The sequence below is a fragment of the Fulmarus glacialis genome, unplaced genomic scaffold (assembly GCF_000690835.1).
Source record: "Fulmarus glacialis isolate BGI_N327 unplaced genomic scaffold, ASM69083v1 scaffold4508, whole genome shotgun sequence".
Classification (NCBI taxonomy): Eukaryota; Metazoa; Chordata; class Aves; order Procellariiformes; family Procellariidae; genus Fulmarus; species Fulmarus glacialis.
The window spans coordinates 1-65,867 of NW_009229979.1; the positions used below are offsets into that span (position 1 = coordinate 1).

Genomic DNA, 65,867 nt, shown 5'->3' on the forward strand with positions numbered 1-65,867 from the left:
CCCAGCCGAAACCAGGACAACTTCTAATTTGAGAACCTAAATATGAATAAAAAGGGAAGCTGACCTATTTATACTGCATTAAAATATATTTGGAAAATAACATTTTTATTCATGTCTGTAAGCAGTTTCATATTTTGGGTGGTTGTATGGACGGAAGGCACATGAAAATAGAAGAGTGAAGAGGTCTTGGAGAAGGAGATTGGATAAAGAAACTTGTGTGTCAAATGAGATATAAAAAAAGAGTACCTTCATTTGCTATAGGTACCTGAAGTTTATTAATTGTACAGAGATAAATATTTCTTCTTTTTTTTTCCTAGATCAGTGAAAGGCTTTTCAGACGTAGTCACAGGGTATGCAGAAATAATTCCATGCTTCTGCATAATGCCTAAGTTTAATTTGTAAAATGCTAAAGGAAATGCTTGCAACCTTTGACTTGAAGCAAGAAGAAATAACTTTATTTTTATTTTGCAACTGTGTGATCATAATGGATTGCTAAATCAATTGGCAGAAAGTGCAAGCTATCAGTTTTTATGCAGATCGCCAACAAAGACTTCCTTTCCTTTGGTTTTTGGAACAAAGACTTTCTCGCAAAATTGCTGTTTTGACGGCTTTACAGGAGTTTTAAGTTGATAATATGAAAAAAATTGTTTACTCTGCCAATGTACACATACCTTTCTGAAGATTATTTAGCAAGAGTAAATCCTTTTCTTTGTGTTACTAGAGAGAAGGATTCTTCTCCTTGAGTGTCTGAAACCTGTATCTTATTTTGGATTTTTAAGAAGGCTTAGTAATAAAAAAAATAAATTTTCTCTCCTTTCTACTTTTTTTTGCCCCCATGTTGCCTTTCCTTGCGACAATCTCATTAACTCATTGTTCATTGCATAATGTAGGGGCCAAGGAGGGGGTAAGACTAATTTGAATCTGATCACCTTTTGTTAAAAGCTAGCTGGCATTTGTATTGTGCTCTCTGTAAACGTAGTCATGACTTGAAAATTTCTTCTGGGTTTTGGATTTTGCCATAACTTGGAGATTTTTTTTTTTTTTTTTTTTAATTGCAGCAATTTTGCTGGTGGCATCATTAAAAGCAGGTGTTGCTTTTAAACCTGAAGATTTCTAGAAGTAGTGCATAGATTTGCTGTATGAGATGGTATAACAAGTATGTGGTTGATCATGCATACTGAAAATCTTACATTAATTGGGGTGATGCATACATGCTAAAGTCTCTATGCTCTACCAAATTTGTTTTTTCTTTATAAGCCAAGAAAAAAAGAACTATTGCTATGAAAGGATGATAATTCTTCGTAAATAAAAATCCAGATCTGTAAAATACATTTTCATATGTTAAAACAGTGGCCATGTCTTCTCTTTAGGAAGATACCACCGCCTGTTTATTATTAAACAAGAAAAAAACATGCTGGTGGTGAGGATACTGGCAAGTGGACTTCCCTAGGACAATTTCATTTGATCCTTAAGCAAAGTTTATTAAGATTCCAGATCACATTAAGAATATGAACATTTTTAGATCATTTCAGGGGTGACATCCTGGGGTTTTTTTGTAGTGTATGTATAGGCACACACATGTATGCTGTTTAGGTTTTTATCTACTTAATGAACTCTGTAAGGAATTGAAATGAGCTGCTTTCTCCAGCACTGTATAGCTTATGTTTAAAGTGGTTGGCGAGGTACAAGAAATACTTTGTTCTTTGTTTTCACTATTTTAGAACATTCCACACTTCCTTTGGGACAGTTTGTTTGTTTGGCACATCACTGGTGACTCTTAAGTAGAGGAAAATTGATTTTTATGCTTGGAGTGATATGGGAGTTATAACTTATTTTCTAAGTGTTTAGGACACATGCTTTTCATTGGGGACATAAAGTCTAATAAAGCTAAATGACAGCTACTGGAGCATGCTTTTCACTGTATGTCAGATTTTTTTTGGTGAGTATGAAATGGTAATGATGCGGTAACAAGAACATTATTTAAAAACAGGAAGAAAAAGCTGATTACAAACTATAAAGTTTAGCCTAATAACCATCGTGCTTTTTTAAAATTAAAACTTAGTATGCAGTGCATTCCACAAATCTAGTACTCAGTTTCTAGTATATGATGCTTTCAGAATGAAGACTTGGGGCACCTGAGAGCATTTTAGCAACTTTGCCACCTAACCCCTCCAGGATAAGTAGGAAAAAGTTGGAGGAGTTTAGTGCCTCTTTGGTTACACCATGCTGTTCTCAGAGGGTGTTTCTCTTTCTTCTGTGAACTCGTCGTAATTTATATGCAAAATTTTTCTGAATTTTATTTTGGAGATACCTATCTCTATTTTTACACTAATGCAAAGGTGCATTATCCCTTTATCATAACAAAACAGGAAGAAATTTCCTGTAGAAATAAAATAACTAGAGGAAAGAAAGGAAATGCAATCAGAAATGTGTTAAGATCTAATTTATACTGTATAGATTATGAAAAATTGTGCAATTTATTCATCTCAGGACAAGGAAAGAAATTTGCCCAAATAAAATTAAGAAACATTAGTATCATTCAGTGTATTAGATTAGATGGTGTTTCCCAGACAAAATAATGTTGAATATTGTATACATTACTAGAAGAACACTAGGCTATGATGTGAAACAGCAGAACTGTTTCAAGAAAATTACATTTTAAGTAAGAGTTTGCATATTATGTGGGTAGTACATATGTTTACTTATCTCTATATATGATACATTTATTTGCCTATAAAATAAGACACAAGAAGTTTACTGCTTAGGCTTCTTTTGTCTGCTTTATAGTTGTGACTATCTCCAGTTCTCTGCATTAAAAGGGAATATATACCTGTACTTGAACGATAGCATCCAGGACTTCCATCAGTTAAATCTGGCAATCTGTCATAGTGGGAAACAAACATTTCCTTTTTTATTTCATTTCTAAGAATAATCCATTATTCATCATTCTTACTATAAAAGTGCAATATGGCTTCTTCCTTGTTGTCGTAAACAAGTGAGAACATTCAGGTAATGAAAACTGCAGTAAGAGACTAACGGGTAGTAATGTGGAGTTTGAAGGTGCTGAACCCTTCCTTCAAGGGTCAGATACATTCCTTTCAAATTAAAGTAGACCTGAAATCAGAAAAGTACAAGTTGTGGAATATAGGTTTTATATGATGGAAAAAAAAGAGGTCAAGAGTTGGGCAGCACCTCTTCCTGTATGTATTCCTTAATAGATCCATCCAGTAATATACTCATCATCAGAGCCAGAAGGTTACAGCTTATTTCAGAATGGAAGTTAACAGATTATTTTGTTGTTTCATTAATTAGGATTTTTTTTTTTCAGTGTGGTGTTTGTGTGTCGCTAAATGCTTGATGTAGCAGCAGGCTTTTAGACAGTTTTCCCCAGGCTCTGCTGTGTGGAGCTCTGTTGTCTCTCAGGCTTCTGCCTGTAACTTTTCTTCAGCTGCCTTTGTCACTGGTGGCAATATGATGATTTTTTTTTTTTTTTTTTTTTTTCCTGCTTGAGTTCATCTACATTGTTTCTGTTGCCCTATCCTAATCCCACCACAAATGTCTGCAAGTATGCTTTGTTGGTCAAACCTGTAAATGCTCTTGGGATCAAGAACAAGGGGAACTTAACTAATTTGTCAATTCAACTAACTGGCAGAAAGCTCCTCTGTCTGCCACCAGCCTTTCTGCAAAAGAAGTACGGAAGAGTAAAGGAAAGCAAAGGCCATTTAAACTTTCACAGGATCTGGAAGGGACCTTTTCTGTCAGTGATACAATATCTTAAACTAAGGAATACTCATCAATAAAAGAATGTGGGAAAGTTTGTCCCAACTTCTCCCCTCAAGACTGCTCCAGAGTCTTGTTGCCTGGATGGTTAAAATGAACCCTTGTTATCTGCTTTCTAGCTTTATTCAGGGCTGGTTTTATGATAACTTTTTCTGTGCTACAGTTGTCCTCTTTTTTTTTTTTTTAAACCAATTTAAAAAATGAGCATCAAAGAACCGTGCTTAACTTCCCTCCATCCCCCCTCCCCCCCCGACAATGCTATGCCTTTTCAACACAGCCTTTCCTTTCATTTACCCTTCAGGCAGTTCCTTGCCAATTTTTAATTCTTCTCTTAACGCTCATCTTCACAAATTTAACCAAGTCCTCATGTGGAAAATTGCAATGTTTTAAATGAAGTCCAGATGTGAGACAACTGCTATCTATTCATTTTCTAGATTAATGAAGTGTTAGACCAAGTGATGTATCATTAGTAGGCCCATGCTATGGTTATGCCATTTTCCAGTTACCTGCTTTTTTTTTTTTTTTTTTTCAAAATACATCCTGTTAACTCTTCTCCAATTATATTTTTATTTTTCTTATTCACAGTGTTACTGTACTTGTAGATGTGTGCACCCTGACTTACAATTTCCTGTGTCAGTTTTTGAAGATTTATGAGAGATTATCTTGCACTCAAGCTTCGAGAACAGTGAGCTCTCTGAATTTTGTTCCCAGCTTTGATGCAATCATTTTCATATCCATACTCTTTTCTCTTTAACCACCTTATCTTTATATCCAAAATCAAATATTTTTCTTTAACCAGAGACAAATTTGAATTTTAATTTAAAAATTTAAATGAATTAAAGTAACAGGTCAATAATTAATTCCCTTTCAAAAGGGAAATTTGTGCTACAGTAAGGGACCTAGATAGTGAAGTCAGCTGGTCCGTGGAACTGAGAATGCAAAACAGACCTGGATACTTTCAAAGCAAAAGACACTAAAATTATTCCCTGATGTAGGGTTATGAGCCAATAAATAAAAGAAACATATAGCAGGAGATGAGGTTTTTTGGTTTGTTTTTTTTCCTCTGTAGTCATCTTTTAAGAAGGCTTTCCAATCTACCCAGTCAAATCTAGTATAGCATCTCCACCTTCTGGGAACATACACTGTTCCTTATAAGTAGGAAATTTGCCTATAAAACTTACTAAATTATGGTTGCAGTTAAGTAAGCAAAACAAAAAGTAGTCACAGATTATAAAGTCTTTTCCTGAGTTAGACAAACTTGGATTTCAGTGTGTTTTCTTGATATTTGAAAACTACGTTGTATTTCTAAAACTGTGTCCTTCAGCCTGCAGCGATAACTTTTTTCTTTTTTCTTTTTTCTTTTTTTTTTTTTTAAGAATTTCTTCATGTCTAAACCGAGACATAATAGGCAGATTTGGCAATAGAAGTAGCAGCCTCACACTGCTGCTTACAAGTCACAGGGCACATCATGCACAGTAAACCAGGACTGGTCAGTGTTGCTAATTCTGATCAAAATGGAAACTATACAGCTCAGCAGTCAACAGATAATACGTTTTTCCCTAGCCCTTTAGTTACAGTTGATTCCCCCCCTCCCCCCCGCAAAAGCCTTTTATCATGTATCTCATGGATACTATAGAAAGATGCATAATTTTTTTAGAACATAGGATATGCATATTAATATTGGATAGTATGTTACTCTGGAAACTGATGGGTTGATAAAGGAGATAAGACCCCTGAAACTTTCCTGGACAATGTTCATTGCTGTGTTTGCTGGGCATTTTGAGGCGAAAACTCCACTTAGTGTTTCACAGTGGTGCAAGGGAAGAATATTTTGTGAGGCTGGGTAAATATCACCTTCATCTATCATGTTTATCTTTCAAAAAGCTCCACAGTTCTTGGATTACCATCACTTAACTTTATCTGATGCTGTCCCCTCTTATTTGAACAAAGCTTCCTTCCCCTATACATGCACCTCTGAAGTTGAAAAAGTTATAATTAAAAAATGGTGATACTGCATTTCACATGATAGTCTGATCATGACAAAAGGTGTGTCTAGACTGACTTAGTAGTACTTGCCTCTTATTCTGGAGAATACATCTCATCAACTAAATTTCTTTTACCTCTACTGTTAATACTATTTTATTGCTAGGTATGCTTGTTTCATTTTGCTTATAAAATGGGGAGGAAGGCAAGCAGCACAGAGCAAAAGCTATGGAAACTATCTGTAGTCATTATTCACACGTTAGGCTTTCTTACTTAACGTTACACTCACGCATTTTAATACCCTGCTTTGAGCAGTAGAATGAACAAATAAAATCTGAAAGTTGTAGGGTGGTGTCCGGTATGGGCATAGTCAGTCAGCAAGGAGCCACAGGGATGATGAAGGGACTGGAGCGTCTAACATACAAGAAGAGACTGAGAGCTGGGTTTGTTCAGCCTGAGAAAGGAAGGCTCAGGGGGATGTGATCTGATCAGATCTGATGGTGAGGGAGTGACGAAGATGGAGCCAGACTCCTCTCGATGATATCCAATGGCAGGACTAGAGGCAATGGCCATAAACTGAAATATAGCATGTTCCATGTAAACATAAAAAATTTTTGTCACTGTGAGGGTGGTCAGATAGGAGCAGTTTGCTCAAGAGGTTGTGGAGTCTCCAACCCTGGAGACTAGATCATCTCCAGAGGTTCCTTCCAACCTCAACTGTTCTGTGATTCTGTCATTTCAATTGAATAAATAGAAGTAATTGGGGAAAATTCTGTTATATTTACTCCTAATTCTGTATTAACTTAAGTCTTCAATTTTCCTGATGGATTTCTTGCATTAAAATAAAGTGTAAACTATCCCTTACCCTAATACGTTCTTTTTTTAAGTTAAGAAACTTTGTGGTTTGTAACAACTTCCTTGTTAGTAGAATCTCATAATAAATAAGTGGAGTGGGCCTTTTAAATACTTATATTTTAACCTTATGTGTAACTTAATTAATGAATTATGGTATACAGGAAATATATAGTCCTTGTGTTGCAAGTAATCTCAATTAGGTTTTAAAGTGACCTTGATTTCAGATATGTTAAATTGGTCTCCTAAATTAAGTATCTATAAATAATGGACATTTGTTGTTCAGAGAAATCTTTCATTTAGTTTCCTGCATTAAACGGGAATCTGTAATGGTCATTATTCTCTTAAGAAAAAATACATACAGTCTTAATTTACATGCCCAAATTTCTAATAACCCTTTAAAAGCCACATTATTTATGTGAACATTTAAATTTTTTTCAAGTGTAAGCTAAGACATATAACATTGTGAAATGAATTTGAAATACAGTTCAACAGGGAAAAGCACGTTTTAGAGCTTATAATGCAAACCAGCTACAAAAGGGGTTTTTTTTCCTACAGGTTGCACACACTTGCTCACTACTTTAGGTAAGCAAATGGAAGAGAAAAATCACATTACTTCAGAATGAGACTGAGCAAGTGTGTGTAGATTTTGTTTCCAACTAGTGACTTAGTGTGCTGTTTGTCAGCAGCACACACTGCAGACACTGTTCTCTGTATTTGCTTACTTCTTGCTTATTGCTTTCAAGAGTAGTCAGAACTTTAGTGTTACATTTTACAAATAAAAACTATATGTTCTAGCTATTAGTATCCAAAAATTTGATGACCTGAGAAACGCTTAACTCTCATTGCTAAACCTGAATTCAGTTTAATAATTCTCGGGTCTGTATTGAGAGTGATTCTCTGAGCGGACTGAATATGTAATTTATATTAAGAGCTCTGAACTCCTCACAGTTCACATTACAATACTGACTGTGAAAAGTGCTTTGACATTTCATTTTTCGCAGACTAGTGTGGTGCTCAGGTGCTAGTTTTGAGATCATTCTTCTGACATACTGTGCAGGCTCCAAGAGGGATGCTTTAGAGAAACAGGCTGCATTATCTGTGCATGGTACAATCGGCTCTGGCTCAATATTTGACTAATACTTTTGCTTGGCTCAGAGGGCAAGTGGAGCTTATTTGCATATGCTGTGCAGCCGTTCCCCGTGTTACAGGCTGACCTTCTCCATCAGAAAAGCGCAGTGTGCAGTGTGAAAGTAGATGTGTACTTTTCTTTCCTTAAGCAAAATATGACGTGTAGCGTCAGCTTTTTGCTGCTTTGTAGAATACTGGATATTGGACTTTGCAAATGCTTAGTTAGCTCCTCCAAATATTAAACATGAATGTTCTGCTATTGGAAACTCAGTTTTACTTGTCACTAGCTCGGCACATCAGTCTAATTGCGTGTGCTTCAGTGCTTCCAGAAGGTTCTCTGTCAAAGCCAAAACTTGGCTTTTCTATATAAGCTGCTGCTCTGCTCTTCAGGCTTAGGACTCCCAGCTGCAGCTTTTCTAACTCGTCTGAAGCAGAACCAAAGGTGCTCTGAGAGCCCCAGCACAAAGCTGCTGTTTTCCCTGCACGGTTTTCATCAAGCCATTATTAGGAGGAAAAAGACAACTTTGGTGTCAAAATGCAATTTGGCAGAACTTGAGGCCAATAGAAGTAGTTTTAATATATAGTCTTTTAAAAATGTAGTGGGAAACACTGTTTGAAATATAATAAATAGCATAATGTACTGAGGCATAAGTAAACAGTACAGCTTGCTAGTAAATGAGAAAATTAAATTGGCCAGAAACTGAAGTCAGTGGTAAAATGGCTGATGTGATTGTCCAGACTGAAAGAAGTAAGAAAATTGGATATATTTTGAAATAATAATTAAACATGTAAGTGCAAAGACAAAACCTCTAGGATAAAATACTAGCATCATTAAAATCAGTTGGAGATTTGTCCTTGATTTCCAAAGGGTTTTATTTTTACTAATTGTCTTAGTCTGTGCTCATGTTTTTAACTTGCTTTAGAGGGGTGATTTCTGAACTGTGTATATGTATAGCTGATATTTTACAGCCAGCAAAATAACACCATTATAAAATAGGATGGCACTAACATGTATTTCTATGTGTCTTAGGAAATTTTTGCCACTTAGAAGAGCTTCAATGTTATGTTGCCGTTGCATTTTTATGAGACTTTCCCACAGAGGAACTGGATATCTGGTTACACACTCACTGGTTAATTACTCTTTACTGATTTGAACTAGTTTAATCCAATGAGTTTTACACTGTTAAAAAAATAGTCTTGAAGAACTGATAAAAGCAGATGTAGTAATAACTACGTAAAACGTTTAGCAAAAACTGAATGCTTGTGTGAGCAGAGGGTAGCCATACTGCAAATTCAAAATGGAAAATAGAGTTAAATTACATTATGGGGTTTTTGTCATAAAAACTTTACTGAACAGCTTGTTTTAGAGCATGAACTATTTTTTTTGTGAGCTATCGTATTTATTACTTAATTATTTATCATAAGAGACAAAAGATATTGTGAAACAGCTTTCAAAAATGCATTAATACAGGGAAAGTCTTGGATATTTGATACCAAAACTGAGTGTCTCAGGAGTATATTTCTGTCATGCTGTGGAAGTTTTTCAGGCCTCTAAACTTACTATGTTAATGCCGTGCTGAGCTAGGCATGGGCTCTGCAGAAAAGCAACAAAAGCATTCTGTGCTTCAGCATCTTGTATTACTATTTTTATATATAGAGTATAAATATAGTTTATTATGTAGATAGTTATATATTACTATCTTGTTTTACTTGGCAATGTTTATTGAAGCCCTAAGTTTGAGGAGATTAGGTTTGTGGAGGCTACGTGTAAGAATAGCAAAAAATCGTGGTATTGTCTTTTGTTATGTAGAAGTCATTATTAAACCTTTCCTTATTAATGTTAAGTTCATCAAAGAACAAAACAAAACTGTGGAAGTTAGTTGAGTGAAGGGATTTGCAAGTGGAATTTTGGAATAAGGAGTTTACTGATTCTCCTTACTCAAAGTAATCAAATTAGACGTTAAATATTCTGACATGCTAGATAAATTGGAATTCTTTAAAAAAATGCAGATGCTGAAAACAAAAATATGCATCCAGGTATGTAGATATTTAAATAAAAAACAAAAAAGCCACAACCAGAAAATGTTGTTTTGACTGAACATATTTCAAAAACATCAACGTCTGTATGTTTATATCCCATTGTAAAGGCATTAAAGACCTTCATTGTAAGCACTGCCAGATACTTTCAGTGTTACAACTATGTTTCATAGTTGATCTTAAGTGGAGAATGTGTTGATATAGACTGCCTATTGATAGGGAAAGTAGTTTCAGAAGATTACTTCATCATTACTATATGTAGGAGGTGCTAAAAATAATTGGAAAAGGGTTCACAGGAGATCCATCGTATAGAAGGTAGCATGTGAAATAAAGCATGGAAAACTGAGGAAATGAAATATGAAGAAATAATTGCCAGTCTGGCTTGATGAGAAGGAGTAGCAGTAGTACAAACATATTTAGTGTGGGAGTAGTGCCTCAATGGACTGTGGCTTGCAGGAAAAGGCACTCAGAGAGAGGGAGGGGATAGCAATAGACTGGCAGCATAAAACAAACATTTTGTAAATATTGGCTGTTCTTCTTAGTGAGTAAAAATCTCACCAAGAGTTTCGGTTAACTTTCAGATTCTAGGCAAGTTTGTTTCCAGTGCTAGCATAGCTTTTGCAGTAACCAGGCAATTTTCACTGTTAAAAGAAATGTGCATGAGCATCAACTCTCGGATCTGTTACATACAGAACAGTTGTCTACTCCTTGTGAGACATTCTTCAGGATGCTGTAAGTTACATAATTGCTCCATTTGGACATGGAAATTCAGTTGCCTGTAAGGGCTTTAAGCAGACACTGAGAATCAGGAGTAGTTTATTATTATTATTTCAATAAATATTCAATATCCATTTTTATATAGGGCATAGCTAGACCACCAGTGCTCTTTAGTAGTGGGAATTGTCACAGGTTGTATCGATATGTCCCTGTTACATACTTTCTACTGTTGGTACTGGTTTTTCATTATTACTGAACCACCATTCATTTGGTATCTTTTTTTGCAATATTAAACAAAGTCTGCAGTGATAGTTAAAATGTTATCTAAAAACTGTGTAAGGCACTTCAAAAGTTATAAATGGCTTTTTTTTGGTGACAGAAGGCAATGGAAGTACTTATCTGACTTCCAGAAATGTTCATCTTTTGCTCCTGGAGAACTCTTCAACCAGCCCTACTAGTGATTGTTATTAATCTAGTAGTGATCATAAAGTTAGCTATAAGTTTAGGAAACCTAGCTAGGATCCTTGTCTGAATGTTTACAAATGGTTATGAATCCCAATCTTCGGTATCATAGTTTAGAGATTTGTTAGAAAACATGGAAGAGCAATATCTGGTAGTTTTTCCAAGTATCTGGGATATAATAAAGAACAGGAAGTGCTCATAGCCAAAGTAATTTTTTAATAGTTCACATTCCTGCTACTTTCTATTCTGTCATTATTTGCTTATGTTCCCCCTGAAGTCACTCCAAAATTTCATCTCCAAACCTCTCTGGATTCATGTATGGCTCCTCTTATGTCTTTGGACAATTTAGAAGACTTCTGCCAGGGAACTTTCCTGAGGACAAAATGAATTTCTCTTGCCATTGTATTACTTTCATGTAACTGTTTACTAAAAGTTAATTTGTTAGGTTTGTCTCTTAATAACCATCACATGTAAGTTTACTATAGGAAGTTGTTTGCATAGTAGAAAAAAAACAAAGTTCAAGCTGTCCTGAGAAATTATTTCGTGGTTAAAATCAATAAAGAAGTGGGGTAGCTCTTGTTGTGAGGCTCCTTTGAGAGAGTTCCTTAGTTCAAAAAGCTAGTGTTTAACATCCATTTTGACTTAAAACCAACTAATTTAAATATTCATTGCTATGTATATGCAACACCACATGAAAGCTTTGGATATGATACTATGTTGATGTAACTTAATCTTCATTTTCTTAATGTATCGTGAAATTATAACATTAGCTTTTACTTTTGTGTGTGTGTGTACACTTGCATCACAGATATGTTCATGTCAAAGCAACTTGTCTCATAAAACATGTTTGGTTTTAAGCGTCAAAGTGGCTCTTCCTTTTGTTCAGAAAAAAGGACTTTCTAGCCCTAACAAATTAACATATCACAAAGCTTATTCCCCATTACCTTGTTCATAAAAGCAGTACCCATTATAGGAAAGTACAGGCATATGTGGATCACCCCTGTGGTGTTTTATCTTTATCTTATCATCAAAGCTTCTAACTTGGCATGAGACTGGCTTTTCAAGCTCATATTCTTCTCTTTGTAATTTTATTAAAATTACTAAGAATTTTATATTCAGACATACAAAGCTTGGGTCTCATTATTCTTGACCATGGAGCTTATCTACTCCCCTTTCATAAAGAGAAAATAATCCAGTTATTTTTGATACAGTTTTCTCCTTTTTTAGTTGTGGCCTTCTTTTTTTTAAATCAGAAGTATACAGCTCTGTTGATGTCCAAGGACTGCTGAAACCCCAAGGATGATAGGAAACTTTGTCTTTTTGTGAAAACAGAGCCATGCTGTCTCTCTTCGTAAGAAACCAGATTGAATGGCGTTTGAGTGCTGGTTTTTGAGGACAGAACTTAAGAAATTATGAAAGAGCCACGGTGAGAGCCAAGAGATGCTAGGCTTCATCCTGGTGCTAAGAGCTGGTTGCTCTCCTTCCCATCAGTAACTTTTCCTCTTTCCTATCAACTCCTTTACTTCAGTTTTGTACTGAGAGAAAGCTTGTTGTATCTTTGAGGTGGTATGAGGCTTTATCTATTCATGATAACTTTTGAATCAGCTTCGATGTATCATTAAACTTAATGAGATCTTTTTCTAGAGTGAGCCACTCTGTAGCTGATAGAACTTTTCCCTTTTTATTTTCTTTGATGCTGAGAAGTTTTTTTCCCATCCACATGGAGACATAAGGATCTACAAGTTCTGCAAGAAATGCAGATTAAGGCTCACTGATTAACTAGACATAAAATCACATACCTCAAAATCATTTTATGGAAGGCAGGAAGGGAGGAAACCCCACAGAAAAAACCCAAACCCACAGCTGCTTGAGCCACAGAAGTCACAGGGCCGGGGTTTCCTGCGGCTCTCGGTGTTGCGTGGTTTCCAATACCCCATGTCTGCTGCTGCGTGAGTGCTGCAGCTTTGCTGGCCAGAGAAGAGTGTGTGCTGGTGCTTTACTGCTGGGCTCGCTGGCGCGTGCTCATGCCGCTGTGCTCACGCTGCAGCCACGCAGAGGATAAAAGCAGGAGGCACAAAGAGCAGTCGTTCAGATCGGTCTCCTCTACTGGCCCCTTCAGATCTCTGAAAATTTCTGTCTCTCTGTCAAGAGGCTTAAAACTTGCTTGTTAGTTCATGCACCGGTAAATGCACAGAGTGATTTGGTAGGCCTTGTTTCCTTGGAAAGCTAGGCTAAAAATTCATCTTTCCTTAGCTGAAACCCTTTTTCTTCTTTTCTGCACACGCCTAAAATAATACAAAAGGCTATGTTTCAGGGAAAAACTTGTCTTGTTTCCTTCTCACCCACGTGAGCGTATGGCAACCCGGGGTGCTGGAGAGCACAGCCTGGGGCTGGTTGACATGAGCAAAGGCGTGAGGCCTTGCGGGCCCTTTCCCTGGGGCAGCCTGCTGGGCCTGACAGCCTTCCACAGAGGGTCTTAAAGTTCTCACTTCACTATCCTAATTGGGATAAAACTAGCTTTCAGTATTGAAGTCCCTTGCTTGGCTTTCTGGCATTTTCTTGTATGTTGTGACTACGCTTTAGGATAGCAGAAGTGGGACTCCTATTCAAGTTATGCTGTCTTAGATTTTTTTAATTAATTTTTTTTTTCCTCGGGAGAATTTGGATTTGTATTACTGCAATGGTGATGCAGGCATCTATTACCTTTACAAATTCAGTAATTCCAAATTTGCCTCTTCCTATGCTTAGAAAAGTGGCAAGTGCAGCAATTAGCTAATCTTAGGATTTTTTTTTTTTCTTCAAAATTCATAAATGGTTGATCCCAGAATACTTCTGAAGATGAATACTAGTTTAAGAAATCATGTAACAGCAAGTTTTTCCACACTTAAATTGGTCTTCAAGGCTTCGTTTTCAAAAGGCACGTGAGTAGTCTGCTGTTTGTAGCAGGGTTTGACATTATTTCTAATTACCGAAGTCTTTAGGCTAAATAAGCTGGTGGAAGTCGCCTTGTAGCTGTATGTTTGAAATTTTCAAAATTAGTGCATCCGTGTAAGTTTTTAATTAGTCAGTGTTAAAATGTTGATGATAGTGGTGATCTCTCCAGTCTACTTATTTTCCCTTAAAAATATTAAGAAAATTACTAAGGTGCTTTGTGGTTTTGTGCTTGTCTTTTTGTCAAGTATGGTAAGCAGTTTTAGTACAGATTTGCACAAGGAGCTGGAGACAGCTTTCCAGCAAATATTTTAGAATTATGCTGTGACAGCTTATGCAATTTTTTTTATATAAGAAGAATACTGAAGAGATACCTGTAATCAAAACTGATAGGAAGTAGGTAAGATGACTATTTTAGGCCTATTAAGCAATACTTGCATATGCTTTCAATCTGATAGTCTGGTTTTTGAGTCTTGTCATAAGAAAAATAATTATCTTAATTTTTTTTTCCTGTAACTGATCAATTTCTGTGTTTTAACTTTAGATTTCAGTTAGATTTAAAAGAAGTCTTGACTGGTACCTGTAGGCTGAGTCTTCTAAGAAATTAGTTTTCATGTTTTAATACTCATTTTGGCATTTTTCTTGCTGTGATTCATTTATTTCTACTAGTGTGTAGTTGAAGTAGAATTGCACAGTGATCTGTGGATACAGAAATACAGTAGTAGAGGATATGCTGATGTGCTGAGGAGAAATGGTATTAAAAAGAATAATTGGCTGTGTCTTTATTTGTGCGTTGAACTTTTACACCTGGACTAAAAATGTGTCCCGGGCTGAACACTGGATTTCCAGCATTTCTTGTTGCACTGCAAATGTAGTAATGAGGAAAGCAACCAAAAGTTGAATGTTGAGTAAGAATTTGTCACGAATGCGTTATCTTTATGAAAATATCTTTCCCAAAGACAATGTTATATGAAAACTTTTCCATCAGCTTCCTTACTCAGCCTTCTTTTATCTTATAAGTAAAACTGAAAGTTTTTGTTGGAGGAATTCCTAGAATTTTGCTGCTTTTCTTTAATCTGCCTGTTTCTAACTTTGTATTTAGTTCATTATTTTCTTCCAATTGCTGACTGAAAGTAAAATAAAAAAATTCAAAGCTAACTGATTTCATGGACAGACCCTTAAGATCTCTCTGATGACAAGTAGTAACTTCTCATTCATTTTCATGAAGCTGGCACTTGATTCTGCTGGAGGCTGCCTGACAGCCAGGTGCTCCTTGTCCCGTTAGAATGCCTGCCCATGGGCATGTTGTTCTGTTGTATCTGATACCAGTGATCAATGAGATTGCAATATGAGAGTCCTTCATCCCCTGTACCACAGAATAGCCTCAGAAATGCATTCTGCATACACAGAGTTTATCAGCAGCTCGCCTTCAAAGTGCTTGAAGTGCCTGGCCACTGTTCCGTTGTGAGGCAGGTGCAGTTAGGCTGAGCTTGCTAAGACTCTGTGCAAGTCCCCTAGGTGGAAATGGTTCCTACGATTGGAAGATCATTTCTTTATAGGTGGACTTAATGTGATAGGCTGTGTATTCAAAAATGCCAGGCTTGAAAAAAGAAAAGCAGATCTGAGAGCTGAATGACTTTCTTACACACCTAATATCTGTTTTTAATAATGATGGTAAGAAATTATGCTTTGTCTGGCTTGTCATATTTTAATCAACCTGGAAGAAACATGAAAATACAGAACATCTGAGACTTGTTTTTAAACCAAATGTTCTTCTATAATCTGTGGATGTTAGAGATGGTGATAGTCCATTACTTTTCAGCACAGTAGTAACTAGCAATCAGTGTATATATAATATCCATGAAATTTGTGTTGAATTTTCTCATGCAAAAAAACCCTCTATCTTCAATGTCTTTGTTTTTGTTAGTGAATCTTTTAAGCAATAGCTAATATGAATTTTTCTGTCTGATGCTCTTTGGGTACTATATCCAGACAGCTTTTGCAGTAAGCTTGTGGCCCAAGAAAAATGTCATATTTTCCCTATAATTTTTGAAATTAAGCAATCATTTCAGTTACTTAAGAGCTACTAGAAGAGAATAAACTTGAGATCGTGCTATGGAGATGATTCTTCCACTGCTGTTTGAAAACTGTGCCTTGTAAAGCAATATCATCTGCAAACAAGCCACTAAGTGCAGGCATGGCAATTGTATAGGTGGTACTCTGTAACCTAGACCAGCTGTTAGGCTATAAAGGTACAGAGATACAGAGGACAACCACTTGTTGGCTGAATTTGGTTTTCTGTTTCATTTGTTGCTGCAGAGCAGTACTTAGTACTAAGACTCAAGCAAGGTACAAGGACCGTTCCTAGTCTATTTTTGTTCACATTTGAAAAACAAAGTATTTTCTGAGATTTATAGGATCCCTTCCCATTTCATAGAAGATGCAGAAGTCAAGAAAATGCCCTTCAGATGGCAGATAGTTTATGATGTCAAAGTAATGTTCACAGTTCTGTACCTCATATTTGACATCACGCTAAGGACCTCCAGGGCTCCTTGTAAATTGTGCCTTATAGAATTGAAAAGTGATTATTAGCTATTTAACATTCAGACTAAAATCTTGTTTCAATCTTGAACTGTGAGTTCAATAATAAAGAGGTACTTTTAATGGCTGAGCCTTACTTGAAAAAATTTACTATGTCATGCATTTCACTGAGGTTCAGCTTCTTGCTTGTTACCTGCTCTGGCAGATAGACTGCTGTCTGCAAGACTGCTGTCTATGTCTCCTTGCTTTTTCTGTATAATGAGCATATATTCAGTAGAAATCATTAGGATGGGGACCTTGCCTCACCTTTCTAATGCAGTGTGACACATCTTGTCCTTTGGTTCCTAGATTGATTACTCATTTCGGTTTCTTCCAGATATTAAGGTTATGCACATAAAATGAAACGTAAAAATCATTCAAACAAATATGAGTGATCATATATCACACTCATCTATGTCTTTATGGTAACTGGGTAGTAGCTGAAGTCATCTGGGACCTTTGTTACTGAAGGCAATCAGGGTTGCCTTTTGGGCACAATCTGTTACTGACTTCAAGGAACGTAATAGTTTGGCTGGTATTCAAGAAACCACTGATTGACACACAGCCTCTCCAACTGTTGCCTGATGTCTAGTTTATCTCATTATAACTTAATAAAAAGGCAACTATGAATATTCACCAGATTCCTTTGCCTGCTCTCAGGGTCTTGGACGTTGACTTTTCAGGCCAGAATATGTAATAATGTATCAAATCAGAAATGCTAGCACCTACACTGAGTACAGAATTATGCCTGTGCCACTTCCTGTGTCAGAACCTTCACAGATTTTTGCAAACAAGATTACACAGAAGTTTTTTCCTACCAGGCTGTCCTGAAAGGGTCATGATCTGGGTAACTATTGGTCTGAGAACCTATTTATTTAATCTTTTTTTTTTTACATGCAGCGTTACACATTGTTTAATGTTTTTCCATCAGCCATGTGAAGTCATTAACAGCATTCAAGTTACAGGCTCAAGTGCCAGGAACACGTGTCTGCCATTCAAACCTGCACCACCTTTATTTCAAGCATAAATGACCCTATTGTCCCCTTTTTGGAATGAGCACTTGAGATGAGGGGCGGAAGCTCAGTGTGTTAGAACTAAGTATGATGCTAAGAAAGTGTTGAAGAAATTACCAGAGTAGCAGCAAGTTCTTTGAAATATTTTCATTAAAAGCTACCGTTGGGCTGTCATCAACATGGTCCCCAGCCTTACTGTCCTTCTAAGATTCATTGCTTCTAGTTGGCATTTGAATGCTAAAAATTTCATCGTACGGACTGTTGGATTGCATATGACCCTGCTAACTCCTGGATTTGATTAATGGAAAGCTTTTCATTTGGAATGAAACATAGTAATTAGCCTCTTAAGCTACGTAAATTGCTAGCAGTGCATTACAGTTTTTCAATTTGCCTTTTCTTCTCTAGAAGAGAAAGCAAAATGTTTAGAAGCAAAATGTTGTATCTGAAATTCTTTTCTCAACAGTGTAAAACTTCTGAAGTTCTCCTTTTCTGTAGTGAATATTCGGAATTTCTGTGCAGCTTACACTAGATACTTATCCAAAGGAGCAATAGAGCTCATTGGGGGTTAGTGCTTGATCACTTGGAGAGGGTTAAGAGTAGGTAGGATTGACAACTTGCCTCATAACTTTCTTAAGCTTTCCATTTTACATAAATTGTTATTTTCCTCTTTCTTTCACTACTGTTTGTGGAGTTTGATTCTTTATGGACATATTCTGCAGAGTAGTAGGACAATCACCTTAAACACAGTCGTGAGGAAGCCTGTTCTGTGCGTTAGAAAATGACACAGCCTCCTGTGACAAGTAATACGTTTATTTTTTGTAAATCAGCATGCAAAGCAACTTTAGTAAGCAGTCACTTTAGCATTCTGCTTCCAGGTGAACATCCAGGCATGAGACTGACCTGTGGCAGTCAGGACTGCATCAGCATTTAGTAGGTACTGGAGGGTGTTGAGGATTTTGCTCTTTCACTGTAGGTTCAGCCACTCCAGCCTATGTTGATAACTTCAATTTATACCATCAAAAATAAAACTACTATAGGAAAGATATGTCCTGGCAAAAGAAGGCCACTTTATTTCTTGGTCAGATGTTTTCTGTGCCTTGGGGCTTCATATCTCCTGGTAGGCATAAGGCAATTCAATACAGCTCCTAATTTTCTCTTTCCTGCTCTTTGATTTATACAGTCAACCTGTGACTATAAAGTGTAAGTGCTTTCCAGTGTAAGACTGATTGCAGTAGTGAGGTGGTTACTTTTTACAAACTTTGGCCCAGGGTTATTGGGTAGTGTGACAATTAATATTAAAAATGTAATTCTTACAGTGGAAAGGTTTTTTTAAGATAGCAAATTTTGTGCTATTTCTGAAGATGTCAGACTCAGCATTCACTTTATTGAAGTTCGATCCCAACAAGTGGTGTTTTCTCTCCAAGTCATACTGGTTTTCATGAGTTACCCTAGGGTTCAGTTGCTGCTTAGATCTTTAACGATGTCTATCATTATAGAATTTCAGGTTGTTTAATTTGTTGATTACTTTGAAAATTAGGCATAAAAATGCCAACGAATGTTAAAGTTTTTCTGAAATGGTAGAAAGCCTTGTGAATGGACCCTGACATGTTTTTGGAAGTCTAAACAAATGAGAAGATAAAGAATTGCACTTTGACACAGGAGCATTCTGTGGTAGTTCTTAATACTTTAATTAGGAAGCAGTGGATTACTCCTATAGTATTGAACAAATCTGATGATTAATAACGTACTGGTCTTACAAGTCCTCAAGTTTAGTTATTTCTGCTCTTTGCAAACTTTTTCTACCATTGTCACCATTTCTACCATCAGTGGTAGGTGGTGACAGATCTTGCTCTTTAACTTGTTCTCCATCTCTCAGCACTTCTGTCTTGGTTTAGCTCTCAATGGTTGTTTTCCACCCATGATCTCTGGCAAGCTTCTAGTACGCATGGGGTACATCTTGTCAATAAGAACAAGGTCATTGCTTCTGGTCTTCTGTATTCTTTAGCTTTTTCCGCTCAGTCTTGAACAATCAGCTTAGTCTGTCTTAGCTGTTTAAAATGTTCTGAAAGCCTCCTTCCTTTTCAGACAGCAGCAAGATTATTTAGGTGATATAGACAGTTCTCAGACTGCTGGTAGCAAATGAATACCACACTCCATCCACTGATCAAGAAGGCAAAATGGAGTGACTTTTAGCACATGAGCGTTGCAGAGTCTGTCATGTGTAATAATCTGTGGGTTCGGTTCTCTTTGACTAGTAGGCTGTCTGGAGAGTAGGATATTCAGTTTCACCTTGGTACTCTTTTTTTGAGCCCCTAGCTCACTGGGGACAGAGTAAGTGATACTGTTTTTACTTCATGACTTCTGGCCATGAAGTAGAATGCGTTGTGTAACATTACTGCTTCTTTGTACGGCTCTGCTGTTCTAATTGGTTGAAATAGTTTTGGTATGGATGGTTTTTGTTTCAGAATATATTGGGAAAACAGGAGTGGAAAAATACCTTCCTGTTCCAAAAAACAGTGTCATCTATTTCCCCATCAAAACTCATCTTTTCTGATTGATGCTTTTCTAGCTTGTTCTTAATAGCTTCTAGTGATAGAGATGCTTTGGAGTCCTGTGCAGACCTGAAGGTCTACACTGAATGTTTTAGGGCTAATGTGTTGTTTGCCTTCTGGGGGTGATGGGGTGGTGGTGTGTGTTTGTTTGTTTGGTTTTGGGGGCTTTTGGGGGGCAACATGGTAAGTCTGAATATACTTACATTGTGTGTGCTGCGTGGATGAGAAGCTAGTGTTTAAGCCCAGATCTCGCTGAACTGAAAGCATTTCATTTCCCTGTCTTGCTGGTCACAGGGATCACAGTCAACAGGACGTTAGCAAAGTTGAGGCAAGCTTGTAGTCAGTTCTTTATACAATTAAGCTATTTCAAATACACTTCTTTTCTTTTTTTTTTTGTAATTGCTTTCTCTCCCTGCCTTAAGCATTCACCCTTGGAAAATACCCACTCCTCAAATTTACCAGTACTACTTTGCCAGTTTCTTTTGAAATATGAAAACAAGGTCGTCTTATATCTTTAGATAGTATTAGCGGTAAAGTGACAGTGAACAGCTATGCAAAAGACAAGAACTAATAATCATTGGTAGTGAAGGCTGGATAAAAGAAATTCATCATAGCTTGAGATTCTTGACAGCAGAATTGACATCAAGCTAGCAGTTCCCTGTCCTGTATTTTTGTAGTTCATTTCTTCTATCCAAGTATAGAATTTTCTATTTGTCCACATTTATTGCATTCTTTTTTTTCTTTTTTTTTTTTTTTTTTTTTGGCAGACTGCTTCTTCAATTTGCCATCTTTGGTTACTCTAATGAAAGAAATACAAGACTTTATACATTTCAGAGCTGTTATTTCACGGTCTCTGCAAACTCTGCAATGACTGTACTAATTTGCACAAACCTTATGTTTTTCATAGAAACCCAGAGGGCCAGGAGTAACACTTTTTTCTTCTTTTTTTATTTTTAAGTGACAGCTTGACAGCTTACATTATGAAGTACAGGTTGGCCTGAAAAAAGGGGTCATTGATCTGATGCCCTTGGTACTGTTCAAAATTTTGCAAATATATGAAAAGACAGCAAAAAGTTATTTCGAGGTGTTCCTAGAGGGCAGTAGTCAGAGACAGCCACAGAAAAACTCTCTGTTAAGGAGTTGGCAAATTAAATACAGGACAGTAAGAGACCTCTCTCTCCTTTTTATAGTTAGAACAGACATACTTGAATCCTACAGTGCCGAAGTCTTACTCTTTCATAGAATATCAGATCAAAGTACATCATAACTTTTATTCTTATCTGATACCTGAAGTTGTATGAATAATAGCAGCAGCAAACTTAAAGAGCACCAAGGAGAAACTGCCCTGTTTTCCTTTTCAGAAATTGAAAAAAATGGAGAAAAATTGTTTTAAGTAGTATTAAAAATCAAGAATGGGTTCCGAATAACTTACTGCTCTATTGTAATGCTTTGATTTTTGACAAAATAATTATGGATACAATGGACAGGGAAGTTCTTTTAATGTTTTGGGTGGGGTTTTTTTCCATTAAAAACAGTATTATGTGGAAGAGGGAGCTTTAAATAGGGAACTGTGTTTATCTAACCTGCTACAAGAGAATCATTTGAGTAAGAGAATCATTGGGCCAAAATAGTGCTTACTGATATGGAATCCTGTTCTGGTGCACATCACCTACATCATGTGTTTGAATTGCACACGCTTACACACACAGCATTATATGTGCAAGGAATACAGACTGAAGTCGATACTAGTGTTGTCTTAATTGTTTCTTCAGATTCCTGTCTTCCCCCCCATCTGTTATTTTTTTTTTTTTTTTCTGGAATGGGAATAACTTCCTATTATCTGACTTTTATGAGAAAGCATTGGTTCCCTTGATTTATCAGCTTAGATTGTGGAGGAATAAATTTGCAGCATAGTTTATGTTAATAACCATAAAGGAAAACACATGAAGTTTAGTCTTGATAAATTTTTCATACAAGAATCTCTAAGAGAAATTGAGTTTTACTTAATAGACAGAATTCACAGATTTTAAATATTTCCAGCTGAAAACTTTCTGTAATTTTCCCTTTTTGTAATCGACAATCTGCCTGTATACTAGCAAAGATATATTTTGGGTTGAGTTACTTGGAGCCGAAGTTCATTAATCTGTTTAAATATTGTAGTCCTATTTATAAAATTACATGAATTTGGACAATGACTTATGACTTTGTTTTCTTTGTAGTTATTTGAACTGCTAGGCCCTGAAGGTTTTGAACTCATAGAGAAACTCCTACAGAACAGATCTTTGATTCTGGAAAGATCTTTGACTTGTCCAAATGATAACAGGTTCCAGACTCTGCAAGGTAAACGACTACAGAATTTTTATTCCAAACCAGATAAAAAGTAATTTTCTAACTGTTCAGTTATATTTCAAACAACAGTGCTGTCTGTGTGTATTTAAAAAGCAAGCAAAAAAAAAAAGGGGGGGGGGATATTTATATGGGCTTAAACAAAGAAATCATGGTCTGGTTATACAGAAGAAACAAGTAAGTATTGCGTATATTTATTTACTTTTCAACTGCCTATGGGCATGTGTATTTTTTAAATGTATTAACTGTTGCACTGTATCTATTTTAATTGATTACTCTGGAAATAAGTTGATCTTTGGTTATTCCTCATCTGCTTTCCTGCTTACTCTCTACTTCTGTACTATCACCAAATGTAGGTCTTGGGGAGAAAAAGCACTGTAACAACCACTTCTGAAAAAAAAAAAAAATCGAAGCTTAAGGATAGACAAGTGAGAGGAAAAAAGGGGTTCGGGTTTTATACTATGATTTTTGTTTTTATAAGATAAATTGCCTGCACAGAGTGATTCTTTTAAAATCTGTTTTACAAATTGCTGTTTGAAAACAAGTCTTCTCACTTTCTCCTCTGACAAAAATAAATAGGTTGTGACTTGGGATAAATCTTACATGGACACAGCACCATGCAGCCCATTGCATGTTCACAGCATATGAAGTTAGAAAAATGTGAATAAAACTAGTAATAGTGGACTTATGTATCCTCACAATAATTTTAAAATGCAAACAAATGTTTTTTAATATGTTTATCTTAAATGAAATGTTATATACGCAAGTGTTTAGAAGTTCACCTCTTATTGTGCTGATGGTTAGTCTAAACTCATCGGAACAACCGTTAGTTTTATTCTGCTTTGAAATCACAAATAGATGTCTTGCTATCAGTATAACAAGGTTTTGTGTCTTGGTGTTTCTTCCCTTCTGAAATAATCAAATAATAAAAAATTTAAAATACATGCAGTAGAAACTGAACTATTACAGTTTTTCTCCTATGTGCAGATTTTAGTTACATAAATATTTTCTTCTCACTTAGCAGAAGTAGTATTTTGGAAGCTTTTGTGAATTTATTCTTCATTATGCCATCAGTAAAGTCTATCACAGTAATTTCTGCTAGAATGTGGAGGAAGAATATTTTCAATGTTGTGCTTTTGAGACAATAGGAAAGCATAACTGATCGTATGCTCTTTTCACTGATGAGAGGACCCTTCTTTCGCTGTTGTAAAGAAGTCAATGATATTTGAGTATCTTTTCTGAGATTGAAGATGCTCTGCCCCAAGTTCCATTTATTAATTTTAATAAGGCTTTTTTCTTTTAAGTTGATCAAAATGGTATTTCTAATGGGGATTGAAGTTTTATCTTTCCAGAATTGCATTTGGGGAAGGGAATAATTTGTGTCTGCAGAAATTTAGTCAACTTTGAGTAATTTGTGTCTTGAGAAAATAAGCACAAGTCAAGGAACTTGTACGTGTACTGCATTTTTGTAGCATGCTGTGTTATTTGACTATTTCTTATGTAATTTACTTCCATGGCAGTAAAGGTGGTTGTTGTGCTTATCAGACAAATCAAGTAACAGTTCTTTGCCCTGGTGTGTTCAGTCTGAATTAAATTTAGTTAGGAAATTGCATCCATTGTTGTCCCTTTTTAATACAAGAGAGAGAGCACTAAAGCTACAGACATGATGGTATTAATGTGGACATTTTGACAGTTTATTAGAATTTTTTCAATGCTATTTAACAAGTTACAGTCACCTTATCTCGTATGCATGCTGTGAGAGGTAGGAGTTTCACGGTTACTGTAGGTGAAACCTAAGCAGCAGAAATTGTTCAAAACATCAGTCAAGTGGGTGGGTTTGATGAAAAAAAGTTTTCAAGTTTTCGGCTTCAGAGTTTGACTGCAAAAGTACATATGAAACATAATGAATTAAGTATATAATATTCAGTGAAATCTACATAAACTAATAATCTGTTTGCAGAATTTTGAAAGCAGAAGTTTAAAAACACTGATATAGTTAAAAACAAAACAAATCTCTCCATCCCACTGCATATAAAAGACTTGGTTGTGTCTTTGGTTTTGGCCAGTAATGGCCTCGGAAGGCTGAATGTGACTGGGCTTTTTCGGATTCCCTGCTCCCCTAGATTAGTTGTTTACTGTAATTGTTCTGTGGTTCTGATTCTTCTTCTGCTTTCTACATAAAGGGAAGGAGTCCTTGTAGCTGTGTAGAATAGGATTTCTCTTCTTGCTTGTTTAGGGCAATTACATTGTGAGTATGCTTTCAATACAATCATGTTATCTAGTAAATATACACTAATTGTTTTGTGAAGAGACTGTTTAAAAAAATCAGCCTGTTTAATCTGTTTTCACACCATTCTACTCATCAGTGTATACATATAAGAGGAAAGATAAGTGGCATTTCCACTGTTGATGAAGTTATAAATACAGAAAAGAAAAAAAGCCCTTCCTTTTGCTGCTAGCCCATCCTCTTGCTTTGGGATGAAGAATTTATGTTTTTAACAATGGTAACTTTAAACATCCTACCTTGGTACTTCTACTACTTCAACTGGTACTTCTTTTGGATTTCTTGAGACCAACTGCTGCACAGTTATCTAAATAAAGGTAAACTATCTTTAAACACACACACACACCACTACACCACCACCCCCAAAAAAGAAAACAAACCTCAGAAAACAAACCTTTAGAAGAAAACTGGGGAAAACAAAGATGGAATCCAGTACTTATGGAGATGCATACCTGTTATCATATTGCAGAACAGTGCAAGAAGTTTATAGGAGAAAATGCTAAGCCCAATTATGGTTGTCAAGTTACAATTCAGTCTGAACAAGAAAAACTGTTAATGAAGCAATATCGTCGGGAAGAAAAGCGAAATGCCAGAAAAGAAAAACAAGCTGGGGAAGATGGAGAAATTTCTGGAGAAGGACTAATGTGCTTTGATCCCAAAGAGCTGCGGATGCAAAGGTAATAAATGCCGAAAGTTGAGAAATGCTTCTGTTGTAATTGCTATTTCAACATATCATAATAGTTTATTTTCTTTTAGTTCGCTTTGGTGATTAGGTGATTCTGACTTCAAGTCACGTTTTATCACAAGTGTAGAATTTTTTTTAATATGAAAACCTAATTTTCAGGGAAAGAAAGCAGTGATCTGCTTAATGAGAATCTTCTTGATCTCATCTATGTGGGCTGGAGATGCAGATTAGAGGGGTAGGCTATCTTTCTTGGTTCCTGTACACACACTACTTGCTTAAGATTTATGAAGTCTGTACTAAATCTATCAGAACTATCTTTCTTTTTTTCCTCTCAAGATTAATGGATACTATTTTCCATGTTGTCAGCTAAGGGTAGTGGGAGGAGTAGGGGAGGGAGAGGATAAGGAGCAAATAAGCTGTTGTATTGAGGAAAAATATAGTAGGACTGGTGTTTAACTTTGAATGCATGTTTTGCTATATTGCTTAAAAAGAGGCAAAACTGCATTTAGGAAAGCCTCGTATTTATTGGATTGCATTTTTGATTTTTATCTAAACAGTGTGTTATAAGGACTTAGTTAACTGATGCCAGAGGATAATGCTGTAAAATTCCTTTGTTAATTACTTTAGGCAATGTTTTTTTCCTTAAATTTCCACAACTCTTGCTCTGACTTTAATATACTACATGCAGTTTTTGTGATGGCTGCCTAAAATGGGCAGAATTATTGCAGTTATTTTTCTGCTCACAGAGAACTAGCACTTTTGAATGCTCGAAGTATGCCGGTCCTAGGTAGACAGAGAGAGATGGACTTCGAAAAAATTCATTATCCGCATGTTTATGATTCCCGAGCTGAAGCTATGAAAACATCAGCATTCATTGGGGGTGCAAAGGTACGTCTTTGGTGCATGATCCGTCTTGAATAGTACATCTTTCCCAGTGAATAATGTGCAGCAGGGTTCCTTTTGTTCTCTTAAAGATTCTCCTCCTTAGCAGAGTCCAATGTATGAAGCGGTGCTTCTTTGCAGAGGGTTTTAAACACTTTCATATATTCTGTTTTTATTTTGACTCTAGAAGAAATAATCTCATTTTCAACTACTGTATTTGTTTTTATTTCTACGGTCACTTAAATCATTAAAATACTATTTTTCTCTTTCTATCTTTTGGAAACCATTGAATTGACTTTAACAAAATGAATGCTTTATGAAATTCTAGACTTAATGGCTTTTGAATTTTAATAAAATGGAGTTATCTTTTTTGTCTTTTGAGGACTATTTTCTGAGTAGTAAAACTGATTATTTTCATTTTGAATTCAGTGCTATCTGTAAAATGAATCGATGAGAGTTGCTTTTATTTTGGATTCATTTTCATACTTTCAGTTAATTTTCCTGTAATACTGTTTTAGGTGTTCTTACCAGAGGCAGTTCAGAGAGAAAACAACAAAATGTATGAAGAGGTGAAGATCCCCCATAGTGAACCAATGCCTATTGGTATTGAAGAGAAGATTGTTTATATTAAAGACTTAGATGAGGTAAGTAAACCATTTCAAAGATATTAAATTAGTTTTTACTTTGTATTACAAAAATTTAACTGAAAAAATTACCAATTAATACTGTGATGTGTAAATGCAACCAGTTAGTTTCTTCGCTACTAATTTTGAGAATATTTGTTCGAGGATGTAATTCAGTGATATAATCCCTTTCATGATGACTCAGATTCAAGAAATTCCTGCTCTAAACTACTTGTTCATGGGTTGCAATTCTCAATTCCTTTGACATTATCTGTTCAGCTATTTATGGTTTTGAGCTGTGATCTGAATCACTAAAATGAAAAGAAAATATTATGGCAATTCTGTTGTCTTTCGGGAGACCACATGGAGAAATGAGCCCAGGCTTCTGTATCTTGACTTGTACGGGTTGGCTTGCACAGCACTATTTTCCAGTCCATCAGACTAGTCTTACAGTATGATGCAGTTGTGGGGGTATTGAGTTATGGTGTTACAGACTGTATGGAGTGCAAAACCTTCTGGAATAGTGCTTCTTTAAGCAGAAGGCGGCAAATCGTTATCAGCAAAGCTTTGATGATAGAAAATAGAGGGCAGAGAGGAAAAATGCAATTAAAACAAACGTTAACATTTTAACTTTTACTGATTTAAAATGATGAAAAAGCTGAGGTAAGGGAACTAAATTTGTTGTTAGTACTTACAGTCTAGAACATGCAGCACTCCGTCACGTGTACCTGCTCACTCCTCATTGTATATGTCAAATCTGTTGATGAATGGAAGATTTGCTATTGATTTGAAGAGGGACATAAAGAGCAAGCTGTATGTACATATGAAGGTTTTCTATTTCTTAGTTCTTCAGCAACATACAACATGGAAAAATGTTTCCCACTTTTTTCCCTGTGGGAAAACAGGAAATGAGAATATACATCTAATACAGTTACCCAGAGCACTTTATTGGGGTTCTGAGTAAAGATTATGTCTTACATAATGATTTAACTCTTTTAAAACAGAAGACAGTTTGATTTTTAGAATCTGAATCTATTCTTTTCTGCTTTGGTGACAGTACCTAATGCCATGTTTATGAAGTGACTGACAGCTTAACTATATAGAAAAGTTGAGCCACTGCAGTTATAAAATGCGACATTTTCTATGACAATTTTCAGCATGACAGCTTTTTGCAATGAAATGTCTTTCTCCTAAGCTCAATACTACCTACTAATCTGTAAACTTTTTGCAAGAAGTACCAATATTTCAATAGACAATAACTTGTTTCAGAAAAAATACAGTCCAGACAGAAAAATAAATATCTAAAAGAAATGGTTTGCAGATTTTTACACATACAATGTTTAAAATATATGTTACAAAATGCATCAGTTATACAAATTTCACAAATAATTTGTCTCCTTTTGTAGATTGTGTATCGTCAAGAGGTACACTTTTCAGTTTTACAGTGAAATTCTGAAATAGAAACAGTTTTCTTCAGAACTTTACTCTTCCGTATGTTTCCTATTACAGGAGATCAAATAGGAGTGTCAACAGCAAATACAATTTTGAATGTTTGAACACCTATGTATCTAATTCCTGCCCCCAACTTTGATATCATTTTGCAACAAAAGATGACAAATTTATGAATAGTTTGGCCAACTGCACGACTTGTCAGATTCCTGTTTCCATTAGTGAGACTCATAGATTTGAATCTTGTTGAATAGCACCTTTTTCTCAATGAGGTAAAGAGGCTGAAATTGCCAGTGTGTGTGTTGTTTAAGATATACCTGGTCAAGACGTAAGTATCTTGGTTAGGGCAAAATTTCTTTTTGCTTTCTCTGTATGGCTGTTTTAGATCTCTAAGCTCATAAAATCTTGGTTGGCGCTTAAAATTTTTGCCAATTAACTTCAGTCAATTTAGAGGGCAAGAAGTTTTTCTGTCAATATGTTTTATTCCTTTTGGTAAACTAGTGTAAGCAAAAGCAACAAAATAAAATTTTTTAGCTTTCTCCCTAGCATATAAAGGTGCTTATAAGATAGCTCTCTTATATCTCTGTATAGATATGTTTGCAGGATTATCTAAAATATAAACAGATGGGCAAGGAGGAAAGGTGATGGTAAATATAACTGTAGATAGTTCATAGCAGCATTTAAAGGCATCATGAGGAAGTTGAGAGTTTTGCTACTGTTGACTATTATGAGATGCCATTAGTGGTAGGGTTTTGATGTAAGACATTGAGTTGGTCTAAACATACAGATTAAGGTACTCGTTCTGTTTAACGAGTCAATATACATGCAACATGTAATAATAAAGATCCCCAGGAAAAAAAAGCACAGAACAACCAAACCGTCTCATGTTGCTGTTAAAATGGTATTTATCGCAGCTGTCCAAGCGCTTGCTGTTTTATGGAGAAACCCTGGTGGTTTTAAAAATTATAAATATTCTTCTTCCTTTGAGTTTATTCGTTTAGTTCTCATCTGTTCTCCATTTCACCAATCCCATTTCTGTTACATTTTGGTGAGTGTCTTGCCTCGCCGAGAGCCAGCTCTGGCTGTGTTTCCCTGCCTCAGGTACTAAAATTTGTTAGTCCCAGTATTCAAAGAAACAAATACTTTGAGTTTTCTAAGGTGTTTCTCCTTGTAAAATTGTCTAGATTTCTTTTTAAGGGAAAGAAATTTATATGCCATTGATAATAGAAAGAATCCTGCATCTTGATTTGAAAATTTCCAGTGGTACTTTTGCTCATTCAAGGTTAAAAACCTGAACTGCATCAATTTTCGCAAAGGACTGAAAAGAAGTAAACCTTACTATGAAGTGTGACCAATAAGAAAGAGCGTGAGAAGAATAGTAGCAATACAAAATAAAATTAGTTCTTCACTAATGATTTGTATTGGGTACGTTGACAAGAGTGGGTCTGGGAATGAACAAAGACAGACCGAGAAGCTGTGCTTATAGCTAAGTGAGTGCATTTCACAGAAATTATTTGGCTACTAGTTTGCGTTTGTGTCACCTCTGTCTTTTAACAGACAAAGGAGCTCTACGAGAGAATCTGTGAGGTATAGGCATAACATAAGGCTGGTAATGAAACTAAATTGTCAAAAAGTTTAATTTACCTTTAATTTTCCTTTTAAAAGAGGGAAGGTAGCAATTAGTCTGAAATGGGCTAGTTTGTATTCTTTCAAAAAATGTTTCACTTTCAACTAAATATTAATGTGAGAATTTTTGAAGTATCATAGGAGCTCCTTTTCTTTTTAGTCTGTATGTTTTCATTTGCACAAAAGTAATTTTAAGGACTCTATATCTATTTCTCATGAGTTATGTGATTTTGATCACATTGTCAGCAGTTTGGGTAGAGTATTGAACCGTGTAACATGCGTATTGCAGAATACACTACAAAATTTAATCTTCGAAGCTCTTAAGGTCAGGACTGAGTTCATGATAAGGAGTTCATTTACATTTTGAACTGTGAACCAAAAGTTAAACCTCTGGATCGTGTAAACTGAAATAATGTTTTTAAGTACTAGTTCGGATTACTTACATTTTTCTCACTTCCTTAAGTTGATGTAAACGTAGTTTGAGAAGAGATAAGAGAAATGTATTCCTCTAAATATTAATTCTAACAAACCGCATTTTAACCACATTTTAAGTGTGTATAGACTCATTTTTTATTTGTTTCTTTGTACAAATATAAGGCAAAATGGCAAAACTTCTATGAACCAACACCAAAGGGAGCAGCGATGCCTTAAACTGGCACAGACATTAACAGGAGGTTCTTATTTATCGGATTGGCAGTGTAGTCAGGATGCACCTTCCACTGCACTTCCGAATGAAGAAATAACACATTTTAGCTAGGTTTCGCACTATATTATCTGAAATCTTAGGGCTAGTATTTTCAAAGTAACTATTTAGTTTAATTAGAGCTTCCTTGCAAAGGGTCAGAGCTTTTCTAAAGAGTTTAACTTCATGATTAGTTAAATTACTCCACAGGCAGATTTTTCTAAAGTGTCATGGAATCAGTGCCTGGAAGAATACAGATACTAAGATGAAATTCATGATACAAACTGACAAAAATCCAAATTTTTGTAGCTACCATTCCTACCTAATCTCATTATGGACTGCAAATATGAGATCAGGAGTGGCCAACCTTTCACAATTTAGCAGCCATAAAAGCATACCGTAGCATCTGTCATAAGCTCCTGGCACTAGTGCTCTCCTACTATATGTCTTGTTCCTTTTTTTGCTTTGTCACCCCTACCTTTCTACACTATGATCTGAACTGCTTCACCTCCTGCCTCAGTCTAACTCCACCTGTGTCATCTCATGTTCTCTATTTCCTACCCCTGTTGAGTTGGGAGCAGGAGCTAGTGGTTTGCATGGAGGGTGCTGTGCTGCTGCTCAGGAACATCTCTGGCATTCAATGGCAGAAGGGTGCCCTGCATCCTACAGGAGTCGCAAAGGGGAAGGGTTCTCGCCTTACTGCAAGGCAGCAAATCCCACCCCCAACTCGATTTGTAGATAATTGTTCTTCTTGGCTTTTATTGTTATTTGGAGAGCTGTGTTTTTATGACAGTACAAGCACATGTGGCTTATACATAGCTGGTTGGTCACACCAGTTTAGTCTGAATTATTATGGTACTACTACTTGTGAAAGTGGCATGCTAGCTAGGTGGTTTCAATAACAAGAATTTTAAAAATGGAGTAAGTACAAGCTTAGATTTATTAGCTTTGGCTGCTTGATGTGCAGCTTGACCATTAGTGAAATATATTTTTTGTACTTACTATAAAGGTGTTTTTGTGCCAGCCTTTTTGCCAAATAAATGTACCTTTAAAGTCATAAACTCAGGTCAGGGAAAGTTCCTCTTCAAGACCGTGAAAACAGGTTTTATCTAACAAATTGCTGTTGGTGAAAAATGACTTCAGCTTTTTACCTAAAGTGGGTGTTCAGGGTAGGATTTATTTCTTTGTTTCATGTTATTTCCATTTCCTTTTACTAGCAGTACTTAATGGTCTGAATAAGAAATGTTTTTTTTTTTCTCTGCATTATGTGAAGGAATTATTACAAAATCAATATTCCCTTTTTTCCTGTAATGTTTTCTTGTTTTTAGAATTTACAAGGTAAATCTACTGACTAGAAGTATGGATGTTTTTGCATAAATTACATTTTTCACATCCAGAATGTTGGACCATTTATTCCAAAGTTGATCTTGATGTGTATTTCAGTTGCTTATTTTCCAAACAGCAATTGACAGCTGGACTGAATTGAATAATTTTTTTAAATATCTTTAATTTTATTGAAATCTTGTCATTTATCTGATGAAGTATACTATAAAATTGCTCTGAGGAAAGTTTACACATTCAGTAATCATTAGTCCCAACTTAAGACAAGGAAAAAAACATGTAGGTCAAGATACAATGTTTTTAATAGCTGGTAATGTATATTAAGAATTGCAGTCTGTCTTCATATTTCATGAGTGGGGGTCCAAAGAAGGTAGAATATGTGCAATAACAGGTTAACAAGAATATTGGAATTAAGATTCTACAGTATTGTTAATCTTAAAGCCTACAGGTTCTGGTTTAATTTTCTTCAGTATGTGAGTTAATGAGTATTTTATCATTACTTTAGAATTCCAGGTGCAATATTTACAATTTCTGCATTAAATTGTTTGCGTATCTAACTTAGCCTCAGCTGAGGCTTTTGTGCATTGTTTTGTTTAAATTGTCTGAATAAATACTGTTGCTTTGGCTGAAAGCACATAAAAATATGTGCTTCATGCCAAACCAGCAGTTTATTGTCTGTCTTGTGTAAAATTATCATCTTTCCCATTAAGAAAATCCTATTTCTTATTAGAAATAGTTTAACAACTCTTCATCAAAAAGATCTGTTGCTATGATGTGCAACGTGTAAAGTCGTATTCTGGTGTCGTGGTTTAACCCCAGCTGGCAACTAAGCACCACACAGCCGGTCGCTCACTCCCCTGCAATGGGATGGGAGGAGAGAATCAGAAGACTAAAAGTGAAAAAACTCGTGGGTTGAGATAAAGACTGTTTAATAGGTAAAGCAAAAGTCATGCATGCTGGCAAAGCAAAACAAGGAATTCATTCACTACTTCCCATCAGCAGGCAGGTCTTCAGCCATCTCCAGGAAAGCAGGGCTCCATCACGCATAACCGTTGCTTGGGAAGACAAACGCCATCACTCCAAACGTCCCCCCTTCCTTCTTCTCCCAGCTTTATATGCTGAGCATGATGTCATATGGTATGGAATATCCCTTTGGTTAGTTTGGGTCAGCTGTGTCCCAGCTGTGTCCCCTCCCAACTCCTTGTGCACCCCCAACCTACTCGCTGGTGGGGTGGTGTGGGAAGCGGAAAAGACCTTGACTCTGTGTAAGCACTGCTCAGCAATAACTAAAACATCCCTTTGTTATCGACACTGTTTTCAGCACAAATCCAGAACATAGCTCCATGCTAGCTACTATAAAGAAAATTAACTCATTAACTTATTTTTAAATAGAAGAAAAGATCTCTATGCAAAAAAGATAGTCAAGCCGATCTATGTCCCTTATACAGATGTCTGTAGGATGCAAAAAAGAGAGGAAGATGATGAATAATTGGAGAGAGATGAGAACCGAAGTATGATCTTATGTCAGATTTTACGAAGAGCAAAAAGCAGCTTTCACTGAGCAGCAGCCCATACGTACTGAAACAATCTGTGCCAATCCACTGCTGTGGAAGTAATGCCATAGATCTCCTCTTTTGGGATGGGGTGGAATGAAGGTAAAGGAAGCAAATACTTCATGCCGCTCATGAGTTTTGGAGCTAGGCATTATATAACTAATGAGATGTAAGCCTGTATTTGCTCAAACTACGTCCTCCTTTGCCTATTCATATGATGTGGCTTTTATTTTTGGTATGATATTGTGGATCAAATCACTGTAATGTGATTATTTAGAAGCGGATTATTTTTATAGAAATTGGAAAAACAGTCACCAGAGAAGTATAATGAAAACAGGCTTTTATTATTGTCCCATAAGAATGGGGAAGTAATGCAGATACTTTCTTAAAATTTTGGGTTACTGGGATTATTGGAGAAATTCATAGATAATGACTTGCACCCACATTTTCAGATTGTACAATGTTTCCCTGATTTTAAAAAAACAACCAACGCAACAACTTGCAATGTAACCTTTTTCTTATTCCAAAATAGTGTTCTCTGTCTACCTCTATCATAAACCTGTCTTTTGGTAAGCTCACAGCAGGTTTATTTGCTTTGGTTTGACACTGGGCAAGTTTGATTCTTTTAGAATCAGGCTGAATGAAGGTTTCTTCTGCAGTATGTGCTGTCTTAGCTCATCTACACAAATTTTTCAGATGACTATTACAAAGGTGAAAAATTATCCTTTTCTTTTTGGCCCATAGGCTTCTCCTTGCTATTCAGCTATAACCTAATGCCTTTCCCTGCCTTGTAGTGTCTTAAAATTGACTGCTTAAAATATGATCTGATTATTTGTTCTTTAAGTTGCCTTTGTCCTAGTGTCATGCACAGTTTAGTTGAAGACATTTTGTAGTCTTGTGCTTTTATTCTTTTTGAGATTATCAAGGCTTTTGTCTTTTTTCTTTAAACATCAGTTTCTAAACACTATTATGATAGTATATTGTATAATACATTATAGCTTTATTTTTGGTGTGGCTTATTGTTTACATACTCATATAAAAGCCTTTTAACATCTTAGAAGCTTGACGGTTGTATTACATGAACAAGCCACATTTAAGACACTGGAGATGTTGACGGTGGTAAGGATGCTATGAAAAACTGATAAATATGCTCCTTGTTTGTCAGTCTGTGTTGTGTTTTTATGTGCATTTTTATTTTCAAAGGCTTGATATTAATGAAAGCATGCGAAAAAACACTGGTAAATGTAGATACAGCAAGAAAAAATCCTTGTGAATATAAAATAGTATTTTCAAATGTCCTTTCGTTAGTGAAGTTGTAATTGAAACTTAAACAGCTTCTCATTTATAGATACTCTGTTTATTCTAAGTACTAGTAATGTACATTTTTTTTAATTGAAAAGAGCTCTGTAAAATCTGCTCTTCTTGAGTAGTATAAGTTTGAAGACAAGAACAATTAATTGACAATATGGGTCAAAGTCTAATAGTGAGAATATCTGTACTGGTGAATATAGAGAACTTCATTTCTTTTAATCTGTTCTTTAAACTAGCATGGCTGTGTATGATATACTAAGCAAAGATTGCTGAAAACTGTCATGTGAGAGTTGAATATTCTTACAGTTATTTGGGATTTTGGTTGCTCCTTTTCATGCAAATAGTAAATATGAATAGGGAAATGCCCTTTTTAATATTAACATGAGGTAAAATTGATTGCATCTGATTTGAATAAAACGTTAAGCCTGTTTCATTTTCTACACAGCTGCCAAGTGTATATATATTGTGTAGTGCTGCCTCTGAAATAGTTGAAAATCTGATGGGAACACTTACAAAGGCAAACCAGTAAAGGGCACCAGCTGCTGAAAAGCACCTGCTGAGCCAGGTGGGAATAGATGCATCTGCCTGTAGCTAGAAGTAATCTAACAAAGTACCTGCTTTTACCTGTCAGGGTTTTAATTTTAAAGATTAAACCAATGAAACTAATTCTGAATACTTACAGAAGAAGAAAAAAAAATCTGGGGTGTTTTTTTCTGCAAAAGAGCACCACTTCTCAGCAACAGGAGTCTGTGAAAGCTTCTCATTCTCATAACTATTTTATGTTTTTGTTTTAATAAAAACAAACCCAGATATGGCAGCCAAAAGTCTCAGCTACACTGTGCATAGTGTCTTACTAAAGGATGCTGTCAGTATGGAAGAGATTATGCTACCAAAGAGCAGGTTTCCAATTTTTGTTTGGCTTAGTATGAGAGAGGGATCTCAGGGGAGTTTGTGAGAGTATATGTTTCTTTTCTCATTGCAGTGTATTTGATTCGTTGTGGATGGTAATGAGCACACAAAAATATGTTTTACAATCAGAAGTCATTAGACAAATTTCCCAAATATTTTTTAAAACTGTTGTACTTTTTGTCTTTTGATACTTCAACTTTTATTGTTCCCACACATTGGTGACCTTACCACACATGTTCATCATCCCTCACTTATCTTTTATTTTCCTGTAGTAGATCGGGTAGAAAAACTTCTGTGAATGCTGCTGGTTTAGTTGGGATTTGGAAGAACAAAATAGTTGTGTTCTTGCAGAAAAAAAGACCAATTGTGCTTGTAGTCTTCCCTTGTAAAATTTAGGAGAAAGTCGTTTAATATCTATATTGTAAGACAGTACTGCCTTCTTGGTTAGCAGTAGTGTGAAATTAACTGAAATAGAGAAGAAAATTGAGTTGTAGAAAGATTGTGACAGCAATAGTTATTCCTCTGGGAATATTGTTCTGTTTGCCATTCTTTCATTTTTACTTGATGTGTTAAAATTATTGCTAGTTTCAACTATAGTTACCCTTCAGAGCACTCTCTTAGTTTTTCTGGGTTTTGTTAGGTATTATTAGGAAGAAATCGTTTATGTCATATGTTAAGGGCAAGCTAAAGTAAATAGTTTGAAAATATTATCCTGAAGTGGCTTCTATGTTAACAGTTTAAATATTAATTTCTACATGAACAGTTAGAACTGATGCCTTTGTGTGCATAAAATAGTATTGAATTAATTAGGGTTTATTTAAAAATAAAAATACTGAAATATTTCTGTACTTTAAAGGTATATAATAATATGAAGTGCTGTTACCCTGCTCTTAAAGACAGGTTTAAATTTGCTTTCAAAGAAAGACAATATTTGGGCTCCACTGAGATTGTCCACCAAGGGATTCAGCTAGAAATCACCAAATAGTTTTAAATGTTTTTAAAAGGTTTTGGGATAGAGGAGCTACATGACTAAAAGATTGACTTTATATTTGGTAGGCTATTCATCTCGGACTTGCAGTTTCCATTAACCTCAAGATCGCATGGTAACTGTTAATATAGTGGAAGTTTTAAAATTTTCGAAGAGTAGTAGTTGTTTGAGGCTGCAGAACAACAGGGATCGACAAGTAATGTAAAGTCTCTTAAAGTGGGAGACAGATTTTGTGTGTGTGTGTGTGTTTTGTATCTTATTCTAAGAAAATACTTTTTCTGAATTCTAATTGGAAAATTGGAATTATCCTACCACTGAATCTTTCAGTTAGAATATTGGAACTGAACACATCGAGTAAGAGTGGAGTCATTTTTTATTTTCATATGAATAAATAGGTGTGCTTTATATAATAACAACGATAATAGTAGAAAACATTTCTTTCTTCTGTAGTATGTTGGAAATTAATCTGGAGAAGGGAAATAGGAAACTTTTCATTTGCAGGAAACAAAATATAGAGGAAGATTATTTTATTTAGCCATTCATAGGAATTGCTTATCATTAAACATAATATAATGAAGGAAACTTCTGTGCAAATATTCCTTCTTCTCTTGCTTTTGTTCCCTGAATCTGAAAAGGATGGGGATTTTTTCTGAGTCATCTGAGACTATGTAGAAGTTAATTTCCTGTGTTCCTGACTCTTCTTCCCCTTGCTTTTGACACCTGTGGACCTTTGTCCGTCTGGACCTCTAAGCATGAGACTGTCTCCCTGCCATGCATGCTCCTTAGATGGAGACTTTTTTGCTTGTTGTCGAATGTATCTTGAAGCTAAATAAGAATGCCTCTCTCAAGTTTTGCATCAGTAATTTGCCTACATCAGAAACAAGACTGTTTTGCAAATCAATAGCTACTATAGCAGCAAAACAAAAAATCTGATCCAATTGTAACCTGCAGCATGTATCCTTTTCAAAGGAAAGCTCTGTTAAATCTGTAGTGCTGTTTGCAAAGCAAGAACTACCTTCTTCATCAGCTTTTCAGTTTTTGTGATTCTGTAGTTTTCAGTGTCTTAATTTTCCATTAATCTAAATCCTGAGAATTGCTGAATGGAAATGCCCAGATGCAGCCCTTTCTAAAGTTTTGTGTCTTTATCCTGACCCATACTTCAGTCATTCACGTAAGTCTGTGTGGTATGGGAGGGTCTGGACTTTGATCCCTTTTGTCTGATGTCTGCCTCTTCCTCCTGTCACTATTTTTCAGGTTTGGCCAAAAACTGTCTGCTGTTTTCTGTCAGTACTCTCCATCCCTACTAGATTTTCCAGTTATCTGTCTAGGCTGGTTGCAGTAGCCACACCTTTTTTGAGATGAATGTATGCCCTCATCAATACAACTTACTGCTTAGAAATCTTTTTCCTTTTTTCTTCTTTTTTTTTTTTTAATGTTAGTAGTGGCATATTCTTTAAAAACTGCAACAAGAATATGGAAGGAAAAGAATAAATTAGATCTCCCTTGATATGATGCAGTTGTTTCAAAATTCTGCCAACTAGTTCAGAAATAGCAATTCATGCAAGAATTCAACTTTCAAAAAGTAGTTTGTGTGTACTTCCATGTCATATCATAATCTCTTTATTTGGGAAAAGTTAGCTAAAACTGCTTTATATTGGTTGCGTAAAAGGGCTTCAATTTTTATGCTGTGTGTTAGTAGAGTACCTTTTTTCTTACCAATGGCCAGAACTTATGTAATTCCTTTCATGATGCCCTTGTTATCTTTCCTTCTTATTTTTTGGGTTTCTCCCTTTGTCTTGCAGTGTCTATATTCTTAAACAACTAGAAAAGGGTTTTCTGTATTAGCTCTTTGATTACAGTTACTTTTGAGACAGTGTACTTCTAACAGTGATTTTTTTTTTTCTCTTTCCTTTTAAAGAGATGCACTGTGTTTTCCCAGGGGAATAAATTAAGGGAGCAATATGCCGTCAGCAGAGCTAGGAGTCTGTTTTAGTTGTATACAAGTGTAAGAAATTATGAGAGTGTTCTCTGAATTGAAAAAACCCAAAACCTGTAGAATAGGCTGTGGCGTATAAACATTAGTTTCCTCATTGCTCCATCTAGAAAAGTCAGGGAGATGGTGGTAGTGGAGGTGTCAATACATAGCAGTCCAGGAGGAGCCTTGCTGTTAAGGGTAACAACATTTTAGATGTTTTAAGCTTCGTAGAGGTTTTTGTATTTCTCTCTTCCATGCTCTTAGCTTTGTATAGCATTAAGTTATTTTTACATTTTAAAGGAAAGAAACCCTCTTTATTTGATACTGTTGATATGGATGAAATGTGAACAAATTAAATGCAAATCCTTCTATCCTCATAAAATTTTAAGTTCTTATGTTATTAGGAAATGCCACAACTGTCACCAATTTTCCTTTTGCTATTTTCCTACTAGCTGCATTACTTCAAGGTAATTTTTGTGTGTAATTCACAAACGGCATCAGAAAGCTCTAAGAGGAGGCTGTGTTCTGATCTCCATTTCACTGCTATAATCTGGAATAATTCTCTTGACATCAGATACTTTTGAGTTTATGATAGTGTCACTGAAATCAGAATCTCTCCTGTATGTCTGTTTGGTTGCCAAAATTTATGTACATTTGCTGTGCTGTAGAAATAGTTGGTTTTACAGAAAAATCTTTCTGAAACACTTCGTTATCCGTTTCCTCAAATCAAATCACCAGAGGGTATAATGATCTTTTGTCATATTATAAGTAGGCTGAGGAACACAACAGTTCTCCCAGTGAGGGGAGGAGATTCCCCAAGCTGTTTCAGTGTTTTAACTCAGAGCAGTGAAAGCCTTGGAGTTGTGGTGCTTTCCCATCATTTCCATCAAACTGATTTTGGCTCTATACATGCAGAAGTCTTTGGTTTTAATCTATACATTGAACCAAAGGATATTTCTCAATGTTGTATTTTTAATACAACAATAAGTGGTTTAATAATTCAGAAATCTATAGAAAAAGTATGACTGCTGCAGTTATTTGTATGGCGTAGCTCATCAAGAGAATAATTTAGATAATGTCGGTAGCACCATATCTATAGACTTAAAAGGATTTTTGTTGAAATTACGTCAGGCGTGTTAGCTCTTAGCTGTCATATATGAAGTAAATATTTTCCCTAAAAACTCTTGCTTTTGAACAGATCTCTCTTCTTTCTTCAAGGGAGCAGATGGCACAACTGATGATTTTTTTAAAAAAAAAAGGATAGACAGACATGGTGGGTTTTTATTCTTTGATATTTTTTTTTTTTTTTTATTGGCTGTTTTTTTCAAGGAGTGCCTATGTTACCACAGTTAGTAGGAGACTACTATACTACTAGATTTCGCTACAGTTTGTTTTTTAATGGAACTGTTCTGGACTCCTCTGGATGGAGACTGGTTCTTCTCTAATGAAAGTTTGTTTGTTGATGAACACTCGCTGTTACAAGCTGTCCAGAATTTTCACGTTTCCGAGAACTGAATAACTGTCAGAATAATAACACTTTCAGTATCTTGGCAAACATGAAGTTTAAAAGTCTGGAGGGGAAATGTTTAATCAGGACTTAAAAGCAGCATTCCAAATAAAGTAAAACCATAATAATTTTCATAGTTTGTGTGTTTTGATAGCTTGAAGCAGAGGTAATCCTTTCATATATAATGAACATATATATGTATGCCCGCCCAGGATACTTTTTTATTCTTGTGAACTCTCTGTCGGAATGTGGGAAAACTTTGCAGTGTTTGTTTTGAGTTTAATGCAACTAATATAACTTGAAAGTATGAAAATTTTCCTGGTTTCTGATGGCTACTGCTACTTAAATACCTATTGCATTAACCAGTGAATGTGGTGATAATTTTAAAAATCAAGACTCCATAGTTTTTTAAAAGACGATGTTTAATTCAAATTAAAAACATATTCAGCAAAGTCTCATGGGCTGTATTTCTGTATTCTATAGAATGTCAGAGTATAATTTTACCCTTATGGTTCATTATCTGTCATTTCTAGGAATTTCTTCTGGCTTCTTAATCTAATTAAGGGACTGGAGCATTTTTCATGTGAGGAGAGGCTGAGAGAGCTGGGGAAGAGGAGGCTCAAAGGGAATCTTACAAGTGTATATAAATACCTGATGATTAACAAAGAGGGAGCCAGACTCTCCTCAGTGGTGCCCAGTGACAGCACCAGAGGCAATGGGCACAAATTAAAACACATGAAATTTCATCTGAACACAGGAAAGTAATTTTTTACTGTGAGGTTCTCAAATACTGGTACACCTTGCCCAGAGAGGTTGTGGAGTCTCCGTCCTTGGAGATACTTAAAACCCAACTGCACAGTCCTGGGCCACCTGATGTAGGTGATCCTGCTTAGAGCAGAGGGGTTGGACTAGATGATCTCCAATCTAAATGATTCTGTGGTATGTTATTACCACTAATAGTGACATGGATAGCCATACCATGCAAGAATTGCGTTTAGTTCTAGTCTAGTCACTTGTAGCACGTACAGCTTTGAATCCAGCTGCTGGTTCTCTGGTGCCTTTTGTTACTTGCATCTGTCTAATATGTTTTACTCTAAGCTTCCTTTATAGCACATAACTCTTCAGGTGCTACACTTTGGATGAGACATAATTTGTACTTACTTGAAGAAATTGTAATGCTGATTATGGCCCGAAGCCAATCCTGAGCTCTATTTGGTACGCTTGTATAATTTTCGTATCTTTGTGTATGGTACTTGTTCCTACAAAAATTGTCCCCCTAAGTCCAATGAAATCTCACTGATATGATTTGGTGCTAAATGGAGCAGATCCAAACATCATGCAGTTTTTCTTTTACGTGTTATGAGCCTTTGCTTAAAATGTATATACGCGCTTTGCAAGCCAACATTTCAGTCTTTGGGGCAGGTAGGAAATTATATTCTCAAATAGTACTCCTAAGATAATGTAAAAATAATTTTACCTTTATGGTATTTATATAGTTATATTTTTATTTATTATTGTTCCTAAATCTCATGAGCTACCACCTCCATGAAAGTAGCAGAATATTAAAAGTATCATCAGGAGAGGGAGGCTGCGGAAGTCCCCAGATATAACATCTATGTTTATTTCTTCAGTAGCAAAATAGGATTTACGCTGACACGAAAGTGCTTTAAGTGTATACATGCATAATTAGAAAGCGGGGGGGACTACTAAATGTTCATAATTTGGAAGGAATATATTTATTAAAATCTGTATATACATATATATACAAATATATATTTGTGTGTGTGTGTGAGTATGTATGCATAGACATGTGTTTTAACCAACAACATTCCAAAGTATGGCAAAGGGGAAAGATGACCTAGAGATTATTTATACGTCAGGACGAGGGACATCTGAACTTCATTTCCTGAATATCATGGATTTTCTGTAAAACAGCATAGATTAGTCATGCTATTACCAGTTAGATCAATTACCTTTTTAACTGAAAGTGCAATAGAACAACTGACTGCAGAATGGGATTTGTTGCACTTGAAATATATAAGGTACTTTGATTAAAATATATCTACATTAAAATGAAGCCAATGAGTAGGGAAAATGCTGAAAGTTTAAACTTGGTTTATGAGTGCAATGGATTATCTTTGTGATAAATGGGTAGTAATCTTATTATTTTGTTATAGTATGACAGAAGAAGTCATCATTATAGAACATTCCATTATGTTATGGAAATTAATACAGATGACTAACATTTCTTTATTTTAGACCATGAGAAAATTTGTCTAGTGTTATCTGATAACTGGAAAAATGAATGTGGAAAAGACAAAATCTCTTTTAGAATGAGGAATATGAAGAGAATGTTCTGTAGATAAATCAATAAAATATGATAATTCTGAGGGAGATAACACCCAAACATATTTTATGGATAAATTGCTGAGAATTAAATACCGTTATATTTTTTCCTAGTGTTGCTCTGGATAGATTAGATAAGACATATTATGCTATGTCTGTGCATGCCAATCTGAATTTAGAAGCTGCTACTAAAATGCTGGCATTGTACCTTGAAGTTGACTTAAGAGCACATTGGGCCACCAAGTGAAAATTTGTGATACTGAGGTTAATTGCATCTGACAAGCTGTTTCTGTCAACTAGTGTTAATGCATAAAGCGATACAGAAAATGAAAGATAATCTCAGCTTTTAATGGAACTTGTAGTTAGCACCCTTTTGTTCTGGGTGAGGGAGAGTGCAGACCACAGCAGTTTTCACAGGTATGCCTTGGGAAAAAAGTGACTGTCTTCTCTATCGTATTTATTAAACTCTGTAGAACTACAAGGTCTGATTGCGTGACTAAAACTCTGTCTAAAGTGCTGATGGCCTGTGCTATTTAGAACAGACAGTTACTACCATGTTGTTGAAGCAGTTGCGTTTCTGATCTGTAGCTTGCCTGCAGACTCATTCATGAATATTTCTTTAATGACTTTAAGAGTTTTGTCCTATTTTTAAATTGCTGTTAGAGCACCAACATGCAAATATCTTTTTAATGAAATTACTAATTTAGAATATCTTCATTAAGTGTAATCTCATTTACTCATAAATGCATTAGTTGTAATAGTAAATTCCTTGGGAAAGAATTGGAAAGCTTACTGAAGTAAAAATAAAGGGTTTATACATTCATATCAGAGCTGCCTTGAGTATCATCTGGTTTGTGGAAAGAGTTGCTTCTCAGTAGTCTTTCACATTGATTCATGCTTATGTAAAAATGGCACCATCTTAGGCATGAAATTGTGTTTGTTGAGAATAGCACTCAGATTGTATTCTGCTTAAACTTCCTTTGGTTTGTGTAGAATTCTAGGGATAAATCAGCTGTGGAATAGAAAGCCGAGGAATGTTGCATCTCGTTCACTTTCAGTAAAAAACAGATTCTGCCATCCAGTGGCTACCAGTCCTTTAAACAGAAGGGATTTCACTGGTTTATCTGAAAAAGAATTGGGCTATAGAAGTCTTGACTGATGTTAATACGCCAAAGGGAAAAAAAGTTGTTTTCAGCTTTCCAACTAGGTAGCTTGTGCAAATGACAAATTAAAAAAGCAAATCATCTAGTACGGTTGTCAAACGGTGGACTCCTGTGCATAGTGCTGCATTTCTGTCTGCTGTCCGTTTTTTTCTAACTGATTTTTAAGGGCAGAACTACTGGTTTTGGATTATGCACTTGTACTTACTGTTTGGAATAAAATGAAATTTTGGAGAAGGGTAACCTGTAATTTTTCTTTCAACCAAATGGGGAGTTGGTTTGAAGAGGTCTTAAGATACTGTTTTTCTCTGGAATTCCTTTCTCTTGTAGCTATTTTAATCCTTAATATGTTCCTGCAGAGTCACCTTTCAAAGAATATTATGCGTTGACTGTGTATTGTGATTATGAATGTTGTGTATTGATTTGTCTGTGCCCGCATTTTTCTTTTGAGCTGCTTGAAAATTAATTAGTGTGTTGAATAAAAGTCTGGATTCTGGTCAGAATACCATTTTAAAAAGTACTTCTAGTTCTTAACCAGGCTTTTATGGGTTTTATTTTTTATTAGTCTTTATTCCACTCTTAATGTTCCTGCTTAGCATCTTTCCAGAAAACAAGCTGAGGTTCATTTTTCTAACTTGTCATACAGCTTCCTCTGGTGCTTCTGGAATATCTGTTTATTTATTGCTGCTTACCAAGTCAGTCTTAGTCCCTGGTGTTACTACTTTCCAATAGGAAAAGAGACAAGAAATTATTTTTATTTATCTAAATATTTATTTATTTTTGCTAACAATTACATGTCCCAGGGCTATAGTATATGTAATTTCTTCCAAATGTAGAGGAAAAAGATGTCTTACACTGCCCACTTAAAGATTAAGAGAAGCTGGAACAATATACTCCTACAGGCAGTAGTTTAAGAAGTACTTAAAGACGTACTTTAAGGGTATTAACAATCACACCGTTGTAAGGAGACCTGTATGTGTAAAGCCATGTGTGTTCAACTGTGTGACTGTGAAAAATTCCTGTCATTCTTTTCTGAAGATACTTACACCGGACTTCATTTAGACAACTATGTTTCTGCTTTTGTTTAAAAACTGCTTCTTTAACTTATAGACATATTGTGCAATGTAGTGTTTTGTTAGTTCAATTCTGTAATCACCAGTTGTGTCTGTGAGTTTCTCTCCGTAGATCCTTTATTATAAACACTGTAAATAGTGTTCATCAGTGTGAACTTTATAGTTTTTATAATAGCTTCTAAAACCAATTAGATGGAATGGGAGGGAAAAGGGAAGAGGAAAAATATAACCATTTTCAAAGATCTGTCAGGAAATCTCAAAGTGAAGTAACAGGCAAATTAGAAACTTAAAAAGACTAAGGAGGCCATAAAAATAGCTGATTGAACCCTGATAGCACTAATGTAATCAGCAGGTCTTCAGGAAACCCATTAACATTTTATAATAGTCTCATTCATGAAGATGAAATGAATTTTAAAGACCAAGTAAACGTTATGTATACAAAACTTGGTGCAAAACAAATAAGCTTTCCCCCTGCAATCTTGCAAGCAGAATAAACTGTGAAAGAACATTAATAGTGAAAACTGTTGTAATCCTGAAATTCAGCCACTTAAAAAATTGAAGAAACCTGATGAAAAGTACTGGAAGTACTTGCATTATATACTTTTTTTTTTCCTTCACCAAAGACACTTAACAGTTTAGAATAGATACTTGAATATATTTGAGATGTGTCAATCCTATAAATACAAATGTGATTCACGATTTGAATGGAACTTGTTTTTTCAGTGTTGCACAAGAAGCTTTTAACCTGAAAGCTTTTCTAAGACAAAGGTACTGCTAAACTGAAAAGCACATTTTTCAAAAAGAATTAGTGTGTTGATTGCATAGCATTTTCATTGACTTTTATATCAATGAATGTTGTTTTTTAATATTTAAAGTTCTCTAGAGTAAAACTACAGTTGGCTAGTCATTAAGTATGTCATTCCTCTACTTTTAAGAGTAGAGCGTTGCCATGTATTGTGAAAATTGTGTATTAACCTAAGTTTGTAATTTGCATCTCAGCCTCTCACATGAGGCTACTACCAAGAAGCTGCAGCAAAATGATAGACCTAGTGCTGTTTGTCGCAAAGTTAAATAAAATAGTTGATTTGAATAGCAATGAAGCCCTCATTCCTAAGCTTGCATTACTTGAAGTAGTAATAAGTTGGGTCCTGCTCAAATAATTTGCTTAGTATTGGAAAGAATTGCAAAGAATATTATTAGTATTGGAGAGGCTATTACCATAGCAAATGACTGTAAATTAACTAAAGCGCCCAGAATAATGGAAAGGGAAATCTTCAGAAGATGCTTTCAGGACTGTTCTTTACAGTGAATTTGTACTTTTGTGGTTTCCTACAATTAAAATAAAAATTATAATCGTCAAAAATATCAGTAAGATACTTTTCATTATTATTAGTAGAAGCAGTGCAGGTAATTAAATCTGTAGAAAGGAAATAATTCTGTGTTCTGCAGTTTCTTTTAAGTGTCTGTGAAAAGTAACTAAGAAAAAGCAAGTTTATTAGAAAATTAATTTTATATCTTAAGGTCTGTTCTTCAGTTGCAAAAGTTTTAGAATCTTCAGATGCAGAAATTGTAACTGTCTACAGCAGTTCTTTCTTAGTGAAAATCTCATTTTTCAGAGAGACCGAGAGGAACAGAGTATTTTTAAAATTGATGATTTGTACTTTATAAGATTTAAATATGCATTAAACTATGATAACTATAATTGTCTGTATTAACTGTATAATTTAATTTTTGAAAACATTCTCAAAGTTTATTTGGGACTACACATACAAGTTTTATGTTCCTTTTGGAGGCTGCAGTTTGTTGGAAGTACTGTTGGAGAAAGGTCTGACATAAACAATTGCAAGATGGAGATTTCCTCAGAAGCAAAGAGAAGGTTGTTACTGAATTTGTGTGTGTGTTTGCACAATTAAACTTTATTGCTCAAAATTAATCATAAATAATTTTTTAAATCCTCTGTTTCTTCAGCAGGTTCCTGTGTATTTCTGCCTCTTCTTCCATTAGAGTAGTCATAATTTGTCATCTTAGATTTAAAGATGTATATTCTTCTAATCTGACTATTGCTGTTTTACTGATGTTTAATTCTTAATAGGTCGTTGTTTTACTGTATATTAGTTTTGGTCACACTCTTGATTAAAATAAATTAAATGCTGAAATAGCATGTGGCTAAAGATTTTGATTGATTTTAACAGATGTTATCCTGCTATATTTTGTTTCCCTATGGATTCAATATTTGAGGGTTGGGTGGGAGCGGTAGCCTCAGAATAAAAACCTTGGAATAATAAATAGATTTCAACCGGTATCCTAAAGTTTGTTGCCATGTGTTCTTTTTCTTATGATTAATATGTATAGACATACACACACACACACGTGTATATATATATGAAAAATCCAAAATATGTGTGTTGTTTATTTTAACAGATTGGACAGCTTGCTTTTAAAGGCATGAAAAGACTAAACCGAATCCAATCTATAGTTTTCGAGACTGCCTACAACACAAATGAGAACATGCTAATCTGTGCCCCCACTGGAGCTGGGAAGACTAACATTGCCATGCTGACAGTCCTTCATGAAATTCGCCAGCATGTCCAGCATGGTGTTATCAAAAAGGATGAGTTTAAGGTAGGAGCTTAATGAACCAAGTAACAGCTTTTTAGCTTGTAAGGTAAAACCCATTACATGTTATACATGGAAGAGGAAATCAGGAAGTTTTCAAGGGTATTACACTTTTCCAAGTCAAAGATAAGGCTAGTTTTTATTTGCTTCAGTATTGTTAAAGCTATTCTTATTTGTGTTCTAAAAATCTTATTATGCAAGTAAAAAGCTATGAAAACACATTTCGCTTTGATGTAGAACCAATTTTCAAAGTGATGAGGCTGTATAAACAAAACCCATTGTCTTTAAACAGCTGCACACTTATCCAACAAAGATAACTACTTTTCATATATCACTATTAAGATTTTTCACTGTAAGCGCCTGACATCATATTTCACAATAAATTGTGATTTGTAGTGGTTGCCATGAAACAAATGATATTGTGGGGTTTGCTCATTTATCAAGCAAGTGTCCTTTTGGTGCAGATTGTGTATGTTGCTCCTATGAAGGCTTTGGCAGCTGAAATGACAAATTACTTCAGCAAGCGTCTGGAACCACTAGGCATTACTGTGAAAGAGTTGACTGGTGATATGCAACTGTCAAAAGGTGAAATTCTGCGAACACAGGTATGCTTAATATTTTAAAATATTGTTCTGTGTGTGTATTTATACCTCTCCATAGGTACGCTGGTCTTTTTTTCAAACTCCTTGTAAAAGTATTGGTGAAGCAGCTGAAATGTTATTACTGAGTCTGTAATTACACTGGGTTTGTTCCAAAATGTGAATTTTAATTCAAAGTGATTAAAACACTAATACATCTGAAATACCTTAAGCAATGGGCTCATTAAACTTTTTGGTTTCTCCTATTTAGACTTACTACTACAGTGCCCCACTTCCGTACAACCTTTGTATAAAATCTTACCTGCTTTTCAGCTTGTGAACCTCAGTGGGTTGTGCCCCTACCCTTTCAGGATTATAAGCCAAGCGTTGTATGCCTGTGTTTGCAAGAACCTAACATTCATAATTTCAGATTTGGCATTCTTTGATAATAACCATCTTTGAAAAGTTGAAGGTTTGGTCTGCAAGTGGTAAAGTCTAAATAAATTTGAAATGCTGTAACAACATTGTTGCAAATATGTTAAAATAATACTTACCTTCTTTTTTATTAAAAAAAAAGTTAATAAAGCTGTAGGTTCCTGTTAATGGCTGATCTTACTTTTCCTTTTTAAGGACAAGTGAGGAAAAGTATAAGACTCGCTAGGTTAAACATTTGAACATTCATAGAAATAAATAAAATTTGCTTTTTTAGCCTCATAAATAGTATTGCATAGATAGAGATTTTTTTCTGTTTTAACAGATACTTCTTGTCACATTTATTTCAGGCAAATGCTGTTTGTGTTAGTGAAATACCATTTTTCCAAAATATTGAGATACTTTTATATCTGATCTTACATAAAGTTCCTTGTAATTACCCTTCCGCCTCCTGCCTGGTCCAAGAGACAGAATAAGACTTGGTTGTATTATCAGTATGAACATTTATAAATGTAACTTGTAGTAATTATTGATTCAGATGAGTTATATTTTGCCAGTCTTAGCTTTGATGTATTTTACATTTTCAGGATAAGACTAGAAAAAACTCTTCATGTGACAAGAAAAGATGCCTATATGTAATTAATAATAAAGAGGACCACTGCGGTAATCTCGTATGAAGTCCTGGGTAGTAATCTACTTTATTAGAAGAAGTATATGCGTACATATTGATGCATACAGTCACAATGCTGTGGTAACCAATAAATAACAAATGAATATCAACGAGTAGCAGCAATATCACTGGTACTTTATCGGAATTATTTTGCAATACCATCTGCCTAAAATTTGGGTTTACAAAATAAAAAACTTTTCAATAGGGACTTCTAATAATTGAAATTATTTACATACACCAAATTATCATTTTAAATTACTTCCTGTTTTCACAGTACTTTTCAGCTAGGGCACATAATCAAGTAGGTCAGAGTTTTAATAGTGAGAGAGCATGTGTAACCACTGCTGAAACTGAAGTGACAGTGGAAAAGCCTGCTCTGAATATAACTACAAAGTTCAATGAACAGAATGAATGTAGAATGGAAAAGTGCCATTTTCTCTTGCTCTCCTAGTTTGCAACGTAATTCATAAAATCTCACCTCATTACTAAATCTCTACTTACATCCAGTAAAGAAGTAAGGAAAGGAAAAAAGATCAAACAAACAAACAAAAAAAACCCAAACAAAAAACCCCCAACATTTCAGGCGTTATTAAGAAATGTGTATGGAAAATAGTTTACAAAGTTAAAATTTTATTACTCTAGTAATGGGAAATTGTTAATATATACAAAGTATTAATTTACAGCAACATAGTAACTTAAGTGTAGAAAGACTGTCTGCTTCATCATGCTCTCCTGTTTCAGTCCAAAATACAGCTAGTAGCATAATTCTTCATTTTCTTTTGGGGAAGAGGCTAAAGTAGATTTATGTATAAAAATCGAGAAGAAATGGCAAGGGGAGGACCTAGGTAAAAATCAAAATTTTTTCCTGCCATGGACTCATCTCATTGCTTTGAAAATTTTTTTTTTTTATCTGAAACTCATCTTCAGAGGATTTCTACAGTTTCATATGTACTTCATAGGGTAGAAACACTAACCTGAAGTGTAGTGTATTTGAAGTTCCTAAACTTTTGGGGGGAATGGATGTGGAAGAAAAATGGTCTCCAGAAAAGGAAAAATTTGGAAACCATTATGTTATTTGTGACCCAAACTTTAGTTCCTAGGTTTTCAAAGGAACTATAATTAAAGCATTGATTAATTTCAGTTTTGCTTTTGCATCAGTAATAGTTTTGCTTCTTTGCTTTTCAAAGGATTGGAAAGGTTAAAAAGACAAATATATAAAGTCAAAAAATTCTGGGACTGTGAAATACTCATTTTTTGTTTTCTTTTGTTTGTTGTAGCTAGTCAGTCTTTCCTGATGATGAATCAGAATTGTAGGAGGTGCAGAGGAGACATAACACCAATCCAAGAGTTACCAATGTAATTGCTGCTGCTTTTCTTGCAGACTCTGGAGCCCAGCAGTGGGCTTTGTTTTAACCCTGCTTATCAAAGTGCACAGAAAATATGTAGCCTTATTATAAACTGAGGAAAGGGCACACACTTGTGCTGGATCTCGCTTATTGCTCTTTGCATATATTGTTTCCTATGAAAACTGCTGAGCTTTCTTTCATCAACTATGCACTTAAACTACCTTGTCCAAGCAGATTTCTTTAGTTGCTTTTTACCTATATTAAATTGATGCTTCAAAACTTTATTTTACTTGTCAGCCTCTAATGTATACATTTCTCAGACAGGAATACTCTGATATGTGTTGCTACTTTATTTATAGTTTCAGAGTTGCTTTGCCAATCATTACCGTGCTTTCTAGCCTTTACTAGTGTAATAGATGAAGTGCCCGTGTTTAACAGTAAAGCAGTTTTTCCTGTAAAAAGTAACGCTATAGCAGGTGGATGCATGCACACAATTTAAATACGCAGGGATAGTGTATATAGTATGAGGGATAAAAGGCAGGAGTAGGATCATCAACTGAAGTAGATGCAGGCATTTCAGGTTGGATCAGTGTTTCAAAAGATCTCAGCTGATTCTTTTAGGAAACTGAAGGCCTGATATAAATCTTCTGTGACAGCCATCTTTTGGCTCTTTTCTGAGCAGTTACATTTTCACCATCATTCATTTTCATCCTCAGGTGAATCAAGCCAGTCACAATGCAAGATGTAAAAATGAGGTGATTGCCAGGTATTAGTTAGAAGTAGCACTTCAGTGACAATCCTGATAATTTTCTCCTTCCTTTTCATCCTGCATGCTTCATACTTTGCCTGTGTGTATTTAAATATGTGTATTTTGTATGTCATTATATGCCTCTGTTATGCTTATTCTGATGAGGAAAAATTCCTTTATCTGACAAATTGCTAACTGTCTCACTTCTCAGGAATCCACCCTTATTGTACAGTGGAGTCTGCCTTTATTACTTTTTCTACAAATATTTTTAAAAGAAGAAAATGCTAGCCAAAAAAAAGTAATGAGTAATTTACATTTTAATTCCTTTTATGATGGAGTAAAATCTTTTAAATGTTTTTGAAAGATATGCCCATTTAAAAGGTCTGTAGCACAATTTTTCAGCAATAACTTTCTCTGTGCTTCCCATTTATATTCATCCAGAAGGCATCCATGTCTCTTGCTGCTCAATACTTTTATGGTATTATACATGAGATGATTTTACTTCCATGTTATTCCATACTATGCCTTGAATATTCATTTACAGTACTATGGTTCCAACATGTACTTCAAAAGCCAAGCTTTTCGAAAAGTTATTTCTAATTTTACCAATAATGAAATTGCCTTAAAAAGGAAAATCAAAGTAATTGTTTTATTAACTCTTCAGTCAGTCTTCTAACCTGCTCCCCACATCTTGTGCAGTGAAAGCCACAAGCTACTACTTGTCTAAGCGTAAGATGGGGGATGTGTGTTAAAACTCTAAGACACAATTTCCCTTCGTGTTTTTGTGAAAAGGAGTAAGTGTAAATATTTAACATGTCACTTTAATGTTTTAGACAGAATAGATCCAGGGTCCATTACCACATAATTTGTATGTAAATAAGTGCTTCACTGAACCTGGGAACAGAAGAAAATACACTTGTTACAAAAATAAATAACCGTAGCTATTGTACTGGTTCTTGTAGAGAGTTTATTTTACATTATTAAAGCTTTTTTCATAGTCTAAAAAAAAGATACGTTAACTTTTCACTTTCTTTTGCTTATTAAAAAACAGTCTAAGGAAGATTATTTCTCTACAGTTGATATTTTTCCTATCGGCTCTATTCTAAGCATGTTTGTGTACTGACCTACTATTATCTAAGCATGTTCATATACTGACATACTATTATCTAGGAAACTCTCAGACATCACTTAAACCATAACGATATTAAGCATACTTTAGCCATAATCTATTGATTGGTAAGTTGGTTTTGGTATGTTAATCTTAATAATGGAATGGAAAATATTCATAAGTAATAAATTGTGTATTTTGCTGGGTAGCATTCAAAATAACATGAAGTGTTTTGTTAGAAGGCAATGGATTATTTGGGTGATTGTCCTTATGGACTTTTTTGGGTGTGCATATATATAGCTACTCAGTCTTTGCTTTATATAGTCTAGAAAATGATATAACACAACTTCAGGATCAACTTGTGGGCTTTCAGATCAGTTATCTCTGACCTTGTGTTTGCAACAAATACAGTAGTAATAGTTATCTTTTGAAAGTTTGGAGAATATGACTGGGATTGGAGCAGTATAGATTTATAATGTAATCACCAAGTTATAGGCACTGCCCTGCACTGGGCACAGTGTAATGTAAGCTGATGCTTTGACTTGTACAAAACAGTGGTAGCCTCTAGGGAGTTGCAGAAATGCCTTCTGGCCTTAACAATTAGTAACTCTTAAAGGTAGTGGGCATCAAAAAACATGTAGGAGATAATTTCTCTTTAATGTTTTATGCATACATAACATGAAACAAAATTAAGATTCTTGCATAGCACAGTGAAAATTTATCAAAATTTCTTCCACCTGTATAAACTTTAAAAATAATTTTAAAAAATCATCCTGTTTAAGATACTTTATTTTCTTTTTAAGGAAAGTTATTTGACTGTTCTGTTGCATCTTCAGTTACTGTGAATATTCCTCACCCTTAAACTAGTACCTCAACAGTTTTGTAAGAGATGTGTTACACTACAATCCCTGTCAACAGCTAGCGTCCTAACTCAAATAAGTGCATATAAATGAGACTGACATTTTAAAGTTGAAATAAATTTTCTATCATGTTTTTGCTTTATTTTGTGCTTCAGACCTGCAGGTATAAGCCAAACTTCTTTTATTGGTCCTATGTCTCTTGCTTTGCCTTGAAGATTGCCAGACTATCATGAGCCTTGCTTGCTACAGATATGTCTTGGTGTTAAGGCTAGATTAGCAGTGCTTTCTGTGTTGCTAAAATTATCTAGTAGTTGAAAACAAATCTGGTCAAATTTTGAAAGCAGGCTAATTTCCCCAACCTCTAAACCTCTATATATCTCTGTTCGTTCCTTCTCATATTCTTGGAGTTAAAGGGATTCAGAGAGCAGGAGGAGGAAATTTATTGTCTTTTAAATAAATATTATGGGAAAATGAATCAAACTATTATTATGTGAATAGTCCTAATTCTGCCACTTCTGAACTATTGAATACTTTTTTTGTAACTTTCTGGGAATATAGATTTTTTTTTTTTTTTTTCCATAGAGGAAAGTATTTCCGTTTTTTTATTGTTCTTGTTGATCAAGATATAAAAAGCAAGATTATTCATTTAAAACATAATATTGGATTTTCCGTAGTGTTTACGTAGTACTAAAGTGCTTCAAGGCCCACAAAAAGAGATTTATACATTTACTGAACTGCAAAGCTGTGCCTATCAATATGGGCCTGCCAGCCTCCACAGGAACAGGCATTTTAAAACTTTTCAGTTTCTGCAGGCCTCCAAATATATCTGTCTTTTTTCTGTCATGGATTTGATAAAAATTAATTGCATGTCCGATTAAAGAAAGGGGTATCGGAAGCAAACGGCGTATCTGACCTTAGTCTGCTTTCAACCTACAGTGCTTCTAAATGTTTCACCTTAACGCAGATAGGAAGTGGGAAATCTAGAGTAGCATTACTCTGAAAAATTCCAAGATGTTCAAATAAATCAAATTCAAAGCTTAAATTTGTTTGCTGTAATGTCCTGCGTCAATGGAATACGCAGAGGCTCGAAGTGAAAGATTAGACTTTACTCATGCAGCTCAGTTTAAAAAAAAAAAAAAAAAAAAAAAAGGGGGTGTGATGGTGGTGAAGAAAGTCCTGCTAAACCTGACTTGCATTGTCAGTTAGAAAACAGGCAGCTAGCTGTCATATTTGTTCTCTGCTTATTGGCCTGTGTAAGCTAAAATGACGTTGCTTTCAGAGTTGATTCTTAACGTTGCTCACAGTTTATGTAAAAACTATCTTAACATTTTGCTAAGAAACCATCCTTCAAAGCTTTAGATTTGAGAAGTAATATCACTTCCATTTGCCAAGTGCCGAACATGTTGGGCAGCTTAAAAATGTGAATGATTTCCAAGATCTCAATTAAGGAAAAAAAAAAAACACCACTTACTAAGCAGGGTGTCTTTTCATCACCTTATAAGCACATTGTGCTCTTTTTTGGGGTGTCTGTGCCCAGGCGCTGGCAGCGGGGGGCTGCAGGTGCCGTACACAGCTGGTGCCAGCCGGCTCCAACAGACCCACCACAGGGCATAGCTGAGCCCCACAGCCAAGATGGCGGTGCCTCTGGGAAAACATATTTAAGAAAGGGCAAGAACACTGTGCAGCAGTTGAGGGAGAGATAGGAGTGAGGAAAGAAGTGTGAGAAACAGCCCTGCAGACACCAAGGTCAGAGCAGAAGGAGGGGGAGGAGGTGCTCCAGGGGGCGGAGCAGAGATTCCCTTGCAGTTCATGGAAGAGACCATGGTGGAGCCGATGTCAACACTGCAGCCCTGGGAGGACCCCACACCATGGCAGGTGGATGGTGCCCTAAAGGAAAGCGTGGCCCATGGAGAGCCCATGCAGGATCAGGTTTATCCTGGCAGGAACTGCGGCCCATGGAAAGGACCCATGTTGGAGCAGTTTGTGAAGGACTGTATCCTGTGGGAGGGACCCTACGTTGCATCAGGGGAAAAGTGTGAGGAAGGAATGGCAGAGATGAGGGGTAATGGCAGAGACGAAGGGTTATGGACTGACTGCAACCCCCATTCCCCATCCCCCGGGAGGTAAAGGAGTTGGAAACAAAGCAGTGAAGTTGAGCTTGGGAAGAAGGGGGACTAGAAGGAAGGGTGTTTTAGGTTTTGTCTTTGTTTCCTCACTATTGTACTCTATTTTTAATTTGCAATAAATCACATTAATTTTCCCCAACACAAGTGTGTTTTGCCTGTAACAGTAATTGGTAAATGACCTGCCAGTCTTTATCTCGACTCCTGAGCTTTTTCATCTTATTCTCCTCCGCTGTCTAGTTGAGGAAGACAGTTGAGGCTGGGTGGGCATCTGGCAGCCACCAATGTCAATCCACCACAGCTAGCTTTAGTTTTGAATTTTTTTTAAATAAAGTTACTGCTTTCATTGAAATTTTGCTTTTGGTATTTTAAATTCAAGAGAAATGTTTTGTTAGCTAATTGCAAATTTTATTAGCTGGTTATTCTTCTTTTTAACTTTAGCTAGCTATTTATACTGGAAATAAGAGTAGTTTAGAACAAAAGGGCAATTCTTATTGAAGAGTATGAGTAATACAACAGTACTGAGAGTGTTTTTGAAAACATCAGTGTTGCAAATGAAAAGAGAATTTGTGTAAGCTGTATTTGCATTGGCAAATACATTTGTCTGATTACTGAACAGAACGCTTTTCTTGAGGAGAGGAAATAGCCTGAAGAACTGAATGTATTTTGACATCTCGAAGATTAGCTGATTAATTGTACTTGTGATGGCAAGGCAGAAGTGAGAAGTGAAGCAGAGACCACAAAAGCATCAGAGCTGAGTAGGGCAGTAGTTCTGAGAATGGCAAATGGCATCAGGACCTTTGAATAATATGGATGATCACTGTGATAGATTCTGTCAGCTGATAGACTCTGATATTAAGTCATGAAGGCTTTATTCCCTGTTGGAATCTGATACTAATAAAATGGAATAATGCTTTTTTCTTAAGTTCTTATCTGCAATATAAAACTAATCAAGTCTGAAACTATTTGAAGCAAAAGAGGGCTATAAACTTGAGATGCCTTCTGCTTCATCTACAGCTTTCTTTTTCTGATACACTATTTCTCATTTCCTGCACTTTAATAAGGTATAGAGATGCTTCTAGGTAAAAGCAAATAGTGAACTTGATTTCTGCTACTTTTCTTTTCCTATGGAAATGGAAATAGATAAATTTTGTTAATTTTTAGTGCATTATATTCTATGATATTCTGTTATATATGTGCTTCCCATTTCATGCATATACAAAGCCCACTGTTAGAAGCTGAGTATGCATATATAGTAATTTAACTTATGCATGTAGTAAGTACATGAGATAGTGATTCTCTACAGTAGTTTTCTTTTAAATAAACATCACCCACCCATTGCATGCACTTTTATGTTTATGTGTAACCAGAATTTAGGACATCTTTACATTAGGAAAAGGAGATAAAGGATGAGAGAGTATTTGAAATCAAAAGGGTTTTTCTTGCACTCAGGAATTGGCAAAAATTTAGTGATGACAGAATTATCAGTAAATCATGTTAGACATTAAGGGTTTGTTTTTGACTGCTAGACCTATTTAACTCTGAAGCCATATAAGTAAATTGGATTGTGATAAATGTCATAAATCCATGTAAGCAGCACTTTCAATGTCCAGTTCTTCCAATAAAAGGGATTTTTGTATGAAAGAAAAATCTTGAAAAACAGGATTTGATGGTGTGGGTTTACTTTTTTAACACTATTTTTCTTGACATTCTCTCTGTCATTTCATAGGTTTTGGTAGGAATTAATGAGTTCTGTGGAGGTGGTCTTTCAGGGACCAATTATAAAGAAACACTTTTAAGCATTACTACTAGGAAATTTTATTAAATAGTGTGCTAAAAAGACCTCCTAGCCTGGCTTGATACACATGAAGTGCTGGAAACTAGCTATTGAATCTATATATGCAAAAATGTAGTAAAACAAATATATGGAATTTGACAGATGTACATGATCAGCAGAGGCAAAAATAATTTACTAGTTCATGTTTCAGTTATGCCCAAACCAGAGAAGAATTGAAATGATTCCCTGATTTTGTGGGCTTTGCAGCATGCCCTTAATTTGCAAGTAGGTTGGCCTTTTGGTTCCATGTGTAATGCTAAAATGTATGAAATTACATTACGTTGTGAAATTAAAACATGGAAAAGTATTGCATTTCTTATTCCTCCCAAAGTCTTATTTTCCACAAATATGTTTCTATTTCTAAACTGTGTTGATAAAGTAGCCTTCAAAATTTCTTGATTAATAAGGTATCTATCAAACAGAATATAGGAACTTTATTTCTCATTTTCCTTTGTTGAATGTAGGGATGTCATCTTACAATGCACGACACCATACTCATACAAAAATGTTTCAATATGGTGACAAAGAATTATGAATTTTTTAAATTCAGAATATTAACAGCTCTTCTCCCTTAATAACAATTCTCAGGCTATCATATTGTACTGCATTTTAACAGAAATCAAGTACAGGAGAACATTTTTTTTCTTTTTTTCTTTTTTTTTTTTGATTGACATTGTCAATTGTTATCCCATTCATATTACCATAGCATTTTGTGAAAACTATATGAAGTGCTTACGCTGAAAAATTACAGACTATATAATCTAAGTGCCTTCAAAGGAAGAGAATACTATTTTATTTGCCCACCTCTTGGTGCTTCATCACTGTCTAATCTCTTTCTCCTGCAGTATATTTTGTCCATCCCTATAGCTGCTTACTCTGATGTTGATGTGATGTCTTCTGTAAGTGGACTTCATCTCCGATTGAATGCCATTGGTTTTTTGCTTGCGGTTGTTGAAAACACCTGTATTACTGCTGACTTTAGATGCCAGTCTGTTTCCTTCCAGGAACAGAATGGTTCTTTGCTCTGGAAACTTTGGATGCTTTAGGTGCAATAAAATCTACGAATCCTTTTTGGTGTGGGAGAGGATAAACTGTCATGAAGTGGCCATCAGGCGTGATCCAGAGATTATAAAGCTCACAGATACAGAAAAGCCCTCGTCTTTTCAAGTTGTTCATTTCAAAAGAAGAGTTGAACCTGGTTAATATTCCCTCTTCTGATATGCCTAAAATGAAAAGTAGTGCTGAATTCTATGCATATCCATGGCTTCAGGAGCAGAATATCCTCTTTTGATCAGCATTTGGACTGGGAGATAAAATTTATCAAGAGGACATCAAAATCTAATACAAAAAAGAAAGAGGAAGGGACATGCCTCTCTTTCTGAGAAAGCTTCCAGGATATTTCTTAGTAGTATAACCTTGCTGAAAGAAAATGTTCATTCTTCTGAATTTTCAAAGTTATGCACTATTTAAAATGAGAGTCTTTCTTCCTTTAAATGAGGTAAAAACCTTACCTTTCAAGTGAGAGAAATATACCAAAATGTTTAGAACAGAAATGCTTGCTAAAGTGTATGGCTGAGTCAAGAAAGATCAAAATCTTTTTATACAGTAGGATTCCTGTATCCCAAAGTCATCTCTATTTCACACTGTCATTTCCATATGGATTTCCATCATTTCAGAAGAGTTCACAGTCTGAGAAATAAAATCTTGTTCCCTGCTTCATTGTCCATGCTATCTTCAGGGCAAATTGTGTTTAAAAAAAACACTATCCAGGATCTCTTTGAGGCAGTGAGGCTTGGTAGGACTCCACAAACTTTACATACCTTTTTCTGTCTTACTTTCTAAACTTTTTTTCTGTAAATGTTAAGTGCATTTCTCAGTTAGTGTTTAGTTCTGAAAGCTTAAAAGTTTATTAAAATAAAATCAGAAAAAGTTTATTAAAATAAAATCAGAAGGGATGTGTCTTTGTACACATGCAAATACCTACTGTATTTTCTTTAAAGATTTGAAATACTGCTTTTTAAGGTTCTGATCTTGTCAATCTCTTCACCGGTAAGCAGTGTACACTCCCAGTTGATCGCAGTCTGGTGACCAGTAACGCCCAGGTCCTCAACTGGGCTGAATTCATTCTCCTCGGCTTTTGGAGGGAGAAAATGGAATCCCGAAAGGGTTTTGATGGATGAGCAGAAGGAAGAAAAGCTAGTCATTTGTTCTACGAGTATCCTCTTCAGAGATCCAAAATAGGGAATAACAAAAAGTAAATGAAGATATAATCTGGATTAGGTGAACTTGCATTGACTAGAATCTGAAACTGGAGAAAATTCTTGGATCCCTCGCCCTTCCAGGTTGGGCACACTTCCGTAATGTCACTATGCCCGTCCAGCTCACCTCAGAAACAAGATTTCAATTTGTTAGCATTGTAGTGCTATTTCTTGACCCTTTAAAGACAAGGAAGGAGTTTTTCCATGGGTGCCATTTTTATGAATTATGTGGTTTTCCCACAGTTTTCTTCCTTCCTTACAGCAACTTGGGGAAATAATAAAGTAAGTGAAAAAAATTGATGCTAAACAGCAGAGAGGCAATTTGGGGCCTGTAGTGTTAATTCTTTGACTGAATTCTTTAACCCTCAGAAATAAAGGCAATAAACTCTGTGACTTCACATGTAGGACTCCTGGTTGTCTCTGATGATGAAAATGATTAAGAAACAAATTAAGTTTTGCTTGTATAAGAGATTTCTGGATAACTTTTCAGTGGGTTCAGTTAATAAGCTTGTTGTTTAGTTGGATTGTTGACTGCATTCTTTCTGTTGTTTTTGTTGCTGGGACAACTACATTGCTTTCTCAGGCTGATGTTATCGATCTGTGCCTTCAGCATTGTACCTTCTTTTTTTTGGCATCAGTCTTCCAATACCCTAGTAGGGTTGTTGGAAGCCCTTCTGATTTACTGCTCTCCCATTAATATATGTGACTACGATAGCTAAGATTTTGCCAGGGGGGAAAAAGTACTTATACATCATCAAACAGTAGCACTTTGAATAAAAAATAGTAGTCCTTTATAAGGAACTAGAGGTCTGCCTGTGACCTAAATTAATTTCTAGATTTATGACAGAATCCATCTTGATTTTACTAAAATTAGGCTTCCAAGCTTCAGAAATTAGAATCACTACTCTGAGATACTCATTTACATATTTTATTTTAAGTAATTTATTTTTCAAATAGACAGATATAGTGGTTTGTTGTACTACATGCCTACTTGCTTGCTGTTATTGCATAATCTGTAGAATTTTAGTACAACCTTTGAGTAACCTACTTTGTGTTTAATAATGAAATGCCACATACTCTGACAAAATGTGTAATTGACTGGCATTCTTTGGTATGACTCACTTGGCTAAAATCTCTACTTAGATTGGGTTGGAAGGTGGGAGTTAATTTTTGTTTTAGCAATAAAATCTAGTTGAAATGATGCCAGATAAAATTACAGTAATTTTGAACAACAGGAAAAAATTTTTTCTATGTGTTCTTTAGTTAAAGTATATAGGGTTTTTTTTGTAATTGCATTCTTGGTTGTATGTTCCCTTTTATTGGAAGTAATTATGTTCATGCCTGACTTAGCTCCATTTCCTAAAAGTTTTTCTAAACTGTTTTGAAACTAAAGTTTTGAGTGGTTTGGGGTTTTTTTTTCTTTCTTTTTTTTTAATGAACTTCTATAACTCTTTGGTATTGTACTTCAGCACTTATATGAAAATATACAAATACTCAATTTGGATGAAGAACCCTTGCTATAAGTATATACTCCTTTTTTTTTTCCCTTCAGTGCGCACATTTTTTCATTTACTTGAAGCTTTGTCAGAATAAATTCAGTTTTAATATATCTCTACTTGAAGCACTTGCATTAATTACTATCTCTGCAGAGGTTTGATATTACAGTGGAACTTTAAAAGTACTAGTGTACAAATATAAGAAAAATAATTGTGTTTTGGATACACCATTGATCCAGACTGCAACTGAATATATTGAGAGGAATGCTGTATGGCTAAGACCAACAGTGTCACCTGCAGGTGAATCAAGTAGATTTCTTAATTTTTCAAGTGGAAATTTCAGACACACAAGATAAGTTACTTACTGAAAATGGGAAGATCTGGTTTAATAACTTCCCAATGAATATCTTAAATCAATTTTGCTGCTTATTATTGTTATGAAATTGACTGCAAATATGTCATTCAAAATATTTTTTAACAAGTGCTCAAGTGCTTGCTAAAAAAATTTTGAAATCATGCTCTAATGTGTATAAAATATGTTTATTGAGTATATTCTGCCCATTTACTATTTGAAATCAAATTATACTGGAAATGTGTGTGATTTATGACATTAAAATTTGTTTACCGTGTATGTTTTTATAGAGGTGAAAATTCATTGTCTATTGATGATTCATCTCAATTCATTGTGGTAGAATATTGCAGAAGTGAATATGAAGTAAAATGTCAAAAGTATTGCATTTCGGTTAAAAAAATCAAATTAATAAACATTTTTTTAATTTGTATATGTAAAAGATTGCTCTTATATTATTGCATCTGTTACTTCAATGCAACAGATATTAACAATGCCAAAGTGTTTCTGATAGCAGAACAACGTACAAATTTAATTTATATTAAGAGAGAGGACTGGTGTTCTTCAGTCATATTTGAGGCTTCAGCATCTTCCTTTCTCTGTTGCCAGGTTTATAATTAATTTAAAAAAAAAAAAAAAGACGACACTTATTTCTTCACTTTTGCATGACTGGGATTGGCTGAATCAAATTCTGTCTTGACCTTTACATGAAGGATTTTTAGTTGTATTATTACAATGATGTGATTATCCAGTGGCTACTGAATCACATGTGAGTTGCAAAGTACTTGTAATGTTTTAAGCTACATTATGAATACTACTGACGTTGTCAGAGAGGCTTCTGTGTAATACAGATGCATGATTGTGGGAAGAAGAAAGCCCAGTTGGAGCTGCTAAGTTGCTCTCCCACTTCTGCAACAGAGTGCTGAAGCTCCGATGGGGAAGCTGCCTTTGAGGTTTCTATTCCTTTTATGTCACTCAAGTGGGAGATATAGATGTATATCTATCTCACTCTTGTGGATTCTGAGCATAGAAAGATTTGAATAGCTTTGTGTAGACTATCATGTGTTGGCTAGTCAGCTGTAGTATTTAGAGACCTCAGTGGTAAGTGGTTACCTTACATAAGATTCAGTAGTAGATTAAACATATTTCTTGGGTCTTCATAGACACCAGTTTGGGTTTGTGCTGTTTTTAGAGTGTTTTTGCCATTTAAGAAAATACTTTAGACAGTGACATCAAAAACCGAATGTTACTTCCTCATGTCAAAGGCATAGTGCTAAGCATAATATTTCTTCGCTGCTCCTTCTTGATCTTGCCTTACTGTGTTTCAGACAGTCCATCTTATTTAGTTGTATACGTGCCAAGTTGTATTCACTGCTATGTCTCTCAAAACAGATAAATGTTACATTGATTTGGTAACCTTGGTATTGGGGCAGGGGGGAGAGAGGAGAGTTCCTAATGTAGTAGAAAGTTTCAAAGACTTCTAATTCAGTTGTGTGCTGATATGCAAATATTGTAGATCCAGTATTGTAGCTGTAATAAGTTCAGTTAGCTTAATGCGTTTATGTCATGTGGCATGATTCTTGAGTTTTAATCTTTTATGCAGAAGTTAGAGTCTTCACTTAATGTGCTTCAGAAAGTGCATTGTGTGTAAGGGTATATGTAGGATTATCAAACAAAATGTTCTGGTGTTGAAAACTGATCAAATAGCATGTTACTGCAATATTTTCCACACTCCTTTGTAAATCACTTAATGAGGATATGATACTAACGAGTTCAATAAGCTACTTCAGTATTTTTTAATCTGGATGGGAAACTCAAAGGCTTTCAGACTTCAGGAGTCTCTAGCGATCCTGTGAACTTGTTATTCGTAGTTGATGCCTCCAAGCTCAGGAGTGGTTCATCCTGATTAGCAGGAGGTCAAACAAGAGTGGCAGGAGGTCTGCAGGACAAAAAGCAAACAGAAAAAGGAAGCATGCAAGAGGTGGGTGCAGGAACAGGTGACCTAGAAGGATTGTAGTTGCTGCTTGAGCATGAAGGGACAAAGTTAGATAAGCCAATGCCCAGGAGCATATGTGAAGGGCAACAGGAAAGGCTTCTATGGGTGTATAGCAAAAGGAAGACTGGGAACCGCTGCTAAATGGGACAGGGGACCTGATGACAAAGGACATGTAAAAGGCTGAGATACTTAATGCCTTCTTTGCTTCAGTCTTTATTGTTAGGATTGGCTTTCAGCAATCCCAGGCCCCTGAGACAAATGGGAAAGTCTAGAGAAGGCAAATTTAACACTTGGTAGAAGAAAGTTGGGTTAGGGAACTGTGCAAACAAACTGAGCATAATACAAGTCAATGCAATTTTATAAGATTAACCCACAAGTCCTGAGGGAGCTGTTCGAAGTCATCGTGAGGTTGTTCTCAATTACCTTTGAAAGGTCATGGTGATCCTCTGTCGTGGGACAGAGTGCACCCTCAGCAAGTCTGCAGATGGTACAAAACTGGGAGGAGTGGTTGACAGATCAGATGGTTGTACAGTTATTCAGAGGGACCTTGACAGGCTGGAGAAATGGGCCAACAGAGATCTCATGAAGTTCCAGAGTCAAATGCCATGTCCTGCACAGGAGTGGGGGAATAATCTTATGCACCAGTCCAAGCTGGGGGCTAATCACCTTCCCAGAAAAGATACAGATGTTCTGGTGGACAACAAATTGAACATGACCCAGCAATGTCCCTTTCAGTCTGGGCTGCATTCAGAAGAGTGTTGCCAGCAGCTCGAAGGAGGTGATCCTTCCCCTCTGCTCAGCCCTGGTGAGACACATCTGGAGTGCTGGGTCCAGTTCTGGGCTCCCCATTATGAGAGGAACAGGGACATACTAGAGCAAGGCTGGCAAAGACCCGTGAAGGTGATTAAGGGATAGGAACATCTGACACATGAGGAGAGGCAAAACAAGCTGGGATCATTCAGCCCAGATATGAGAAGGCTCAGGCAGATGTGATCAATGTGTATGAGTACATTGTGTATTCCTGTGTAAAGACGACTGAGCCAGACCTCAGCAGTGTCCAGTGAGAGGACAAGAGGCAGTGGGCACAAACTGCAATACAGGAAGTTCTCTGTAAACATAAGAATTTTTTTTTTTTTTTTTTTTTCATGTGAGGGTGGTCAGACACTGGAAGTTTGTCTAGAGAAATCGTGGAGTCTTCACCTTAGAGATACTCAAAACCTGACTGGACACTGTCTTGAGCAGACTCCTCTAGGTGACACTGTTTTGAGCAGTGGGTTGAACTGGAAGATCTCCAGAGGTGCCTTCCAACTTTATCCATTCTGTGATTCTGTGAAAATCAAGATTAGTCTATTTTGATGGAATTGCCTATGTGATATTTACTGCGTGTATCAATAAAAGATAAGCAAGGAACCATTTTAGATACCATTTTGCCTGTTACAATGTTCCGGTATAATGATTAAAGATGACATTTTGTCAAACAAATTTCAGATGTTCTTTTCCAGTGGTGGAAGGCTAATAAGCAGTATGCTTCTCATATTTTTATATGTAAAATTAAGACTTAAAAATCCTTAAAATGCATTGTCTGAATGTTAAATTCTGAAGTACAATGAATCTTAATAATTAACAATAAAGAATGCCTCAGTTGAAGTTCTTAAATTAATAGCAAAGAATCTGACATTGAAGTACTTCATGGTGTGAATTAACTGCTCACCTTCATATGAAAAATAAATGAATTTATTAAAAACACCAAATAAAATATTATTATAGGGTTTTGTCTCTGAGGCTTTTTTTGGCACTGAGGATGTAATCTTCAGTAAAACTTGTAGGAATATAATTTTCAAGAGTGTCTATTATCATTAATATTTTATCTACAAAGTACTTGGAAGAATGATTTACTTTTGTTGGTTTTAATGGTCTTTTATAGCTGCAAAGTTTCTGTGCAAAAAGAATCCATGTGTCTATAAAATTACTGAGTAACTGTTTTGTACTTCCAAATACTTTCTTAAGCACAGTAAATTTTACAGGATAAAAAAAGCAGTCTTTTATAGTTAATGCAAATGATGCATTAAGTTAGACCCTTCTCCCAGAGTACAATTTAAAGGTACTCAGAAGTCCAATTATCTTTGATTTAGATGTAAAAATTGCAGAATAACAGCTGTGCCTGCTGAGTGAATATTCCTCTGCAAAAAGATAGCTCATTTGAGTAGAGTTGAGGACAGGTTGCTCAGGGAATGTTTGTCTCTTCTGGCTTTTTTTAAGATTTAACTGCTTCTGGTCAGTTGAAAATGCAAGTCAATTACAAAATAGCATCAGAGCAATTTAGAATTTATATCCTCTAAATTGTCATTTCGCACGTTACGGAATATTTTAGGTTGTTTAGCATTTATTGTGTCTATTTGTGGAACAAAAAACCACATACTTCAATTTAATACTTACAAATATTGCAGATAATCTTGCTAAATTTGACTGCATTTAAAAGTACAGCTTTTTCTATACTACATTACAAAATTTTTTTAAAGAATCTTTGACGCTAAAGAATCACTTTACATGCAAGAACTATATTGAAATATACTCTAATTTACAATAGAATATTAGTATAAAGTATTATTGGTATAATAATAAAAGTATTTTATTAACATAAAGTGTATAATCATAGAATCATAGAATCATTA

At 35.4% G+C, this 65,867-nt stretch overlaps 1 protein-coding gene across 1 annotated transcript; it reads left to right on the forward strand.

Moving 5' to 3' along the window:
• Window positions 1-22,257: 22,257 nt before the first annotated feature.
• Window positions 22,258-47,999, forward strand: LOC104081332 (activating signal cointegrator 1 complex subunit 3-like; the record flags this gene model as incomplete). The annotated part of the gene is made up of 6 exons (XM_009584033.1): window positions 22,258-22,378; window positions 25,138-25,345; window positions 26,100-26,241; window positions 26,754-26,879; window positions 47,200-47,400; window positions 47,859-47,999. Coding segments are annotated over 6 exons (939 nt in total), but the record flags the coding sequence as incomplete, so codon positions are not given.
• Between the last annotated feature and the right edge of the window lie 17,868 nt (window positions 48,000-65,867).